General features: G+C 44.1%; 3 protein-coding genes across 8 annotated transcripts in view; 2 read left to right on the top strand and 1 right to left on the bottom strand.

Moving 5' to 3' along the window:
* The first annotated feature begins 4,510 nt into the window (after positions 1 to 4,510).
* On the top strand, positions 4,511 to 33,598 carry LOC110497366 (SMAD family member 1). Of its 3 annotated transcripts, none has more exons than XM_021573435.3 (7): positions 4,511 to 4,838; positions 21,501 to 22,114; positions 24,681 to 24,962; positions 26,075 to 26,191; positions 28,197 to 28,418; positions 29,066 to 29,322; positions 31,097 to 33,598. In XM_021573435.3, exons 1-7 carry the CDS (start codon positions 4,828 to 4,830, stop codon positions 31,238 to 31,240), a joined length of 1,647 nt encoding a protein of 548 aa, XP_021429110.1. In that variant the 5' UTR covers positions 4,511 to 4,827; the 3' UTR covers positions 31,241 to 33,598. The 3 variants fall into 3 exon arrangements, with proteins under 3 accessions (XP_021429110.1, XP_021429109.1, XP_021429111.1); XM_021573434.3 differs by having other exon boundaries at positions 4,703 to 4,838; positions 24,681 to 24,986; XM_021573436.3 differs by lacking the exon at positions 24,681 to 24,962 and having other exon boundaries at positions 4,719 to 4,838.
* A 4,254-nt stretch (positions 33,599 to 37,852) lies between these two features.
* LOC110497367 (methylmalonic aciduria type A protein, mitochondrial) lies at positions 37,853 to 49,940 on the top strand. Its single transcript, XM_036954281.2, has 7 exons — positions 37,853 to 38,311; positions 38,592 to 39,041; positions 39,296 to 39,418; positions 41,017 to 41,187; positions 41,464 to 41,549; positions 45,235 to 45,384; positions 49,318 to 49,940. The coding sequence occupies exons 2-7, from the start codon at positions 38,630 to 38,632 to the stop codon at positions 49,621 to 49,623; spliced, it is 1,248 nt and encodes a 415-aa protein (XP_036810176.2). The 5' UTR covers positions 37,853 to 38,311; positions 38,592 to 38,629; the 3' UTR covers positions 49,624 to 49,940.
* A 14,319-nt stretch (positions 49,941 to 64,259) lies between these two features.
* LOC110497368 (zinc finger protein 827) overlaps positions 64,260 to 71,821 on the bottom strand; it is a 98,242-nt gene continuing 90,680 nt past the window's right edge. For 2 of the 4 annotated variants that reach the window (XM_036954285.2, XM_090210423.1), the window contains exons 13-15: positions 71,442 to 71,619; positions 68,998 to 69,048; positions 68,454 to 68,590 (exon numbers count right to left, since the gene is read on the bottom strand). In XM_036954285.2, the coding sequence (XP_036810180.2) occupies positions 69,000 to 69,048; positions 71,442 to 71,619 (227 nt within the window). In that variant the 3' untranslated portion in view covers positions 68,454 to 68,590; positions 68,998 to 68,999. Of the gene's footprint in view, positions 68,591 to 68,997; positions 69,049 to 71,441; positions 71,620 to 71,821 lie in introns of all 4 variants that reach the window. The other 2 variants (XM_036954282.2, XM_036954283.2) reach the window with 1 other exon arrangement.

A 71,821-nucleotide genomic window follows, 5' to 3' on the forward strand; every position in this document is an offset into this window, starting at 1 on the left:
CTCACTATACCAGTGATGTCAATGACTCACGCTACTAACCATTGGTTCCCACCGTTGGTTACCCACCTATCGTCTTATTTTAGATCAGTGGTCACTGGTCACTAAGGAGTGGACCGATAGGTTTAAGACTGAGTCGGGTGTAGTAGGTTATCTTAGGTCTGGGTCAGATATGCATTGAACCTTTTTTTTGTTGGTTAGAGTTGATCTCGGGAAGAGCTGATCCTGGATCTGTGCTTAGAAAGCAACGCTTTCCATTATTTAGTACACAGGCAGTGTGTGTTTGTGTGTGTGTGCGTGCGTGCGTGCCTGTGTTTGTGTGGTAAAGAGAGATGGGAAGGTGACGACCTCTCCAATAGATCTTTTCTCTTCTCCGTCACTCCGAGGTATCCAGCTGTGTGATGACCTAACAATAGGACCTGTCATAGAACATCTCAGGAAAGAAAAAGACACACACACACACACACACATCATTAGAAAGAGTGGTGGTGAGACAGCGTATGGAAGATAAGGGGGTTGACTCTATTTCCCAGTTCTTTCCATAGTCCTGCTTTCATTAAATCTCTAATGACTTTTACTATGATATTACAGTTCAGATGCATTTTCCTTTTCTTGTGTTAACAGTTTCTGAAGAACAATATAAGGTACCCATTGACTATATGATTAGACAAATGAGTTTAATCAAAATTAGGATGAGTCAAACATTCAATGCAAGGCCAGTGTCATACCGACCGCCATCTGCCATAATCTAGGAGTCTGTCATTCTATTCCACACCGATCTCAACAAACCATTTCTGTTTGGACCTTGCTCTGTGCACAGGGGCATTGTCATGCTGAAACAGTAAAGGCCTTCTTCAAACTGTTGCCACAAAGTTGGAAGCACAGAATGCTGTAGCGTTAAGATTTCCCTTCACTGGAACTAAGGGGCCCAGCCTGAACCATGAAAAATAGCCCCATACCATTATTCCTCCACCAAACTTTACAGTTGGCACTATACTTTGGGCAGAAAGCATTCTCCTGGCATCTGCCAAACCCAGATTTGTCCGTCAGACTGCCAGATGGTGAAGCGTGATTCATCACTCCAGAGAACACATTTCCACTGCTCCAGAGTCCAATGGCGGCGAGCTTACCACTCCAGCCGACTCATTGCGTGTGGTGATATTAGGCTTGTGTGCGGCTGCTCGGCCTTGGAATCCCATTTCATGAAGCTCCCGATGAAAAGTTATTGTGGTGATGTTGCTTCCAGAGGCTGTTTGGAGCTCAGTAGTGAGTGTTGCAACCGAGGATAGACAATTTTTACGTGCTATGTGCTTCAGCACTCGGTGGTCTCATTCTGTGAGCTTGTGTGGCCTACCACTTCGTGCTGAGTCTGTGTTGCTCCTAGATGTTTCCAATTCACAATAACAGCACTTAAATGTTGACCCGGGCAGCTCTAGCAGCGCAGAAATTTGACAAACTGATTTGCTGGAAAGGTGGCATCCTATGATGGTGCCACGTTGAAAGTCACCGAGCTCTTCAGTAAGGCCATTCTACTGCCAGTGTTTGTCTATGGAGAGTGCATGGCTGTGTGCATGATTTTATACATCTGTCAGCAACGGGTGTGGCTGAAATAGACAGATCCACTAATTTGAAGGGGTGTCCAAATACTTTTGTGTATATAAAGTGTATATCAGCAAATGCACACATTCTTTTGAAATCAAGTCATCAAAATAACTTGTAAAGGTTCTGATTCAAATAGGTTTGATAAATTGATTACAATTATGCTTACACTGATAGTCTGTCTGGCACAGAACATGTGCATTGTTTTATCTCTGTGTTTATCAGATATGATGGTGCCATAATGCAAATATTTGCCTAAGGGTGGCTGCCAGCTTTGCAAACAAAATCATTTACAGTATTTGGACAGTGAGTTGTAGTCTGTAAAAGTATAGACAGAACAAGAAAGAGCAAACAGACACTGTTGCTGCTCTAAAACAGCAAAGTAATCAAATTTGCAGACAATTTTATTCTAATTCAGGCCTCCTCCGAGAGTCTTTGTCTTTCCTCCTCAACTGCTTCCAACACGCTCGCGCATCGCACTGTTTTCCCAGATTTCACTTCACGTTCACGTGCAGCTTGCTCTCGCCTCACTCAGACATTCTGTCGCCAGCCCCGTGACGTAACCTGCGCTAGTAACTTCCAATTTCAGCGGTTTTCCTCCGCGGCTAGTAGTCCTGAGGAGAATCTAGTTCCACCGGCTTGTCTCTGGCTATTCCCTCCAATTTGCCAAATAGTCATGTCAGACTTGACCGGTAAAAATTCTACGAAATGTATCATCATTCATCTTAAAAGGAAGATATATTTTAGCCTATTTCTAATCGATTATGTCAATGGTAATTTTATGATAATGGCAGGTTCACTGTCATCATGGCATAGGCCTATTATGTTCTATTCCAGTATGTTATATTCTATTGTAGTCTATCATGTCATATTCTAGTGTATTCTATTCTTTGCTTCATTTTCTTACAGGCTTCCAGATGTAGGCTAGGCTATGGTGCACTATCCCACAATTGTAAACTATCAGTAATTATTATTAGCCTATGTATTGAGCCTATTTATCAATTCAGTCAATACATATAAAATGGGTTTATGTCTGCAGTCTAGTATCATCTCTCTCACACAAATCTGAGAGAGGAAATTAAACTTAATGTTCCTGTCGTCCAGCCTGCCTGCTGCCTGCCTGATACCCTAACGTCTATTTTCATGCATTAGCATGCAGTATTAATGAGATGGTTTGATGAATCGTTGCAGCTTCGTTCTCTCTGACAGTGCAACAATCAAAATGAGGGTTGATACAAACTAAGCCGTCTTTCCCCACATTTAACACAGGCCCATTGTTGTTAAGTTGTAACACAGCTGTCATTCTCCACTTTACTTTAAAACACTGTCTTTAGGCCTAGCCCCTAGAGCAAGGTGTTCATTTGAGATGGTAGCCTATATGAGGACATGACAGAACATGCCCTTTGTGTTGACACTTGCCTTAGACACTTTAGTTCTCCTGGCTACATAAATAGTGCTTATCGCGCCACAATCAAAGAAGGGGAACCTAGAACAAGCTTAGCACAGATCAGTTCCATCAGATAACCACACCAGTGTTATCGCTCTTCCTCTCATATTTGCAAGAGATTACTGATCCAGTTCTGAGACAGAAGGTGTATTTTTAACTTGTGGTGAAAATAAGCTTATATTAGGTCTACAGTAAATTGGCATATTCTGGTTATTGAATATATACTGAACAAAAATATAAACGCACCATGTAAAGTGCTGACCCCATGTTTCATGAGCTGAAATAAAATATCCCAGGAATGTTCCATATGCAGAAAAAGCTTATTTATCTTAAATTTTGTGCACAAATTTGATTACATCTCTGTTCGTGAGCATTTCTCATTTGCCAAGATAATTCGTCCACCTGACAGGTGTGGCATATGAATAGGTTGATTAAACAGCCTGATCATTACACAGGTGTACCTTGTGCTGGGGAAAATAAAAGGCCACTCTAAAATGTGCAGTTTTGTCACACAACACAATTCCACAAATGTCTCAAGTTTTGAGGGAGCGTGAAATTGGCATGCTGACTGCAGGAATGTCCACCAGAGCTGTTGGCAGAAAATTAAATGTTAATTTCTCTACCATAAGTCACCTCCGACGTCGTTTTAGAGAATTTGGCAGTACGTCCAACCGGCCTCACAACCGCAGACCACATTGTAACCACGCCAGCCCAGGACCTCCACATCCGGCTTCATCACCTGAGGGATCGTCTGAGACCGTATATATTTCTGTCTATAAAAAGCCCCCTTTTGGGGGAAAAACTAATTCTGATTGCCTGGGCCTGGCTCCCAAGTGGGTTGGCCTATGCCCTTCCAGGCCCACCCATGGCTGCGCCCTGCCCAGTCATGTAAAATCCATAGATTAGGGCCTAATTTATTTATTTAAATTGACTGATATCCTTATATGAACTGTAACTCAGTAAAATCTTTGAAATTGTTGCATGTTGTGTTTATATTTTTCTTCAGTATAATATAAGAATGTGTATGTATATATGCTTGACTGTAAGTAACTTTGAATAAAAGCGTCTGCTAGATGGCCTATACTACTACATTATATAGTATTACACCAGAATAACCTATGTTTTTATGTCGGTTATATGCATTCATTTATAATTTATTCTATGCATTCCTTCGACATGAAATTATCACAATCTTTATTTACAGTGTGTGAATGTGTGTGGCCATTTTGTTGAATCAGCAATGGCAATAAATGTATCTTTTGAATAAATGCAACTGTTCATCAAAAACAGCTGTGCCAATCCATCTGCAAGAATGTTCTGCTATCTAATCACAGTGAATCAAACCCTCAAAAATGTTCACAGCTTCGTAAAATAAATATGCTAACTGTACTTCTTTTCTCATTCATGCAATTTGCACATAAAAGATGCAGCACATAACTATCTTTTAACGACAAACAGGAGTCCGATGAGTATATAGTCCTCTACAGGCAATCAACTTGGCGCTCCACTAGTCTCCACTGCCAAAATAGCAAAAGAGCTATTTTAAAAAACTCCACGAAAGAATTCATTGTTTTATAGTTACATAATCCATTCCACAGTGCATGCAAATGTTAGATGTGTAAAAGTAGGTCTTGTTATTCATGGACCGCCCCAAACTGTATCCCGCGGCATGATACTGGCGCTCCGCGGAGGGTGCGACGGCCCTGCGACTCCCTGACGCCAGCGCGAGGAGACCAGAGACAGGCAGCTGTATAGTATGGGAGCGTTGAGAGCGAGCTTGATAGATGTTTATAAGGTACTGTAAACTTTATTTTTCACCCGTCAAAACACAAACAACCACGGGGGAATGAGTATGTTCGGTTGACTAGATCTATTGCTTATAAGAAAATAATATTTGCAACTTTTTAAAAGGGATAGAGACAGTGAAAGTGTATTTTGAGGCTTCAAACTTTTCTGTCTATCATATTTGGCAACAGAGATTGATTGGCAATTAACGTTAGTAGAATGTGGGATTCATTTCATATTTGTAACATTGTATTGTCGTGTATCCTACAGTTGGAACACGTACTTGTAAAAAAAATATGAATAGTGTGCACAATGTGTGTATTTCAATGTGTCAGTCTGCTTTGATGGTTAACCTTTGTGATGCATTGTGTTGGTATGATGTTTGATATCAGTCTGTCCATCTGTATTTGTTGTGATTAAATCTAATATGCTACTGATGTAGGCCTCTTGTACTCAGAAATAGTATCAACATCAGATTTGTGATTTGTTTACTTTCCATCTGTAAATGTCATGCAGATTATTTGATTAATGTTCATGCATCATGGATGTAGCAGCAAAACCAAGATGCAAAACCAAGATTTGCGATATTTAATTGGATATTAACAGTGATCTTCATCTCAACGTCAGTGTCCATCTGGAGGGAAGCTGTGTCTCATTGCTAAATGACTTGCTTTAAATAATCAATATAGGCTATCTATCTTTTCCATCGTGTGTTTGCGCGCGCGTGCACATGCATGTGTTAGTGTGCGTGCGTGCGTGCTGCGTGCATTGTGTGTGTGTTCCATGTCTCATGGATGCAGAGCGAGCCTGTGTGACTGTGAGACCCTGAGCAGCAGGGCCAGATCTCCTGACATCATTGAAGATGACATATCAGATTACTCAAAGGACTGGAATTTGTCCTTGTCCATGATTTAGTACAATTGTTGAATCCTGCAGCATTCTTGTCAAATTCAGGTTTGTGTTTTATTATAAATGAACAATTTGTTTCTGTTTTTTGTTGTTGTTGTTGTGAGGCACATGGTGGACTGACAGTTTGGCTTTATTCACACTTTTAAATAGATATAACGATTGTGATGCAATGCCTGTGTTACATAGTTATAAAGATGTGATATTTCTGCAATGGTCTGATAACAGATAGCTGTTGGGTTCGCTAAAGACAGGATAATAGAAGGAGTGAAAGGGACATGTGTATTGTATCTCTAAATCCTAGTGTTGATAGTGATATTGATCATTCATATGCAACATTATCTCAGATAATGAGGTATTCTTCTGTGTAGTTAACACTGTAAAAATGAGTCCAGTCTTAGCTTAGACATTTAACCTAGATCTTATACGGAGGAAATGGCACATTTCTCAGTTCCTCTTCTGTTCATCTATAGGTGGACATCTCTTGTATTCAGTCTGGTACAGCACATGGTGGACTTGGAGAGACATTTCCCCCTTATAGGAATAAACAAGTTAACCACATTCCAGCCATAACATCATTCTCAGTTCAGACAGAGGCATCCTCAGAATAGCCCTTCTCTATATGTCCGACCCATCCCAGACCCCTCATGATGTGTTGGCCTGAGGTGTCCTCCCGACCATCCCAACCACCACAAATACAACACTTACCCCAAATGCCTGGGATGGTTGGGATTAGAGGTAGACTGATTATGATTTTTCAACGCCGATACCAATTAATCGGTCGATTTAAAAAATAATTACATTTGTAATAATGACAATTACAACAATACTGAATTAACATAATGAATATAATACATCAATTAAATCAATTTAGCCTCAAATAAAATGAAACATGTTCAATTTGGTTTAAATAATGCAAAAACAAAGTGTTGGAGAAGAAAGTAAAAGTGCAATATGTGCCATGTAAAAAAGCTAACGTTTAAATTCCATGCTCAGAACATGAGAACATATGAAAGCTGGTGGTTCCTTTTAACAGGAGTCATCAATATTCCCAGGTAAGAAGTTTTAGGTTGTAGTTATTATAGGAATTATAGGACAAGTTCTCTCTATACTATTTGTATTTCATATACCTTTGACTATTGGATGTTCTTATAGGCACTTTAGTATTGCCAGTGTAACAGTATAGCTTCCGTCCCTCTCCTCGCTCCTCCCTGGGCTCGAACCAGGAACACATCGACAACAGCCACCCTCGAAGTAGCGTTACCCATCGCTCCACAAAAGCCGCGGCCCTTGAAGAGCCATTGGAACAACCACTCCAAGTCTCAGAGCGAGTGACGTTTGAAACGCTATTAGCGCACACCCCGCTAAATAGCTAGCCATTTCACATTGGCTACACCAGCCTAATCTCAGGAGTTGATAGGCTTGAAGTCATAAACAGCTCAATGCTTGAAGCACAGCGATGAGCTGCTGGCAAAACGCACAAAAGTGCTGTTTGAATGAATGCTTACGAGCCTGCTGGTGCCTACCACCGCTCAGTCAGATACTTAGATACTTGTATGCTCAGTCAGATTATATGCAACGCAGGACACGCTAGATAATATCTAGTAATATTATCAACCATGTGTAGTTAACTAGTGATTATGATTGATTGTTTTTTATAAGATAAGTTTAATGCTAGCTAGCAACTTACCTTGGCTAACTGCATTTACGTAACAGGCAGTCTCCTTGTGGAGTGCAACGAGAGAGAGGCAGGTCGTTATTGCGTTGGACTAGTTAACTGTAAGGTTGCAAGATTGGATCCTTCGAGCTGACAAGGTGAAAATCTGTCATTCTGCCCCTGAACGAGGCAGTTAACCCACCGTTCCTAGGCCGTCATTGACAATAAGAATGTGTTCTTAACTGACTTGCCTAGTTAAATAAAGATTAAATAAAGGTGTAAAAAAGTAGAAGAAAAATCGGCCAAATCGGTGTCCAAAAATACAGATTTCCGATTGTTATGAAAACGTGAAATCGGCCCTAATTAATCGGTCAGTCCGATTAATCGGTCAACCTCTAGTTGGGATAGCTGATTGATAGCCCATGTGTTGGTTACAGTGGGTGAGTTATGCTTGTGGCTAACGTGAGGTGTGGTGGATGTGTGTGTGTGCTCACGTGTGCGTGTGTGATAACTGACCCTAGATTTGTGTAGACCTCCTGGGTCAATGCTGTGTCTAGTCACCAAGGGCAACACCTCTCTGTCTTCCTGTCTGTCTGTCTGGTTATTTCTGTCTACTGTAGAGGCTGGGGAGGAATGGTTGTTTGGGTGTTGTGGGTAGGCCTAGTTGGTGAGGGCTTGCTTGTCGAAACACATTCTCTCGGCTGCTTTTTGGAGATCATTCAATCGATACTCATTCATTGAATTTTGATATCCAGTTTTGGTACTTGATGATTGTTATCTGTGTATTAATGAACACATTACACCTCCTCAATGGCGATGGGTCAGGCCACACAGAGTGAGAGGGAGACAGCACAACGAGGCCATACAGTCACTATTTGTGTTGGGCTGCTGAGCTGACAGTTAGAGGGAACACTCTTGTGTGAAGTGGAAGGTTTACGCCGAGAGGCTAGACAGTGTGTGTATTAACGAGAATTTGCATCCCCCTTTGCTCTCCTCCCTCGTTCCTCTCTCTCTCTCCTCACTCTTTCCCCCTCTCTCTCTCTCTCTCTCTCTCTCTCTCTCTCTCTTTCCTCCCTCGGTCTCTCTGTTCACTCTTTTTCTCTCTCTCAGACACACTTGCACATGCACGTACACACGAACGTACTCACACACACACACACGCACACACACACCCTCCTCTCCCATCCCTCTCTCCTCTATTTGTTATCTCTCTCCATCTCTTTATCCCTCTCTCCTCTCCTCTTTACCTCTCTTCATCCCTCTCTCCTCTCCTCTTTATCTCTCTGCATCTCTTTATTCCTCTCTCCATCCACTCCTCCCTTCATAGCCAGCGACTCAATTGAGTGGGGGCTAATGGAGGCCCCGTCCAGGCCCTGCTGATAAATAATGTAACTTCTTTATAATGCCCGTCTCTGGGGAGAGAGCAGAGAGCATCATTACTGGCTCCTCATCCTACAGCCCCGGCCCCTAAATTGATTAACAGCACTGACTGAAGCAGCTAGCGCTAAATGATCAATGGGGTTGGTAGGGATTGGTGGCTAGCAGCTAGCGCAGGCTTGGAACGGCACAGGTCAGGCTAACAGGCCTTGTCAATGACATGTGATCATGGGCTGACCTATTAGATCCCTCTGACTCCCATTAATTCTGCCTGGCTATGCTAACTACTCACCAAAGGGTTAGCGTTAGCGGCAGTTAGCGCACTAACCCAATACAGGCTGGATGAATGGCAGGCAAGGAAGGAAGATAGATAGATAGCTCTGCCTGGGAACTTTTATGGAGCTCTTGTGTAAACGGTGGCGTGTTTCAGCTTAAATGGGCAGAGGGCGGATAAGATTGGGACCTGTCCGCTACAGATATTTGTGTGATGCTTCATTGGGCCCTACTTGTACACAAACAACAAGTGTGAGAGGCGTAACCCTGCATCCCAAATGGCATCCTATTCTCTATATATTACACAACCTATAGGGCCCATAGCACTATGTGCACTCTGTAGGGAATAGGGTGCCATTTGGGACACACGCTAAGTATGTGTTGGGTAAGAGAGGTTAGAGAAGGGGACTGCTGGGCTGGAAGATGTTTGGGAGGTTAATGTGATTTAGGGAAGAAAGAAAAGTGTAGGTCAGGCTTACCTTTAGGAGGGGGATCGGATATCAGATTATCACAGATCTACGGGGTCGCCTGTAGTAACCAACGGCCAGTGATCAAATAATGACTTGTGGTAACCATTTATCAGATAAAGTGTGATCTAGCTTGGTAGTTTTTGTGTCTGATGACTAATAAGGTGATACTGAAACCTTACCCATCACATTACTTTTGGTTTCTCATTTACATTTTTACCACTCCTGTTCTCAGAACATTCTGTATAAAGCTAATGTAGGTTTATCAGAGTAGCCTAAACCCTCCCCATTCTATACAGTCCAGAGTAGGGCACAACACCGGCCCCATTCTATACAGTCCAGAGTAGGGCACAACACCGGCCCCATTCTATACAGTCCAGAGTAGGGCACAACAACACCAGCCCCATTCTATACAGTCCAGAGTAGGGCACAACACCGGCCCCATTCTATACAGTCCAGAGTAGGGCGCAACATCGGCCCCATTCTATACAGTCCAGAGTAGGGCACAACACCGGCCCCATTCTATACAGTCCAGAGTAGGGCGCAACACCGGCCCCATTCTATACAGTCCAGAGTAGGGCACAACACCGGACCCATTCTATACAGTCCAGAGTAGGGCACAACAACACCGGCCCCATTCTATACAGTCCAGAGTAGGGCACAACACCGGCCCCATTCTATACAGTCCAGAGTAGGGCACAACACCGGCCCCATTTTATACAGTCCAGAGTAGGGCACAACAACACCGGCCCCCATTCTATACAGTCCAGAGTAGGGCACAACAACACCGGCCCCCATTCTATACAGTCCAGAGTAGGGCACAACACCGGCCCACATTCTATACAGTCCAGAGTAGGGCACAACAACACCGGCCCCCATTCTATACAGTCCAGAGTAGGACACAACACCGGCCCCATTCTATACAGTCCAGAGTAGGGCACAACAACACCAGCCCCATTCTATACAGTCCAGAGTAGGGTACAACACCGGCCCCATTCTATACAGTCCAGAGTGGGCACAACACCGGCCCCATTCTATACAGTCCAGAGTAGGGCACAACACCGGCCCCATTCTATACAGTCCAGAGTAGGGCGCAACACCGGCCCCATTCTATACAGTCCAGAGTAGGGCACAACACCGGACCCATTCTATACAGTCCAGAGTAGGGCACAACAACACCGGCCCCATTCTATACAGTCCAGAGTAGGGCACAACAACACCGGCCCCCATTCTATACAGTCCAGAGTAGGGCACAACAACACCGGCCCCCATTCTATACAGTCCAGAGTAGGGCACAACACCGGCCCCATTCTATACAGTCCAGAGTAGGGCACAACACCGGCCCCATTCTATACAGTCCAGAGTAGGGCACAACAACACCGGCCCCATTCTATACAGTCCAGAGTAGGGCACAACACCGGCCCCATTCTATACAGTCCAGAGTAGGGCGCAACATCGGCCCCATTCTATACAGTCCAGAGTAGGGCACAACACCGGCCCCATTCTATACAGTCCAGAGTAGGGCGCAACACCGGCCCCATTCTATACAGTCCAGAGTAGGGCACAACACCGGACCCATTCTATACAGTCCAGAGTAGGGCACAACAACACCGGCCCCATTCTATACAGTCCAGAGTAGGGCACAACACCGGCCCCATTCTATACAGTCCAGAGTAGGGCACAACACCGGCCCCATTTTATACAGTCCAGAGTAGGGCACAACAACACCGGCCCCCATTCTATACAGTCCAGAGTAGGGCACAACAACACCGGCCCCCATTCTATACAGTCCAGAGTAGGGCACAACACCGGCCCCCATTCTATACAGTCCAGAGTAGGGCACAACAACACCGGCCCCCATTTTATACAGTCCAGAGTAGGACACAACACCGGCCCCATTCTATACAGTCCAGAGTAGGGCACAACAACACCAGCCCCATTCTATACAGTCCAGAGTAGGGTACAACACCGGCCCCATTCTATACAGTCCAGAGTAGGGCACAACACCGGCCCCATTCTATACAGTCCAGAGTAGGGCACAACACCGGCCCCATTCTATACAGTCCAGAGTAGGGCACAACAACACCGGCCCCATTCTATACAGTCCAGAGTAGGGCACAACAACACCGGCCCCATTCTATACAGTCCAGAGTAGGGCACAACAACACCGGCCCCCATTCTATACAGTCCAGAGTAGGGCACAACAACACCGGCCCCCATTCTATACAGTCCAGAGTAGGGCACAACAACACCGGCCCCCATTCTATACAGTCCAGAGTAGGGCACAACAACACCGGCCCCATTCTATACAGTCCAGAGTAGGGCACAACAACACCGGCCCCCATTCTATACAGTCCAGAGTAGGGCACAACACCGGCCCCATTCTATACAGTCCAGAGTAGGGCACAACACCGGCCCCCATTCTATACAGTCCAGAGTAGGGCACAACACCGGCCCCCATTCTATACAGTCCAGAGTAGGGCACAACAACACCGGCCCCCATTCTATACAGTCCAGAGTAGGACACAACACCGGCCCCATTCTATACAGTCCAGAGTAGGGCACAACAACACCGGCCCCATTCTATACAGTCCAGAGTAGGGCACAACACCGGCCCCATTCTATACAGTCCAGAGTAGGGCACAACAACACCGGCCCCATTCTATACAGTCCAGAGTAGGGCACAACACCGGCCCCCATTCTATACAGTTCAGAGTAGGGCACAACAACACCGGCCCCCATTCTATACAGTCCAGAGTAGGGCACAACACCGGCCCCATTCTATACAGTCCAGAGTAGGACACAACACCGGCCCCATTCTATACAGTCCAGAGTAGGGCACAACAACACCGGCCCCATTCTATACAGTCCAGAGTAGGACACAACACCGGCCCCATTCTATACAGTCCAGAGTAGGGCACAACACCGGCCCCATTCTATTTTGACTGATCCACAGACAACCCAATATGAGCATTGTCTGTTTCAAGCGTGAATACAATCCCATTTTGACCTTTTTGATACAGTAATGCTGATCAAACTCTGATCATATATCGGTCATACATTATAGATCCTCCTCAGGTTGGAGATTAGTAGATTCTAATGATGGTAATTGACAGAAGAAACGTCTTGTTTTTTTTTTGGACTGAAATAGCTAAATAAATCGTACAGTTTTTAACTGTGAGCGAAAGTCACACCTATTCCCTTAAGCTCCTCAGGTTTGGAAATACCCAAGTAAGGTCTGGACTGGAGAAATCCAGAAGATCTAATCCAAGTGTATGATGTTGTTGACAGTAGGTGACTGTGTAGAGAGCCCTGTCTGTCCAGATGTTCCTGTTACAGTCTATCACTCTCTACTTTCCTGGAATCCTCCATCTGAATTGGATTACGAGTTGTTTTTTTGCAACTGGTCTGGAGTAGCGGTCGACCGATTATGATTTTTCAACGCCGATACCGATTATCGGAGGACCAAAAAAGCCGATACCGATTAATTTGGCCCGATTAAAAAAAAAACCATCTATTTGTAATAATGACAATTACAACAATACTGAATGAACACTTATTTTAACTTAATATAATACATCAACACACTAAATTTAGCCTCAAATAAATAATGAAACATGTTCAATTTGGTTTAAATAATGCAAAAACAAAGTGTTGGAGAAGAAAGTGAAAGTGCAATATGTGCCATGTAAAAAAGCTAACGTTTAAGTTCCTTGCTCAGAACATGAGAACATATGAACGTTGGTGGTTCCTTTTAACATGAGACTTCAATATTCCAAGGTAAGAGGTTTTAGGTTGTAGTTAATATAGAATATATATGACTATTTCTCTCTATACCATTTGTATTTCATATACCTTTGACTATTGGATGTTCTTATAGGCACTTTAGTATTGCCAGTGAAACAGTATAGCTTCCGTCCCTCTCCTCGCTCCTCTCTGGGCTCGACCCAGCAACACAACGACAACAGCACCCTCGAAGCATCGTTACCCATGCAGAGCAAGGGAAACAACCACCCCAAGGCTCAGAGCGAGTGAAGTTTGAAGATAGCGCGCGCTAACTAGCTAGCCATTTCACTTCGGTTACACCAGCCTAATCTCGGGAGTTGATAGGCTTGAAGTCATAAACAGCGCAATGCTTGATGCACAACGAAGAGCTGCTGGCAAAACGCAAAGAATGTGCAACGAGAGAGAGGCAGGTCGTTATTGCGTTGGACTAGTTAACTGTAAATTTGCAAGATTGGATCCTTCAAGCTGACAAGGTGAAAATCTGTCATTCTGCCCCTGAACAAGGCAGTTAACCCACCGTTCCTAGGCCGTCATTGAAAATAAGAATGTGTTCCTAACTGACTTGCCTAGTTAAATACAGATTAAATAAAGGTAAAAAAAAAAAAAAAAAAAGACAAATCGGTGCCCAAAAATACAGATTTCCGATTGTTATGAAAACTTGAAATCGGCCCTAATTAATCGGCCATTCCGATTAATCGGTCGACCTCTAGTCTGGAGCATGTGGTGTGATGGTCTGTCGACTAACTGACTGTCTGTCTGAGTGACTGACTGACTGACTGACTGACTAACTGTCAGACTGACTATCTGGCCGACTGTCATACAGACTATCTGACCGACTGTCAGACTGACTATCTGACCGACTCTGTCGGGAGCGCGCGTCATGAGACCAAGGCACTCTGCCAGACCACTGACTCAAATAGGTCTCATGAGCCACTCCTTTATAGTAGAATCCTCATTCAAGTTTCTAAAGACGGTTGACATCTAGTGGAAGCCGTAGGAAGTGCAACTTTATCAATATCTCAATGTGTATTTGGTAGGCCAAGCTTTGAAAAACTACAAACCTCAGATGTCCCACTTCCTGGTTGGATTTTTCTCAGGTTTTCGCCTGCCATATGAGTTCTGTTATACTCACAGACATCATTCAAACAGTTTTAGAAACTTCAGAGTGTTTTCTATCCAATACTAATACTAATATGCATATATTAGCATCTGGGAGTTCACTCTGGGCACGCTATTCATCCAAAAGTGAAAATGCTGCCCCCTATCCCAAAAAGGTTAAACAAATCAGATTATTCAAAGTAGCCACACTTGGCCTTGATGACAGCTGTGCACACTCTTGGTATTCTCTCAACCAGCTTCATGAGGTGGAACCTGGAATGCATTTCAATTAACAGGTGTGTTGTGACAAAGTAGGGGTGGTATACAGAAGATAGCCCTATTTGGTAAAAGACGAAGTCCATATAATGGCAAGAACAGCTCAAATAAGCAAAGAGAAATGACAATCCATCAATACTTTAAGACATGAAGGTCAGTCAATCTGGAACATTTCTAGAAAGTTTGAAAGTTTCTTCAAGTGCAGTCGCAAAAATCATCAAGCGCTGTGATGAAACTGGCTTTCATGAGGACCACCACAGGAATGGAAGACCCAGAGTTACCGCTGCTGCAGAGGATAAGTTCCGAGAGAAGAGACCTGCTTGGGCCAAGAAACACGAGCAATGGACATTAGACCGTTGGACATCTGTCCTTTGGTCTGATGAGTCCATGGTCTGTTGAGTTTTTTTATATTTTTTATATTTGTTGGACCGCAGAGTGAAGGAAAAGTAGCCAACAGCATATGTGGGAACTCCTTCAAGACTGTTGGAAAAGCATTCCAGGTGAAGCTGGTTGAGAGAATGCCAAGAGTGTGCAAAGCTGTCATCGAGGCAAAGCGTGGCTACTTTGAAGAATCTAAAATATAACACTTTTTTGGTTACTACATGATTCTATGTGTTATTTCATAGTTTTGATGTCTTCACTGTTATTCTACAATGTAGAAAAGAAAAACCCTTGAATGAGTAGGTGTCCAAACTTTTGACTGGTACTGTATATGTATACTGCACAGGAGGCTGGTGGCACATTAATTTGGGACAACGGGCTCGTGGTAATGGAGGGAGTGGAATTAGTGGAATGGTACTATGCGTTTGATTCCATTCCACTTGCGCCGTTCCAGCTATTATTATGAGCTGTCCTCCCCTCAGCAGCCTCCACTGGTATACAGAATACATGTAAAGGTCATGTAAAGATCACATAACAACACTGAGACAACGTTTTTACCATCCCTTTCCCATCATAACCCTTCCCATCCCCTGTCCACCCATGGAGAGGTCGAGAGAGAGAGAGAGACATCTGTCCTCTTTTCTTCAGTCCTCTGAATGTTCTCCCTCTCCACCTGTGGAGAGACCTGCAGGCCTAAACTGGAAGTGATGTCGCTGCTATGCAGGCGGTGGTGATGACAGAGAGAAAGATCCCATAGCTACAGTGGAAGTCGGAAGTTTACATACACTTAGGTTGGAGTCATTAAAGCTCGTTTTTCAACCACTCCACAAATTTCTTGTTAACAAACTATAGTTTTGGCAAGTCGGTTAGGACATCTACTTTGTGCATGACAATACTTTTTCCAACAATTGTTTACAGACAGATTATTTCACATATAATTCACTGTATCACATTTGCAGTGGGTCAGAAGTTTACACACACTAAGTTGACTGTGCCTTTAAACAGCATGGAAAATGACAGAATAGGGTGTCATGGTTTTAGAAGCTTCTGATAGGCTAATATACATAATTTGAGTCAATTGGAAGTGTACCTGTGGATGTATTTCAAGGCCTACCTTCAAACTCAGTGCCTCTTTGCTTGACATCATGGGAAAATGAAAAGAAATCAGCCAAGACCTCTGAATTTTTTTTGTAGACCTCACAAGTCTGGTTCATCCTTGGGAGCAATTTCTAAATGCCTGAAGGTACCACGTTCATCTGTACAAACAATACTACGCAAGTATAAACACCATGGGACCACGCAGCCGTCATACCGCTCAGGAAGGAGACGCGTTGTGTCTCCTAGAGATGAGCGTACTTTGGTGCGAAAAGTACAAATCAATCCCAGAACAACAGTAAAGAACCATGTGAAGATGCTGGAGGAAACAGGTAGAAAAGTATCTCTATCCACAGTAAAACGAGTTCTATATCGACATAACCTGAAATTCCGCTCAGCAAGGAAGAAGCCACTGCTCCAAAACCGCCATTAAAAAATCCAGGCTACGGTTTGCAACAGAACATGGGGACAAAGATGGTACTTTTTGGAGAAATGTTCTCTGGTCTGATGAAACAAAAATATAACTGTTTGGCCATAATGACCATAGTTATGTTTGGAGGGAAAAGGGGGAGGCTTGCAAGCCGAAGAACACCATCCCAACCGTGAAGCACGGGGGTGGTAGCATCATGTTGTGGGGGTGCTTTGCTGCAGGTGGGACTGGTGCACTTCACAAAATAGATGGCATCATGAGTCAGGAAAATTATGTGGATATATTGAAGCAACATCTCAAGACATCAGTCAGGAAGTTAAAGCTTGGTCGCAAATGGGTCTTCCAAATGGACAATGTCCCCAAGCATAGTTCTATGCTTGGGGTCATTGGGGTCACTTCTAAGTTGTGACATAATGGCTTAAGGACAACAAAGTCAAGGTATTGGAGTGGCCATCAGAAAGCCCTGACCTCAATCCTATAGACAATTTGTGGGATAAATTGAAAAAGCGTGTGCGAGCAAGGAGGCCTACAAACCTGACTCAGTTACACCAGCTCTGTCAGGAGGAATGGGCCAAAATTCATCCAACTTATTGTGGGAAGCTTGTGGAAGGCTACAGTACCTGAAACATTTGTCCCAAGTTAAACAATTTAAATGCAATGCTACATAATACTAATTGAGTATATGTAAACTTCTAACCCACTGCACCTGTTCTCACAGAAACCATCACTGCCTGTTAGTCTGTAGTAGTAGTCTGTAGTACTAGCAGTAGTACTAGTAGTAGTAGTAGTAGTAGCAGTGATAATAGTAGTAGCAGTAGTAATATTAGTAGAAGTAGTAGTAATGGTAGCAGTAGTAGTAGTAGTAGCAGTAGTAATAGTAGCAGCAGCAGTAGTAATAGTAGTAATGGTAATAGTAGTAACTAGCAGCAGTAGCAGTAATAGTAGTAGCAGTAGTAATAGTAGTAGTAGTAATAGTAGCAGCAGCAGTAGTAGCAGTAGCAGCAGTAATAGTAGTAGCAGTAGTAATAGTAGTAGTAGTAATAGTAGCAGCAGCAGTAGTAATAGTAGTAGTAATTGTAGCAGCAGTAGTATTAGTAGTAGTAGCAGCAGTAGTAGTAGTAGTAGTAGTAATAGTAGTAGCGGTAATATTAGTAGTAATAGTAGCAGCAGCAGTAGTAATAGTAGTAATAGTAGTAGTAGTAAAGCAGTAGCAATGGTAATAGTATAAATAGTAGCAGTAGTAGTTGTAGTAGAAGTAGTAGCAGTAGTGGTAGTAGCAGCAGTATTAGTAGCAGTAGTAGTAGTAGCAGCAGTTATCGTAGTAGTAGCAGTAGTAGTAGTAGCAGTAATAGTAGTAGCAGTAGTAATAGTAGTAGTAGTAATAGTAGCAGCAGCAGTAGTAATAGTAGTAGTAATTGTAGCAGCAGTAGTATTAGTAGTAGTAGCAGCAGTAGTAGTAGTAGTAGTAGTAATAGTAGCAGCAGTAATCGTAGTAGTAGTAGTAGTAATAGTAGCAGTAGTAGCAGCAATAGTAGTAATATTAGAGGTAGTAGTAGTAGTAATAGTAGCAGCAGTAGTATTAGTAGTATTTGCAGTAATAATAGTAGTAGTAGTAGTAGTAATAGCAGTAGCAGTGGTATTAATATTATTAGTAGCAGTAGTAGTTGTAGTAGTAGTAGCAGCAGTAGTAGCAGCAGCAGCAGTGGTAGTAGTAGTAGTAGTACTATTACTATTACTACTACTGCTACTATTACCACTACTGCTGCTACTACTACTACTACTACTACTGCTACTACTACTATTCCTACTGCTACTAATACTACTGCTACTATTACTACTACTGCTACTACTACTAATAGTAGTAGTAGTAGCAGTAGTAGTAATAGTAGCAGTAGTAATATTAGTAGCAGTATTAATAGTAGTAGTAGTGGTAATAATATTAGTAGTAGTATTAGTAATAGTAGCAGTAGGAATAGTAGTAGTAGCAGTAGTAGTAGTAGTAGCAGCAGTAGTGGCAATAGTAGAAGTAGTAGTAATAGTAGTAGTAGTATTAGTAATAGTAGCAGAAGTAGTAGTACTATTAGTAGTAGTAATAGCAGTAGCAGTGGTAATAGTATTAGTATTAATAGTAGCAGTAATAGTAGTAGTAGTAGAAGTAGCAGCAATAGTGGTAGTCGCAGCAGTATTAATAGCAGTAGTAGCAGTAGTAGTAGTAATTGTAGCAGTAATAATAGTTGCAGTAGTAGTAGTAGCAGCTGTAATCATAGTATTAGCAGTAGTAGTAGTAATTGTAGCAGTAATAATAGTTGCAGTAGTAGTAGTAGCAGCCGTAATTGTAGTATTAGCAGTAGTAGTAGTAATTGTAGCAGTAATAATAGTTGCAGTAGTAGTAGTAGAAGTAGCAGTATTAGCAGCAGCAGCAGTAGCAGCAGCAGTAGTAGCAGCAGTAATAATAGTAGCAGTAGTAGTAGTAGCAGTAGTTATAGTAGTAGTAGTAGCAGCAGTAGTAGTACTAGTAGTAGTAGTAATAATAGTAGTGGCAGTAGTAATAGTAGCAGCAGCAGTAGTAATAGTAGTAGTAGTAGGAATAGTAGTAGTAATAGTAGCAGCAGCGGTAGTAATAGTAGTAGTAGTAGGAATAGTAGTAGTAATAGTAGCAGCAGCAGTAGTAATAGTAGTAGTAGTATTAATAGTAGCAGTAATAGTAGTAGTAGTAGAAGTAGCAGCAATAGTGGTAGTAGCAGCAGTATTAATAGCAGTAGTAGCAGTAGTAGTAGTAATTGTAGAAGTAATAATAGTTGCAGTAGTAGTAGTAGCAGCCGTAATTGTAGTATTAGCAGTAGTAGTAATAGTAGCAGCAGCCGTGTAATAATAGTAGTAGTAATAGTAGCAGCAGCAGCAGTAGTAGCAGTATTAGCAGCAGCAGCAGTAGCAGCAGCAGTAGTAGCAGCAGTAATAATAGTAGCAGTAGTAGTAGTAGCAGTAGTTATAGTAGTAGTAGTAGCAGCAGTAGTAGTACTAGTAGTAGTAGTAATAATAGTAGTGGCAGTAGTAATAGTAGCAGCAGCAGTAGTAATAGTAGTAGTAGTAGGAATAGTAGTAGTAATAGTAGCAGCAGCAGTAGTAATAGTAGTAGTAGTAGGAATAGTAGTAGTAATAGTAGCAGCAGCAGTAGTAATAGTAGTAGTAGTATTAATAGTAGCAGTAATAGTAGTAGTAGTAGAAGTAGCAGCAATAGTGGTAGTAGCAGCAGTATTAATAGCAGTAGTAGCAGTAGTAGTAGTAATTGTAGCAGTAATAATAGTTGCAGTAGTAGTAGTAGCAGCCGTAATTGTAGTATTAGCAGTAGTAGTAATAGTAGCAGCAGCCGTGTAATAATAGTAGTAGTAATAGTAGCAGCAGCAGCAGTAGTAGCAGTATTAGCAGCAGCAGCAGTAGCAGCAGCAGTAGTAGCAGCAGTAATAATAGTAGCAGTAGTAGTAGTAGCAGTAGTTATAGTAGTAGTAGTAGCAGCAGTAGTAGTACTAGTAGTAGTAGTAATAATAGTAGTGGCAGTAGTAATAGTAGCAGCAGCAGTAGTAATAGTAGTAGTAGTAGGAATAGTAGTAGTAATAGTAGCAGCAGCAGTAGTAATAGTATTAGTAGTATTAGTAGTAGCAGTAGCAGTGGTAATAGTAGTAGTAGTAGTAGCAGCAGCAGTAGTAATAGTAGTAGTAGTAGGAATAGTAGTAGTAATAGTAGCAGCAGCAGTAGTAATAGTAGCAGTAGTATTAGTAGTAGCAGTAGCAGTGGTAATAGTAGTAGTAGTAGGAATAGTAGCAGTACCTGACTCAGTGGGTGTAAAAATATGATACGTGTGTGTGCGTACTTGTGTATGTGTGTATTTTTGTTGTGGTGGATAGATACAGTATATAATGTTTACAATGAAATGGATGCACAATAAATCTGAGATTTATGTGGGTACCTGTGGGTAGGCTATACTATCCTCAACCAAAATGCTACTTGCTTCCACCACTGCTGAATTCCACAAAAGGAATATGAACTATTGAGTCCCTGGTCTCTTATTTCCCCTCCAGAAGGAGAGAGTGGGCTTGTTTCTCCTGGTGAATTGGTGTCAGGGGACCTCAGTGAATGGGACACATTTGTCCTGATTTTCACCATGCATTTCATCTTTTATTGGCCTGGATGTCGCTAGCTGATTCCTGCACTTAAAGCTGTTTGTTGCTGAGTGTTTTATAGAACATTCTTTTGATAATATAAAAACCCAGTGTAGTCAATAAAGTTATGTTCCTTTCAAGTGCGGCCAAATCCTACCTCAACAATTCTGCTTTGTTGGTCTAACTAAATTGATGTTTTATGTGTATTTTCTTATTCAACTAAATCATTTGGATAATGAATGTTATTGGATAATGCAGACAATTGTATGTAACTGCCCCAATTGATATGGCAGAGTTCTATGATCTAATGTCCTTTCTAGCATACTTCCCAGAATGCATGCCCGATACATGACTTCATTCTACTTAGTTTGCTAGTGTTGATATTGAAACAGAGGTCTCTCTGAGTGACATTTGAGAGTGGTTATGTGACGGTAATAGGGCCGTGTGTACAGGAAGTTATCTGGAGAATGGCTGCTGACTGTAGTGGGACGGTGTTCATTGTGACCCCACTGCTGTCAATTCCCAGAAGTCATAACACAGTGACATCATTGGCCCTCTCTCCTCGCAGGCCAATGTTGTTCTGCCAATAGAGAGAATCACTCCGTTTCCTTTGGAGGGTCGCTAGTTGCTTTCCAGGCAAGATTAGTGGAAACACTGATATCTCTTCCTTCAACTGTCCACTTGAAGGGAATCTGTTGAACTCTGTTTGTCTATGTTAGAAGTGTTATGGATTTCGTTAGCATTGGTTTAATCTCCATCTTCCTCCTAGGTGTCCTGTTCAGAAGTTCTGTCCTGAAGCTTTGAAGACTGAGGACTACCCAGCCATCTCAGTGGCACCTAAAAAAATACAACAGCAGCTTCTAACCTCCAACTTTTTCCCTCACCAAGTGGACTCTCTCCATTGTAAAACCCAACCCCGCACACTCACGTGTAGCGTCCCGACAACGCCACGGTCGCAAGAGGCGACAGACACAAACGTCACCATGAACGTCACCTCCCTGTTCTCCTTCACCAGCCCGGCCGTCAAGCGCCTCCTCGGCTGGAAACAAGGAGACGAAGAGGAAAAATGGGCGGAGAAAGCCGTGGACGCGCTGGTGAAGAAACTGAAGAAGAAGAAGGGAGCAATGGAGGAGTTGGAGAGGGCTCTGAGCTGCCCAGGTCAGCCCAGTAACTGTGTCACCATCCCTCGCTCCCTGGATGGAAGACTCCAGGTGTCCCACAGGAAGGGTTTACCCCATGTTATCTACTGTAGGGTGTGGAGGTGGCCTGACCTGCAGTCTCATCATGAGCTCAAGGCTCTGGAGTGCTGTGAGTACCCGTTTGGCTCCAAGCAGAAGGATGTCTGCATCAACCCGTACCACTACAAGAGAGTGGATAGTCCAGGTGAGGGGGGGGGGGGTTATAGCATTAGAGTGTTAATGTTGTGGTGAAAAGTCAATTTAAAATTATCATCAAGGTTGATATGCTTTTTAATTCAGTTTTGTGTAAATATATCAAAAGTTTCTCCACTAGATCTTTCCAGCCCAATTCCCCATTTACTTCATGTTTGATTTATGACCCCTTTTGAAATGTGTTTTGATAGTTCCTACATTTCCTATGATCCTTCACATCACTCTTGAACATGAAACATTAATGGTGAACCATACACATAACCCCATAACATACCCACCCCAGCAGCCTGTTCCTCCCCTATCATCAGCCGTATGTTATCTCATCTCTGCTCGTGGCTTTCCCCTTCCCATGGTTTCTGCAGATGTTCTCTCCTTCCCCCCCCCCTTTCATATCCTCCCCGTGTCAGCCAGGTGTTCTAATCTGTCTGAACTGAAACTCCGGAGAAACAAAACACCACCACACACTATAGATATGCCTCAGAAAACTCAGCTTGTCTGTCTGCTAAGCAAAAGATGAGGCCCAGCTGACTAGACAGAAACAGCTGTCCACAGGGTGCTACAGGAAGGGGGGTGAGTGTGTGTCAGTGTGTGTGTGTGTGTGTGTGTGTGTGTGTGTGTGTGTGTGTGTGTGTGTGTGTGTAGCAGGAAATTCCAGCCGGGGGAGAATGAGGGCTTTGTTTTTGGCATGCTCTGTGCGGCCGGTCGGGCCGGGGAACACACACACACACACACCACACGTGTTGTTTCTCTGAGGAAGAAGGGGACAGGAAGCCACACACAATGGGAGGGAGGAGCGGATGCCCGCCTCACACACTTGTTTTAACAACTGGGCTGTAGCACCTGTCCGTCCACACCTCCCCCATCACACACACACACACACACACACACACACACACACACACACACACACACACACACACACACACACACACACACACACACAGACAGACAGACAGAGCTAGTCCCAAAGCAGTAACACCAGGATAGAACAGATAACATGAAACGCCCTGACACTAGTTTTATATAGAACAATAGCCAGGGTTCGGACTCGACCTTGGGATTTGGTTATGCAATAGTATTCAATAGGGAGAAAAAAATTACGTTCAAACTAAATTTGTCAACAGAATATGCTGTAATTATAATTTAAAACACAACTTTTGACCAGTAATCTTTCTCATTGTAGCATTTTATTGGGATAGCGGATACCTAGTCAGTTGCACAACTGAATGATTTCAACCGATATGTGTCTTTTGCATTTAACCCAATCAGAGAGGTGTGGGGGGCTGCCTTAATGGACATAATTGGCACCTGGGGAGCAGTTGTTGTTGGGATTTAACTAACTCAAGGGCAGAACGGCAGATTTTTCACCTTGCCAGCTTGGAGCTTTGAACCAGCGACTTTTCAGATTACTAGCCCAAATCAAATCAAATCAAATCAAATGTTATTTGTCACATACACATGGTTAGCAGATGTTAATGCGAGTGTAGCGAAATGCCCAACGCTCTTAACCGCTAGCCTATCTGCCTCCATTGACAAAACTCTTAGTTTCAGTATTATTTAATGATATATTTAATACCTATTTGTGGATATTCGTGGAACAGATCTCTAGTGGTTTATATCTGATCTCATACCTCTGAATGGTCTTCACATCACCATCTAGCCACAATCATATTTTTCTCCATGTGATAGATTCTTCATAAATGGACTCACTCACCTCAGAGATGTTTTCTCTGAACAGGATGTCTGGTACAGAGGCCAAATACTGCTGGCTAAACCAACACGCTGCAAGCTGCAATTCCAAAAATGCAGGGGCATCTGCAAATGTGCACAGCGAATAGAGAGAGAGGGAGGAGGGAAAGAGAGAAAGAGAGAGGCATTTTATGATGCTATAATTAAAGTACTCTGTCCTTCCTGGCTCTCTGTGTGTGTGTGTGTGTGTGTGTGTGTGTGTGTGTGTGTGTGTGTGTGTGTGTGTGTGTGCGCGCGCTAACTGGACTCATGGGGCTTAGGGGCACAAAGAGAGGGCTAACCCCCTACCCTCGCTACCCACAATACCCTTGCTAGCAGGGTCAGCCTTTGCATCATAGCAGGTATTCAACTAAAAAGGCTCTGAACATCTCAATGAAACTAAATGGGGAATAATAATAGGTCTGCTGAGAGTTGTAAAGACTAGAATATTTAATGATTGGAATATTGATTATAGAGCAGAGTGTATTTGGATGTGCCTTTCATTTGAAACGTGAACTGGCCTCACCTATTATGAATGTGTTATATAGTGTCTATCTATGCAATGGTGCAACAGACCCTGTAGCCATTTTGTGCAGAATCAGGCCATAACTTACCATTCAAAGCTGTATAGCGATACAGAAACTGCTCCTGTAACTAACCTTGGGTCGTGTTCATTAGAGTACACAACAGAAAACATTTAACAGCAGAAATCAAAATGTATTTCTTATTGGGCAAGTCCAGGTTGTCCCTCCATGTTTCTGTCTGTTTTCTTCGGTTTCATGCCAACTGAACATGATCCTGATGTCCTCTCTCCTTCCCCTCTGTCTCAGTGCTGCCCCCGGTTTTGGTCCCGCGGAATAGCGAGTTCAATGCCAAACACAGCATGCTACCACGCTTCCGCAACCCTCTGCACCAGAACGAGCCCCACATGCCCCAGAACGCCACCTTCCCAGAGTCCTTCTCCCAGGCGAACACCCAGATGAACTTCCCCCAGACACAGACACACTCCCCTGGGGGGAACAGCTACCCCGGCTCCCCTGGTAGTGGTAGCAGTGCAACCTTCCCCCACTCCCCCACCAGCTCTGACCCAGGCAGCCCATTTCAGATGCCAGGTGAGCCGCCAGGTCAGATGCCAGGTACAATTCACTAATAACTTTTATAACGGTTAGTGTGGTAACAATGAATTGAATTATGCCATCACCCTCTTGGGTATCTACACTGTGTACAAAACATTATGAACACCTTCCTAATATTGAGTTGCAGACCCTTTCCATCAGAACAGCCTCAACTGGTTGGGGCATGGACTCTACAAGGTGTCAAAAGCGTTCCACAGGGATGCTGGCCCATGTTGACTCCAATGCTTCCCACAGTTGTGTCAAGTTGGCTGAATGTCCTTTGGGTGGTGGGTCATTCTTGATACACACGGGAAACTGTTGAGCTTGAAAACCCAGCAGCGTCGCAGATCTTGACACACAAACCGGTGCGCCTGGCACCTACTACTATACCCCGTTCAAAGGCACTTCAATCTTTTGCCTTGCCCATTCACCCTCTGAATGGTACACATACACAATCCATGTCTCAATTGTCTCCATGCTTAAACATCCCTTATTGACCCGTCTCCTCTCCTTCATCTACACTGACTGAAGTGGCTTTAACAAGTGATATCAATAAGGGGTCATAGCTTTCACCTGGATTCACCTGGTCAGTCTGTGTCATGGAAAGAGCAGGTGTTCATAATGTTTTGGACACTCAGTGTATATGTGTGTGTTTGGCAAATGGCTGATTCAATATAAACAATGGAATAGGCTAAACAGCAATAGACTGTTGTTGATGACAGTAAGTAAAGGACGTATGACAGGAATATTCAGGTAGCTGTACTGTGTAGGTCAGCATTTCCCAAACTCGGTCCTCGGGACTCCAATGAGTGCACGTTTTAGTTTTTGCCCTAACCCTACACAGCTGATTCAAATGATCAAAGCCTGTTGGCTATTTGAATCAGCTGTGTAGTGTTAGGGCAAAACCCAAAACGTACACCCCTTGGGGTCCCGAGGACTTTGGGAAACTCTGGTGTAGGTAAAGGTGTTTTTGTCAGCATGTTGGACTAAACCAAAGGCTCCAAAACAGATAAAGCTGGTAAGTCAATGTTCAGTATACAGTGACAGTTGGAAGACTTCTTTCTCTCTGGTTTAAACCCCTTCTCACCCCTCTCTCTGCCCTCCTCCAGAGACCCCCCCTCCAGCCTACTTGCCCCCAGAGGAGCGGATGACTCAGGACTGCCCTCAGCCCATGGACACCAACCTGATGGTCCCCGCGTTGCCCCTGGAGATCAGCAACAGGCCAGGTAATCAGCTGTGACATCTCCCTCTTAGAGCTGTCAGCGCCCCACCAGCTCGTACTACAGGTGCAAGTGGTTTTCTGGGTACAAGTACACAACCATGACACACTCTGCTTTTTATTTGTCGTGGTGAATCAAACTCAGTTTTAATAGGCTATGTAGTTGAAAATAACACTTGAAAAGTAGTCGTGGTTGTTGGGGTTTGTGGCAGTGTTCATTAAAGTTCTCATGCATGCTGTGAAGCTAATAAGAAAAACGGATCTAGGTGCTTTATCCCTCTGTTAAAATAAGGGGTGATTCATGTGATGACCTTCGAAATTGCTTGGAAAAGATTAGCTAAAAAACAATTTCCTTCATATATTCAATTAAAAGAGAATTAAAAGGGAATTTTATATGATCATTAATGCAGGGTAAATGGGAAAATAACATGAATGCGTATCCATGTTCAGAAATGCAGAGTATCTCGCACCATTTTGAGGCATTAGGTTTTAGATTTTAGTATGATGAACACAAACGCGTCAGTCTATACATGCAACCCAGAGGAAAGATCAGAGTCTGCCAATTAAGTATGGTCTCAGAGCAGTTTTTACGAGGCCTTTAAAAGCTTCTGGCTGACATCATCTCTGCCGGTGGTAATTAACTGAAAGCTCGTTAAGAATTGGCCTCACTAATTACATCCAACTTTTATATCTGAAACACTTGTTTCCAAAAAAATAAAAAAAAAACCTTGTTGAGAACCCTTGTTTGCTACCACCTACCTCAACTGTGGTTCAGTCAATCGTTAGTTGCTGTGGAGATCTGGCATTCCTACACATCACACATCTGAACAGCCAGTCCATACGCAAAAGTCATGTATGCCACCAGTCATGCAGGCTGTTTACATGGCAAAAGATAATGTGTCAAAGGGGTTTGATTTTTGAAGTTGAAGCAATTTTGAAGTGTCTACAGTACACAGTCTGTGGATACTTTCAGCAGCCAAGGTATTGGGCAGAATTGTACAAACTGTTTACGCTCGCTAAAACCAGTATTGAAATCTCCTCACCAATCTCCCTATATAATTGTTACACATCCAGTCACAGTAGTATCCCCACCCACACAGATGGATATTGCAATGGGTGTGGAGAAATACTCCCTGGAAGTGGTGATTGGGGAATTTTCTGTCCTTCCCCAAGCTGCATCCTGTGTAGTGTTCTAGAGGTCCGGGCTGTTTCCATTGTGGGCCGGGCCGATGGATCTAGGAAAAGCATAGACCAAATACACCTGATGGCCGCTACTCTCAGCAGAGGAAGTTAGGGAGGAGTATGCCGCTTGGATAAACTCTCCCTCCGTCCCTTAGAGAGAGGGGGCCAGCTGGCATAAAGCTCACCCAAGATACCGGGCAGAGAGAGACGGCACCAGGCGGGCACCGGCTTGGTCTATTGACTGACTGCTTGACTCAATAAATACCGATCCCAGACCAGACTAGACTGCCCGCAGTCAGTGGACAGTATTTGATCAAGACTGGCCCTGTCCAGACTGACCAAAGTCAGTCTACTGGAGTTGGATGGATTTGTCAGCATTGATTTTCTGTTTCTGTTGTATGCAAACATGACCTATAGCTCTCTGTGTGAACTCAGACTTAAACGTCACATACCACACATTTCATACACCTTTCCCACGTTTTGTCATCAACATACAAATCACATTTTTTTTCTCTAATCCTAGTAAAAGAAGAAGGAGATGAAAGATGAACATCTGCTATATCAGACTGCAGCTCAAAGTCAGACTAGACAGACAGACTTGAACTTTATCAGAACAGAAGGCTTGATTATCATGAGCCCCTCCAGTCAATCTGCACGTGCGTGCGTGTGTGCTTAAATGTCTCACTGTGTGTGTGTGTGTGTGTGTGTGTGTGTGTGTGTGTGTGTGTGTGTGTGTGTGTGTGTGTGTGTGTGTGTGTGTGTGCCTGAGTGTGTGTGTTTGATCATACACACATCTCACCCTTTCTGTGTGTGTTTGACATCCTGTACAGATGTTCAGCCGGTGGCCTACGAGGAACCTAAACACTGGTGCTCTATAGTGTACTACGAGTTGAACAACCGGGTGGGCGAGGCGTTCCAGGCCAACTCTACCAGCGTCCTGGTCGACGGCTTCACCGACCCGTCCAACAACCGCAACCGTTTCTGCCTGGGCCTCCTCTCCAACGTAAACCGCAACTCAACCATAGAGAACACCCGGCGACACATTGGCAAAGGTAAAAATGGCCATGGAAGGGAACACTTATATTATCCCAAATATAAGGCCATGGACACACTGTCCACAGGACTGGTTCAACTGTTAGTGTCAGTGTTTATTTTTTTAATTTAACCTTTATTTAACCAGGTAGGCCAGTTGAGAACAAGTTCTCATTTACAACGGCGACCTGGCCAAGATAAAACATAGCAGTGTGAACAGACAACAACACTGAGTTACACATGGAATAAACAACAGTACAGTCAATAACAGAATAGAAAAATCTATATACAGTGTGTGCAAATGGAGTAAGGAGGTAAGGCAATAAATAGGCCATAGTAGCAAAGTGATTACAATTTAGTAAATTAACACTGGAATGATAGATGTGCAGATGATGATGTGCAAGTAGAAATGCTGGTGTGCAAAACAGCAAAAAAGTAAATAAAAACAATATGGGGATGAGGTAAGTAGATTGGATGGGCTATTTACAGATGGGCTATGTACAGCTGCAGCGATCGGTAAGCTGCTCAGATACAGTGTGTTATGGGCTGTGGCTAAATAGGACTCGTGCTGTCCAATCAGCATTTTAATGGATCAATTAAGAATCCAAGCAAGTTGCCAAAGGCAAGAATATTAGTCCCATGTAACCCTCTCTTCCCCTCTCCCCAGGAGTCCACCTGTACTATGTGGGAGGTGAAGTGTATGCTGAATGTCTGAGTGACAGCAGCATCTTCGTCCAGAGTCGAAACTGTAACTACCACCATGGCTTCCACCCCACCACCGTCTGTAAGATCCCCAGCGGCTGCAGCCTCAAGATCTTTAACAACCAGGAGTTTGCTGAGCTGCTGGCCCAGTCCGTCAACCACGGGTTTGAGGCTGTCTACGAGCTGACCAAGATGTGCACCATCCGCATGAGCTTTGTCAAGGTAACCGTCATAGACATACATCCCATAATATAGAGAATATAATGTTACAGTGCCTTGCGAAAGTATTCGGCCCCCTTGAACTTTGCGACCTTTTGCCACATTTCAGGATTCAAACATAAAGATATAAAACTGTATTTTTTTGTGAAGAATCAACAACAAGTGGGACACAATCATGAAGTGGAACGACATTTATTGGATATTTCAAACTTTTTTTAAATTATTCAGCCCCCTTAAGTTAATACTTTGTAGCGCCACCTTTTGCTGCGATTACAGCTGTAAATTGCTTGGGGTATGTCTCTATCAGTTTTGCACATCGAGAGACTGAAATGTTTTCCCATTCCTCCTTGCAAAACAGCTCGAGCTCAGTGAGGTTGGATGGAGAGCATTTGTGAACAGCAGTTTTCAGTTCTTTCCACAGATTCTCGATTGGATTCAGGTCTGGACTTTGACTTGGCCATTCTAACACCTGGATATGTTTATTTTTGAACCATTCCATTGTAGATTTTGCTTTATGTTTTGGATCATTGTCTTGTTGGAAGACAAATCTCCGTCCCAGTCTCAGGTCTTTTGCAGACTCCATCAGGTTTTCTTCCAGAATGGTCCTGTATTTGGCTCCATCCATCTTCCCATCAATTTTAACCATCTTCCCTGTCCCTGCTGAAGAAAAGCAGGCCCAAACCATGATGCTGCCACCACCATGTTTGACAGTGGGGATGGTGTGTTCAGCTGTGTTGCTTTTACGCCAAACATAACGTTTTGCATTGTTGCCAAAAAGTTCAATTTTGGTTTCATCTGACCAGAGCACCTTCTTCCACATGTTTGGTGTGTCTCCCAGGTGGCTTGTGGCAAATTTTAAACGACACTTTTTATTGATATCTTTAAGAAATGGCTTTCTTCTTGCCACTCTTCCATAAAGGCCAGATTTGTGCAATATACGACTGATTGTTGTCCTATGGACAGAGTCTCCCACCTCAGCTGTAGATCTCTGCAGTTCATCCAGAGTGATCATGGGCCTCTTGGCTGCATCTCTGATCAGTCTTCTCCTTGTATGAGCTGAAAGTTTAGAGGGACGGCCAGGTCTTGATAGATTTGCAGTGGTCTGATACTCCTTCCATTTCAATATTATCGCTTGCACAGTGCTCCTTGGGATGTTTAAAGCTTGGGAAATCTTTTTGTATCCAAATCCGGCTTTAAACTTCTTCACAACAGTATCTCGGACCTGCCTGGTGTGTTCCTTGTTCTTCATGATGCTCTCTGCGCTTTTAACGGACCTCTGAGACTATCACAGTGCAGGTGCATTTATACGGAAACTTGATTACACACAGGTGGATTGTATTTATCATCATTAGTCATTTAGGTCAACATTGGATCATTCAGAGATCCTCACTGAACTTCTGGAGAGAGTTTGCTGCACTGAAAGTAAAGGGGCAGAATAATTTTGCACGCCCAATTTTTCAGTTTTTGATTTGTTAAAAAAGTTTGAAATATCCAATAAATGTCGTTCCACTTCATGATTGTGTCCCACTTGTTGTTGATTCTTCACAAAAAAATACAGTTTTATATCTTTATGTTTGAAGCCTGAAATGTGGCAAAAGGTTGCAAAGTTCAAGGGGGCCGAATACTTTCGCAAGGCACTGTAAATGGTTCAGAATGAATGATGGGGTCATGAGATGAAGACGAGAAAATTCAAAGAATAAAGGAAATACGATTGAAAGAACCATGATGATAATACCTGTTCCTAAAGAGTATATCGCTCTTCCTCTTGCTCTCCCAGGGCTGGGGTGCAGAGTACCACCGCCAGGACGTGACCAGCACCCCCTGCTGGATTGAGATCCACCTGCACGGTCCTCTGCAGTGGCTGGACAAGGTGCTAACCCAGATGGGCTCCCCCCACAACCCCATCTCCTCCGTGTCCTAGATAAAACTTTCCCCAGGCCCCAGGGCTGTCCAAACCCAGCATTTAGGTTCCAGTGGGATGGGTGGGTTTCAGGTTGGGGGTCAATTCTAATTTAAATCAGTCAATTCAGGAAGTAAACTGGAATTTTAAGAGAATCTAAATTAAAATTGGAAATTCAGTTTATTTACTGTATTGACTGAATTGAAATGGAATTGACCCCAACCCTGGTGGGTTTGTACTTGAGGGATTATGTCTGAAATTGGGCACATTGCAGACTGGGACGTGTGGGGGGGGCGAGATAGAAGCATCTGGAAGATACTTGATCTTTGTGACCAACTGTAATAATTATCAATCAGACTCGAATCATTATAAATTAATCATCAATTTAGCATTACGCAAAGTATCCTCCTCATATGGGGCCCATATTCAGAAAGAGTCTGAACGAGGATCAGTTTGGCCTTTTAGATCAGAATGAATAAATGTATATGGACTGGGGGGACCTGAACATAGATCAGCACTCTAATACGTGAATATGGGTCCCTGATCTTGTTATGGCAGTTTTTCCCTCTTTCTTTCCCCTTCCCCTGTTTTTTGGGTTAACATTGGAAACCCATAAAGCCAGTTTCATGTGTTGCTACAACGAAAAATGTGTACAGAATTGGAAGGATTGGAAGACAACCAATATGGATGAAAAAATGTAGAAATATTATGTTTCTTATGAACATATTTAGAACGTAGGAAGATACTGAGGTCAGTAAATACAAATGTCTCTCCAGAACCCTACATTTTTTTGTTTTTTTTAGGTTTTGGCAAATAAAAAGAGTTGAAGAAAAAGACCCCTACATAAAATCCCTTTAGATTATTTACAAACCCTGTCATGAGGAGAAATCAGGAGAGGGCATCCGTGGGAGCGGGGCGGGAGAGTGAGGTGGGCATTGTGGGATTGTGCTCACAGGACATAAGATTAAAAAAATTGTACATAAATAAATATTTCTCTTGTGTTACACCCGTGTTACAACTGAACTTAACGACTTGAATCGTGTTTTAGGCATACTCAACATTAGAGCAAAGTGCTGTGCAGTCAGTTTTGCAAACGCGTAGTTTGGTTTAGTGTAGCAAATCACCGTTTGGCTTGTTTAGGTAGTGACTGAAGAATGACACGAGACAGAGACAGAGACGGGCACAAGCGTTTGATAGTTCAGTTTGACCCTAGCTGTGCATGGTACAGCAAAAAAAGAAAATAATCAATTGTAGAGTCACATAGAGCCCCACAGTGGAGGTGTCATAATACCCATAAAACCTAGTGGTCAAACAGGGAAATGGTTCCAATCATTTTTCCCATAGGGGATTTTAGAAACACTTCAAATAAGGACTGTGTTTTGAAGCTTACCCTGGCGTGACATTTTTGATAACCATGTAAATCTCTCATGGACAAGGTGACTTTTATCAGTATATTATGCTATTTACTCTCAGATTTGAAAATGCTAATTAACATCAAAGTAGACATCATGCAAAACTACAAATCCTTTCAAGCTCCTGCAGGTCATCACTAGCTGATACCTTTGCTAACAGGTATTGTCAATTTAGAACTTGCACAAGACAGTTAACAGAATTGTTAATTTAAAGAAATGTAACCAATTTATTCATTACTACATTTAGCTAACATTAGATAGTTAATCCAGAGATTCTTACCTTTGCCTCGATTCGGCAGGCTCATCCAGATCATCATGGCATTTGTAGTTCTTTATGATAGCCACATTAGCAGCTAATTAGCATTTCAGTTTTGGGTGGTAAATACAGGTGAATATATTACTAAGTCACCTTGTCCTAGAGAGATTTACACGGTTGTCAAAACGTCACGCCAAGGTAAGCCTTCATGAAACACAGCCCTCATTTGAAGTGTTTCTAAAATCCCCAATGGGAAAAATGAATGGCAGAATAACGATTGGAACCATTTCTCTGTTTGACCGCTAGGGTTTATGGATATTATGACACGTAAAACAATGGCATCCTTCAGAACTTGTTGACCGAAAAAAAAAAATGTCATTTCACTGGTGAGTAAGTTACTGATGGCCCTAATACATGATTTGATCATTTAAAAAAAATGCAGACTGTTTTTGTCTTTCAATTATTGTAGGCTTAGAAAACCCCATCCGCTATTACAAGTTGTATTGATTTTTGTATTGTTTTGAATATGTTTTCTTGATGTTTCTTGTTATCTGCACTTTCACAGATTGTTGCCTCTTGTCTTTTTTTTTATTTTTTTGTTTTGTTTTTTTCTTTGCGCTGTTTTTGCTGAGTAGTACTCCCAGAAAGCAGTTTTATTCCATGAATATCAAGTCTCTACTGGAAGATTCAATAAATAAAGTTGTTTCATTACCTGTGGCCTTAATATTGTTTTCATTTTTTAAGAATAAAAGAATGTTAATGTCAATGTCCACGGATGTCAACACGTGTAAAGTTGGTATCATAAGAGGAGTATGGAGTCGCGCAATCGCGGAGCCTCTAGAGGCACGCAGAGACCAAATTGAACTCTACCGCATCTCTACCCCTCTCAAATTTTATAACAAATGCGGAGGGCTCTGTATAGCTCCGCATTGACATGATTGGTTAATGGTAGGTGGGGGCGAGAGGTCCTGTATAAACACAAACTCACTTCCTTGAAAACTTCCTTCACAACTGCTCTGCGCTGCTTGGTGAAGCCCAAGAATGCCCTGACTTCTGCAGAGGCTGTATCACCATAAATGCTGCATGGCCAATGCAGACGTCCTAATGGCCATGTAACGCCTTTAAGCAAACAGAAGAATACACCATGATGATATTTAACCTCAAATAAAATAAATCACAAAATCATTCATATTTAGTCAAGAACGCATATTTTGCAAATATGATTCTTTGAAGGGTGAGTTCTCATATGAGGAGAATGAATGTGGATAGAAGAGTGGTGTGACCAGATATAGTGGAAGCTGATGGGAGGAGCGGGCTCAAATTGTACTGGCTGGAATGAAATGAATGGAACGGAATCAAACACATCAAACAGCTCCTCCCACCAGCCTCCTCGGATATAGACTGAGGCCATGGTATTGGAAGAACACCTGTTGCAAGGCCCTTAGGTATAAAAACCTTCGGATCACCCTTGCGGAGTTGGGACATGAAATTGACACACACAATTGACACAGCCATAAGACTCCTGAACAGGTAATCAAATGGCTACCCAGACTGTTTGCATTGTGTGCCCCCCCCAAACCCTCTTTTTACGCTGTTGCTACTCTCTGTTTATCATATATGCATAGTCACTTTAACTATACATTCATGTACATGTACTACCTCAAAAAAACTCAATGACACCATTCTGTATACTTCTGGCCCTTCTTTGGACACTGTGTTAACTAAACCCCCAGATGAGCTTCAATGCCATACAACACTCCTTTCGTGGCCTCCAACTGCTCTTAAATGCAAGTAAAACTAAATGCATGCTCTTCAACCGATCACTGTCCGCACCTGCCCGCCCGTCCAGCATCACTACTCTGGACGGTTCTGACTTAGAATATGTGGACAACTACAAATACCTAGGTGTCTGGTTAGACTGTAAACTCTCCTTCCAGACTCACATTAAGCATCTCCAATCCAAAATGAAATCCTATTTCGCAACAAAGCATCCTTCACTCATGCTGCCAAACATACCCTCGTAAAACTGACCATCCTACCGACCCTCGACTTCGGCAATGTCATTTATAAAATAGCCTCCAACACTCTACTGAACAAATTGGATGCAGTCTATCACAGTGCCATCCATTTTGTCACCAAAGCCCCATATACCACCCACCACTGCGACCTGTACTCTCTCGTTGGCTGGCCATCGCTTCATACTCATCGCCAAACCCACTGGCTCCAGGTCATCTACAAGTCTCTGTTAGGTAAAGCCCTGCCTTATCTCAGCTCACTGGTCACCATAGCAGCACCCACTCGTAGCACGTGCTCCAGCAGGTATATCTCACTGGTCACCCCCAAAGCAAATTCCTCCTTTGGCCGCCTTTCCTTCCAGTTCTCTGCTGCCAATGACTGGAACGAACTGCAAAAATCACTGAAGCTGGAGACTCATATCTCCCTCACTAGCTTTAAGCACCAGCTGTCAGAGCAGCTCACAGATCACTGCACCTGTACATAGCTCATCTGTAATATAGCCCATCCAACTACCTCATCCCCATACTGTATTTATTTATCTTGCTCCTTTGCACCCCAGTATCTCTACTTGCACATTCATCTTCTGCACATCTACCATTCCAGTGTTTAATTGCTGTATTGTAATTGTACTTCGCCACCATGGCTTATTTATTGCCTTAACTTAACAGGAAACAGCAGAGGGAACACCCCCCTATCCACATCGATGGAACAGTAGTGGAGAGGGTAGCAAGTTTTAAGTTCCTCGGCATACACATCACAGACAAACTGAATTGGTCCACTCACACAGACAGCATTGTGAAGAAGGCGCAGCAGCGCCTCTTCAACCTTAGGAGGCTGAAGAAATTTGGCTTGTCACCAAAAGCACTCACAAACTTCTACAGATGCACAATCGAGAGCATCCTGGCGGGCTGTATCACCGCCTGGTACGGCAACTGCTCCGCCCTCAACCGTAAGGCTCTCCAGAGGGTAGTGAGGTCTGCACAACGCATCACCGGGGGCAAACTACCTGCCCTCCAGGACACCTACACCACCCGATGTCACAGGAAGGCCATAAAGATCATCAAGGACATCAACCACCCGAGCCACTGCCTGTTCACCCCGCTATCATCCAGAAGGCGAGGTCAGTACAGGTGCATCAAAGCTGGGACCGAGAGACTGAAAAACAGCTTCTATCTCAAGGCCATCAGACTGTTAAACAGCTACCACTAACATTGAGTGGCTGTCGCCAACACACTGACACTGACTCAACTCCAGCCACTTTAATAATGGGAAATGATGTAAATATATCACTAGCCACTTTAAACAATGCTACCTTATATAATGTTACTTACCCTACATTATTCATCTCATATGCATACGTATATACTGTACTCTATATCATCGACTGTATCCTTATGTAATACATGTATCACTAGCCACTTTAACTATGCCACTTTGTTTACATACTCATCTCATATGTATATACTGTACTCGATACCATCTACTGTATCTTGCCTATGCTGCTCTGTACCATCACTCATTCATATATCCTTATGTACATATTCTTTATCCCTTCACACTGTGTACAAGACAGTAGTTTTGGAATTGTTAGTTAGATTACTTGTTGGTTATTACTGCATTGTCGGAACTAGAAGCACAAGCATTTCGCTACACTCACATTAACATCTGCTAACCATGTGTATGTGACAAATAAAAATTTGATTTGATTTGATTTACCTAATTTACACTCACTGTATATAATAGACTTTTTGTTTTCTTTTTTTCTACTGTAGTATTGACTGTATGTTTTGTTTATTCCATGTAACTCTGTGTTGTTGTATGTGTCGAACTGCTATGCTTTATCTTGGCCAGGTCGCAGTTGCAAATTGTTCTCAACTAGCCTATCTGGTTAAATAAAGGTGAAATATATATATATTTTAATAGATTAAAATTGGACCGACCAACCAGTGCTCCCGCACATTGGCTAACTGGGCTATCTGCATTGTGTCCCGCCACCCACTGTAACGATTCTCGTTGGTGGAAGGAGTGGAGGACCAAAATGCAGTGTGGCAAGTGTTCAACATATTTTAATTGAAAAACTGAACACCACACAAAATAACAACGCCGCGAAAACGAAACAGTTCTGCCAGGTGAACAGACTCTAAACATAAATTAAACACCCACCACCAAAACGGGGGAAACAGGCTACCTAAGTATGATTCTCAATCAGAGACAACGAACGAAACCTGCCTCTGATTGAGAACCATACTCGGCCAAACACATAGAAATATAACAACATAGAAAAAAAACATAGACTACCCACCCCAACTCACGCCCTGACTAACCTAACACAAAGACATAAAAAAGGAACTAAGGTCAGAACGTGACAACCACCACCCACCACACCCTCTTTTTACGCTACTGCTACTCTCTGTTCATCATATATGCATAGTCACTTTTACCATATCTACATGTACATACTACCTCAATCAGCCTGAGTAACCAGTGTATGTAGCGTTGCTACTTTTATAGCCTCGCTACTACTGTATATAGCCTGTTTTTTTTTTACTGTTGTTTTATTTCTTTACTTACCTATTGTCCACTTAACACCTTTTTTGCGCTATTGGTTAGAGCCTGTAAGTAAGCATTTCACTGTAAGGTTTTATTCGGCGCGCATGACAAATAAACTTAGATTTTATTTGATTTTAATACATGTGTACCTGTGTGAAATAGGACATGGAAATAGAAGCACCCACAAAAATATTACACCTCAAGACACTAACATGAAATTGTATGGCCACAATGGCTGAAATTGGAAAAATCTTGCAAAATACATGCAAAATTGTGCAAGAGTTATCCATCCCTAGATAAATGCCTTCTAAAATGATTCCCTTGAATTTCAATTTGAGTGAATTGTGAAGACAAGAGCTCAACCACGACTAACTGCTACCACCGTGTGGCCTTGATTAGTACTACTTTTCTAGAAAGGGGTGGTGTTCAACGTCACAGGAAGTAGGAAGTGAACGAAGCAAAAAAAAGAAAAATACCCACTGGGTTTCACTAGATAGCACAGCCACGATTTCAAAAGATTTATGAAAATAAACATGTGCTTTTTGGTTTTACTTTAAGGTTATGTCTAGGCATAAGGTTATCAGTGTGGTTAAGGTTAGGGTCAATGTTAGGTTTAATATCACATTTTAAGAAGAAAGAAATGGGCAGAGTTTCTGACTTTGTGACTGTGGTAGCTAGTGACGACGAAAATACTGGTAGGTCAACGTGTGGTTGCTTTGGAGTATCTAATGACAGAATTATCCTTATTTTCTTTATTCCAAAAATGAATACTCAGTTATGAAAGTGTATGGAGCAATATTAGAGGACAACAGCAAAGCTGGACAAGGCAGATGTATGTACAAATAGCTGGCTATCAAGGTGAGTTCTCCATTGTATGTACACGTTTTGTAACTGTTCAGCTATAGGCTACTTGTCAGTCAGTTACCGGTGTATGTACTGTATGTATGCATATGTCCATTCGTTTCTACTGGAAGAATTTGCTCCTGAATGACACAACCTCAAACAGTCTAAATAGCCCAAAGTGAGTGTCATAGAGTAATCAGCATCAGTTTTGTTTTGGTTCTGTCTTGTTGAATTAACTGAAATGTGTCACAAACCTCTACTGAATGCCTGTTGTCTAACGTTACATCATTATCAGACTCTCTCCCCTAGAGAAGGGACCAGTGCCAGGCAATCATGGGACCCTCAGTACTCTTTCCGCTTCTCCACGGCTTGTCCTCCCCCTTACGAACTGTCACCCCAACATTGGGCCGATGCCTCTTCCGCCAGCTACCCCCACCATCCTGCACTCGTACCCCTTGTACCCCCTCATTCCCTGGGCTTAACTCCCAAAACATCCGTGGTATGTGTGTGGAATCCACCCTCAGCCACATCAAGGAGCTGAGTCCACCAGAGCAAAGGCTGTTGAATAAGCTGTATGAAGGACTGATCTCAGGTCAGCGGGCCAGTCTGGCTGAGTCCATTACCCTGGTGGAGACCCAGCATCCCAGAAAGAAAGAGCTGGCCCAGGTCCTGCTACAGAGAGTACTGGCCCACAGGAAGGAGCAGGAGAAACAGAACGGAGGGAAACCCCTGGCCTTCAGAGTGGGTTAGTATGTGGATTGTTATGTTCAACATTGTTGTGTCTATGCCCAGTACATAGAATGCACGCAGACCCAATAATATGTGAACATTTGAACTAGTGGCTTGCAGAGTCCTTAGAGTTGGAACGCTTGAATTGGTGGCTGCAATGTGGGTTTTTTATTGAAGATGTTTGTACTCGTACTCTTGATGTAGCTAAGTCTAAAATACCATATGGGGAAGAGTGTGGGCTTGGTGTACGTGCATGTTTATTCTCTGTAGGTCTGTCTGGCCCACCCGGAGCTGGGAAGTCCACCTTCATTGAGGTGGTGGGGAAGATGCTCACAGGACAAGGACATAAAGTCTCTGTTCTGGCAGTTGACCCCTCATCATGCACTACAGGAGGTATGTTTCCACATCATTCTACATTTTATTTATTTTAATTTTTTATTTCACCTTTATTTAACCAGGTAGGCTAGTTGAGAACAAGTTCTCATTTACAACTGCGACCTGGCCAAGATAAAGCATAGCAGTGTGAACAGACAACAACACAGTTACACATGGAGTAAACAATAAACAAGTCAATAACACAGTAGAAAAAAAGGGTCTATATACATTGTGTGCAAAAGGCATGAGGAGGTCGGCAAATCATTACAATTTAGCAGATTAACACTGGAGTGATAAATGATCAGATGGTCATGTGCAGGTAGAGATACTGGTGTGCAAAAGAGCAGAAAAGTAAATAAATAAAAACAGTATGGGGATGAGGTAGGTAAATTGGGTGGGCTATTTACCGATGGACAATGTACAGCTGCAGCGATCGGTTAGCTGCTCAGATAGCAGATGTTTAAAGTTGGTGAGGATAAAAGTCTCCAACTTCAGTGATTTTTGCACAGGCAGCAGAGAACTGGAACGAAAGGCGGCCAAATTAGGTGTTGGCTTTAGGGATGATCAGTGAGATACACCTGCTGGAGCACGTGCTACGGGTGGGTGTTGCCATTGTGACCAGTGAACTGAGATAAACCTAGCATGGACTTGTAGATGACCTGGAGCCAGTGGGTCTGGCGACGAATATGTAGCGAGGACCAGCCAGCCGACTAGAGCATACAGGTCGCAGTGGTATAAGGTGCTTTAGTAACAAAACGGATGGCGCTGTGATAAACTGCATCCAGTTTGCTGAGTAGAGTATTGGAAGCTATTTTGTAGATGACATCACCGAAGTCGAGGATCGGTAGGATAGTCAGTTTTACTAGGGTAAGTTTGGCGGCTTGAGTGAAGGAGGCTTTGTTGTGGAATAGAAAGCCAACTCTAGATTTGATTTTAGATTGGAGATGTTTAATATGAGTCTGGAAGAAGAGTTTACAGTCTAGCCAGACACCTAGTTACTTATAGATGTCCACATATTCTAGGTCGGAACCATCCAGGGTGGTGATGCTGGTCGGGTGTGGGGGTGTAGACAGCGAACGGTTGAAAAGCATGCATTTGGTTTTACTAGCGTTTAAGAGCAGTTGGAGGCCATGGAAGGAGTGTTTCATTCCTGTGTTTGTGCGTGGTATTTCATCAGTGTTGTGGGGTATATGTATTGGTTTAAATGGGTCTGTTAGAATGCCTCGTAATGCCAGACAGACTCTTGCACCGTAACATGTGGGATTTTGTGAACATTGACAACCATTCCTCCTTGTTCAATGTTGTTAAACATAATTTCCTCACCACAGGAGGTTGGTGGGACCTTAATTGGGGAGGACGGGCTCGTGTTAATGACTGGAGCGGAATCAGTGGAATGGTATCAAACACATGGTTTCCAGGTGTCTGATGCCATTCCATTTGCTCTGTTCTGGACATTTTATTACGAGCCGTTCTCCCCTCAGCAGCCTCCTGTGTTCCTCACATTTATCTTCTTCAAGCTAGGCAAATTATTATTATTAAATATTGATAGCTATACTTATATACTACCACTTACACTTTATGTTGGTGTTACGCATAAATCCTCCCCCTCTCCCCAGGGTCTCTGATGGGTGACAAGACTCGTATGACTGAGCTCTCCAGAGACATGAGTGCTTTCATCAGACCCTCCCCCACCTCTGGAACACTGGGAGGAGTCACCCGGACCACCAATGAGGCCATAGTACTGTGTGAGGGGGGTGGCTACGACATCGTTCTGGTAGAAACTGTAGGTGAGGAACTCAATGGTTGAGTCGACTGTTTTTAAAAGCCTCAGAAGGGACACATCTTCACCTGGGATAGGCCACCTGCACAGTTTTTATTGAACCAGATTTAATCTCACTGTGATTCATGCTTTGCATCTTCCACATTACGTGGTTTATAAAGTCTAAATGGCATGAAGGATAAAATGATGAAATTATATAACATAGCTCATAGTTTATTAATACAATTCCTAAGGTATCTAGCGTTTCATAAATACTTGGTTTCATTGTGTGTTGTGTCCTCAGGCGTAGGCCAGTCAGAGTTTGCGGTGGCTGACATGGTGGACATGTTTGTGTTGCTGATCCCACCAGCAGGGGGCGATGAACTACAGGTCAGACCTCCATCACCATCACACTCCCCTGTTACAATGCCATTAAAGAACCTGTGAATATCTTGTGACATTGAATATCTTCTGATATTTACAGACATTTTTGATCATTTAAATGAAAATTATATCCATTGATTCTTGATGTATATAAATGTCTCATGAGCTTAGTTCAACTGGCTTTAAAGTACATCCCTGATTCCTCACTCCTTTCATATTTGGAAAAGAAACAAAATGGTTTCTTTCCACCCTGTTGTCTTCACTTATCCTGCCTCAGGATGCACTTAAGTATTCAAACAGGATCACAGTCCATCAATCAGCTTATACGTATAGACATAAGATTTACATCCAATCTGGAGATCAATAAAGTTGATTCAAAGCACATCATGTTGGTCACATACACATATTTAGTAATTTCTGTGGACACGCCTACTCATTACATTTTTAAATGTTTTTTTCCCTTTATTACTATTTTCTACATTGTAGAATAATAGTGAAGACATCAAAACAAATGATATAACACATGGAATCATGTAGTAACCAACAAAGTGTTGTAGAATCTCAAATATATTTAGATTTCTTTAATGTAGCCACCCTCTGCCTTGATGACAACTTTGCACACTTGGCATTCTCTCAACGAGCTTCACCTGGAATGCTTTTCTAACAGTCTTGAAGGAGTTCCCACATATGCTGAACACTTGTTGGCTGCTTTTCCTTCACTCTGCGGTCCAACTCATACCAAACCATCTCAATTGGGTTGAAGTCAGGTGATTGTGGAGGCCAGGTCATCTGATGCAGCACTCCATCACTCTCCTTCTTGGTCAAATAGCCCGTACACAGATAGGTGTGTTTGGGTCATTGTTCTGTTGCACAAACCAGGTGGGATGGCGTATCGCTGCAGAATGCTGTGGTAGCCATGCTGGTTAAGTGTGCCTTGAATTCTAAATAAATCGCTCCGTGTCACCAGCAAAGCATCATCACACCACCTCCTCCATGCTTCACGGTGGAAACTATACATGTGGAAATCATCCCTTCACCTGCTCTGCGTCTCACAAAGACATGGCGGTTGGAACCAAAAATCTCACATTTGAATTCATCAGGCCAAAGACAGATTTCCACCGGTCTATTGTCCATTGCTCGTGTTACTGTCTTTCAAGCAAGTCTCTTCTTCTTATTGGTGTCCTTTAGTAGTGGTTTCTTTGCAGCAATTCAACAATGAAGTTGATGTTGAGATGTGTCTGTTACTTGAAATCTGTGAAGCATTTATTTGGGCTGCAATTTATGAACTTATCCTCTGCAGCAGAGGTAATTCTGGGTCTTCCTTTCCTGTGGCGGTCCTCATGAGAGCCAGTTTCATCATAGCTCTTGATGGTTTTTGCGACTGAACTTGGAAAAACGTTCAAAGTTCTTGAAAGTTTCCAGATTGACTGGCCTTCATGTCTTAAAGTAATGGACTGTTGTTTCTCTTTGCTTATTTGAGCTGTTCTTGCCATAATATGGACTTGGCCCTATTTGGTTAAGACCATCTTCTGTATACCACCCCTGCCTTGTCACAACACAACACAACTGATTGGCTCAAACGCATTAAGAAGGAAAGAAATTCCACAAATTTACTTTTAACAAGGCACACCTGTTAATTGAAATGCATTCCAGGTGACTACCTCATGAAGCTGGTTGAGAGAATGTCAAGAGTGTGCAGAGCTGTCATCAATGCAAAGGGTGCCTACGTTGAAGAATCTCATATACACTACCGTTCAAAAGTTTGGGGTCACTTAGAAATGTCCTTGTTTTTGAAAGAAAAGCAATTTTTTTTGTCTATTAAAATAACAAATTGATCAGAAATACAGTGTAGACATTGCTAATGTTGTAAATGACTATTTGTCACAATTTTCAATTCCAATGATAATAACTGACAATCAATAGCTCTGACCAATCCCCGAGATCTGTAAGACCATGGGTTTAATAATAATTAGTCAAAGACTCTTATGCAAAAAGATAGTACAGTTTATTCAGAGAACGTTCTGAAGTCCATTATACAAAGACATCCATTTTATAGCTGCGCACATACTTCCACACAAACAGTAGGTATCCTACGCACATACTTCCACACAAACAGTAGGTATCCTACGCACATACTTCCACACAAACAGTAGGTATCCTACGCACATACTTCTACACAAACGGCAGGGTAGCCTAGTGGTTAGAGCATTGGACTAGTAACCGAAAGGTTGCAAGTTCAAATCCCCGAGCTGACAAGGTACAAAATCTGTCGTTCTGCCCCTTGTTCCAAGGCCGTCATTGAAAATAAGAATTTGCCTAGTTACATAAAGGTAAAAAAACAGTAGGTGAGTTTTATCTCTATAGTTCTCACCACTGTGTATCACTGCCCAGCCGACAGGTCCATTCCCCTGAGATTAGGGAAACCTTGAGAAATACTCCCTATGCTCTCATAGGTTCCTCAGAGGCCTAGCCAGGTTGGGTCAAACACAGTTTAACTGTTCTTCGGTATTTTCTTAGGCACCCACATATAAGTTCAAATCCTAAGCTACGCCTTGTTTTTCCATACAGATGTTTTTCTATACAGATACATTGTTTAACCTAATTCCGAATAAACTACACACATCATCAGATTATAATTTTATGATTCTAATCAATTTCATACAGTTATAAGGTTTCAGAGTGGAATTATTTTATCATTATCTTTCAACATATACATTATTTTAGCACTATTGTAGCTGGAAATGTCAGATTTTAGGCATACAGGGGCCCATTATCAGCAACCATCACTCCTGTGTTCCAATGGCACGTTGTGTTAGCTAATCCAAGTTTATCATTTTAAAAGGCTAATTGATCATTAGAAAATCATTTTGCAATTATGTTAGCACAGCTGAAAATTGTTGTTTTGATTAAAGAAGTATTAAAACTCACCTTTAGACTAGTTGAGTATCTGGAGCATCAGCATTTGTGGGTTCGATTACAGGCTCAAAATGGCCAGAAACAACTTTCATCTGAAACTCGTCAGTCTATTCTTGTTGTGACAAATGAAGGCTATTCCATGCGAGAAATGGCCAAGAAACTGAAGATCTCGTACAAAGCTGTGTACTACTCCCTTCAAAGAACAGCGCAAACTGGCTTTAACCAGAATAGAAAGAGTGGGAGGCCCCGGTGCACAACTGAGCAAGAGGACAAGTACATTCGTGTCTAGTTTGAGAAACAGACGCCTCACAAGTCCTCAACTGGGAGCTTCATTAAATAGTACCCGCAAAACACCAGTCTCAACGTCAACAGTGAAGAGGCGACTCCGGGCTGCTGGCCTTCTAGGCAGAGTTACTCTGTCCAGTGTCTATGTTCTTTTGCCCATCTTAATCTTTCTTTTTATTGGCCAGTCTGAGATATGGCTTTTTCTTTGCAACTCTGCCTAGAAGGCCAGCATCCTGGAGTCGCCTCTTCACTGTTGATGTTGAGACTGGTGTTTTTCGGGTACTATTTAATAAAGCTGCTAGTTGAGGACTTGTATGAAATGGGTAAAACAGTATGTAAACATTATTAAAGTGACCAGTGTTCCATGACTATGTACATAGGGCAAGCAGCCTCTAAGGTGCAGGGTTGAATAACCGGGTGGTAGCCGTCTAGGGACGTTTTGTAAAGTTCAGGGCACAGTACTGAATCTGCGTGTGTTCTCCATTGCCAGGGCATTAAGCGAGGCATCATCGAGAAGGCAGACCTGGTGGTGGTCACTAAAGCAGACGGAGACCTGTTAGTACCAGCCAGGAGAATCCAGGCAGAGTATACCAGCGCTCTGAAACTGCTCAGGAAGAAATCAAAGTCCTGGAACCCTAAGGTGGGTTGTATTGGGTTGAATGTTTTTTGTCTGAGTGGTAGTGCGAAGGGGTTAAACCTATATAGAAATGTGCTTCAAATAGCTGCTCAGGAAGAAGTCCAAGACCTGGAACGTGGTTAGTGTTGGGTTATGTGAGTTTGTGCTCATACTTTCATATGCACAGAATTAAGGAGTAAAAACAGAAAACGAGAAATAAATGCATACCTACAAAAATGCATGTGACAAAAAATAGCAAAACATGAAAAAAATCATATTGCCTCAAACTCCAGGTAACTGCAGGTTGGAACCTGATATTATTCTTCGTATCCTCTATTGGAGAGCTGTGTTATATTTCCCCTGAAAATCCTTTTTTGCCGCCCTCAACTCTCCATACGCACACATCACCAGAGCCGACATGCCGTCCCACTGCACAGCGAGGTCAGCTGACCTGGGGGAGGGGGATAATGTGATGTCATCATCAGGGCACTCTAGTCTGTCGCAGTGTTCCCGGGGTGGGGAGGGGGTGCTCTCTGCATGTCTCCCCGCCCTGGGCCGAGCGTTGTCTCTTTGTCTCAGACCGCCCGCGCGCGGCCCAATGCAGCATCTGCTCACCTGGCACCCTGCCAAAGTCCCCTACCGCCACCCACCCACCCACCCACCCTTCTCCCTCCCTCCCTCCCTCCCTTCCTCCCTCCCTCCATCCCCCTCTTCCTCCCCACTCTGAATAGAGAGCTGCTGTGTCATGTATTTTCCTGATTAGCAGCCCACCCACTCAGATGAAAGACTCCCAGACCTGTCTCGTTCTCTGTCTCTCTCTCTCTCTCTCTCTCTCTCTCTCTCTCTCTCTCTCTCTCTCTCTCTCTTTCTTGCACTCTCTGTTTTTCTGTCTCTATTTCTCTCCACCCCACTCTCTCTTCATCTCCATCTATCTCATCTCTCTCTGTTTTGCTGTCTCCATTTGTCTCTCTCGCTCTCTGGCCCTGTTCCTCTTTCCACTAGTACTAGAGGCAGCAACACTGACTTCAGGACAGGAGATATCCACCACAGTGATTTTAATGGGTCTCCACATGATTCCTCCTCTGCCATATCTCAATATTAGGTTCAGGGGAGGGTACTTTGGAAGGCTCCCTTCTAGCAGATTAATCATTTTGACTGTAGCTTTGTAAGACATTTCTACAGTATTTCCCCATGTCAGAAACACATTTCTATTGGCACACTTGAATTGTGAATAGACCAATTTATAAATGACTAGATAGAATACAGCTTGATAGTGTGTTTTACCATTGAGATATGACTTCACACAGTTCCCTTTTTGTAGTGCCGTCACTCTCATTCAATCACTGGTCAATAATGAGTTGTTTAGCCCTTAAATCAAGGTACAAATCTGTCGTTCTGCCCCTGAACAGGCAGTTAACCTACTGTTCCTAGGCCGTCATTGAAAATAAGAATTTGTTCTTAACTGACTTGCCCAGTTAAATAAAGGTAAAAAAAACAAACACTTGTGTTGTCTGAACAGGCTTGAGGTGAATATGGGGAATACAGACACCCCACTGGGTGTGTGATATCTGTGGTGTGTCACTGTGCCTGCATGGGGATTGATTGCCAACTACATGGGGGTCCACACGTGTGTGTTCACATACAGTACCAGTCAAAAGTTTGGACACACCTACTCATTCCAGTGTTTTTCTTTATTTGTACTATTTTCTACATTGTAGAATAATAGTGGATACATCAAAACTATGAAATAACACACATTGAATCATGTAGTAACCAAAAAAGTGTTAAACAAATCAAAATATATTTGAGATTCTTCAAAGTAGCCGCCCTTTGCCTTGATGACAGCTGTGCAAACGCTTGGCATTCTCTCAACCAGCTTCACGAGGTAGTCGCCTGGAATGCATTTCAATTTACATGTGTGCCTTGTTAAAAGTTAATTTGTGGGATTTCTTTCCTTCTTAATGCGTTTGAGCCAGTCAGTTGTGTTGTGACAAGGTAGGGGGGTATACAGAATATAGCCCTATTTGGTAAAAGACCAAGTCCATATTATGGCAAGAACAGCTCAGATAAGGAAAGATAAATGACAGTCCATCATTACTTCAGGACACGAAGGTCAGTCAATCCGGAAAATGTCTAGAACTTTGAAAGTTTCCTCAAGTGCAGTCGCAAACACCATCAAGCGCTATGATGAAACTAGCTCTCGTGAGGACAGTCACAGGAACGGAAGACCCAGAGTTACCTCTGCTGCAGAGGATGAGTTCATTAAAGTTAACTGCACCTCAGATTGCAGCCCAAATAAATGCTTCACATATTTCAAGTAAGACATCTCAACACCAACTGTTCAGAGGACACTGCGTGAATCAGGACTTCACGGTCGAATTGTTGCAAAGAAACCACTACTAAAGGACACCAATAATAAGAAGAGACTTGCTTGGGCCAAGAAACATGAGCAATGGACATTAGACCTGTGGAAATCTGTCTTTTGGTCTGATGAGTCCAAATTTGAGATGTTTGGTTCCAACCGCTGTGTCTTTGTGAGACATAGAGTAGTTGAGTGGATGATCTCCACATGTGGTTCCCACCGTGAAGCATGGAGGAGGAGGTGTGATGGGGTGGGGGTGCTTTGCTGGTGACACTGTCATTTATTTAGAATTCAAGGTACACTTAACCAGCATGGCTACCACAGCATTCTGCAGCGATACGCCACCCCATCCTGTTTGCGCTTAGTGGGACTATCATTTGTTTTTCAACAGGACAATGACCCAAACACACCTCCTATCTGTGTAAGAGCTTTTTGACCAAGAAGATGAGTGATGGAGTGCTGCATTAGATGACCTAGCCTCCACAATCACCTGACCTCAACCCAATTGAGATGGTTTGGGATGAGTTGGACCGCAGAGTAAAGGAAAAGCAGCCAACAAGTGCTCAGCATATGTGGGAACTACTTCAAGACTGTTGGAAAAGCGTTCCAGGTGAAGCTCGTTGAGAGAATGCCAAGAGTACAAAGCTGTCATCAACACAAAGGGTGGCTACTTAGAAGAATCTAAAATATATTTTGATTTGTTTAACACTTTTTTGGTTACTACATGATCCCATATGTGTTATTTCATAGTTTTGATCAAATCATATCAAATTTATTTATATAGCCCTTCGTACATCAGCTGATATCTCAAAGTGCTGTACAGAAACCCAGCCTAAAACCCCAAACAGCAAGCAATGCAGGTGTAGAAGCATGGTGGCTAGGAAAAACTCCCTAGAAAGGCCAAAACCTAGGAAGAAACCTAGAGAGGAACCAGGCTATGTGGGGTGGCCAGTCCTCTTCTGGCTGTGCCGGGTGGAGATTATAACAGAACATGGCCAAGATGTTCAAATGTTCATAAATGACCAGCATGGTCGAATAATAATAAGGCAGAACAGTTGAAACTGGAGCAGCAGCACGGCCAGGTGGACTGGGGACAGCAAGGAGTCATCATGTCAGGTAGTCCTGAGGCATGGTTCTCTCTTTCTCCTAGAGAGAATTAGAGAGAGCACACTTAAATTCACACAGGACACCGAGGAAGATAGGACAGGAGAAGTACTCCAGATATAACAAACTGACCCTAGCCCCCCAGCACAAACTACTGCAGCATAAATACTGGAGGCTGAGACAGGAGGATGTCTTCACTATTATTCTATGTAGAAAATAGAACAAATAAAGAAAAACCATTGAATGAGTAGTAGGTGTGTCCAAACTTCTGACAAGTACCGTATGTGAGAGTATATGTATGTCAGTATGCACTGCACTGTGTGTGGGGGGGGGGGGGGGGGGGGGTTGTTAAGGTTAGGGAAAATTAGGATTTTCCATTGAAATACATTTTAGGTCCCCACAGGGATAGTAGAACATAGTGTGTGTATGTGTGCTCACTGGTCCTTAACCGTGTGTGTGTGGTTCTCTCCCCCCCCCCCCCCCCCCACCAGGTAGTGCGTGTGTCATCCCAGACAGGCGAGGGTGTAGCAGAGCTGTGGGGTAAGATGGAGGCCTTCCGCTCAGCCACCCTGTCCAGCGGGGACTTCCAGGACAGACGTAGGGCCCAGCACAAGGTGTGGATGTGGAGCCTGATCCAGGAGAATGTCCTGAGGCACTTCCAGGAACACCCTGCCGTCAGGGGGGAGCTGCCCCAGCTAGAGGACAGGGTCACCAGGGGAGCTATATCACCGGGCCTGGCGGCTGATCTGTTACTGAAGGCCTTCACCTCTTCTTCATCATCCTCCTCCTCACAGTGACCTAGCTGAAGTGGAGATCTAATACCAACAGCATTATCCATATACTGTAATATTGATTACTCTTCTCGCCTTGTCTCTCAGGTCACTGCTCTGTAAGGATGATTGATTGTTGATGAGAGAAGGGAAGGAATTCTAGGTCTTGGTCCCCCTCCCAATCCCACACACACAACATACTGCCTTCAAATTGAAACACTGACCTACTTCCTCATATAAGAGACTTGACATTGCCGTTTATTGGTTTATACTTGAAGAGTATCAATGGATGCAGTTTTATAGATTTGATCATAATCAATGAGTTGAATAAATTATGAAATGAATTAGATAGTTGTGGGCGTTTTCTGTTGCTGAAATGTTTGTGTGGGGACGTAGCTGCTGAACCAGGGCTAGGAAGCTTTGTGTGGGAACGTAGCTGCTGAACCAGGGCTAGGAAGCTTTGTGTGGGAACGTAGCTGCTGAACCAGGGCTAGGAAGCTTTGTGTGGGAACGTAGCTGCTGAACCAGGGCTAGGAAGCTTTGTGTGGGAATGTAGCTGCTGAACCAGGGCTAGGAAGCTTTGTGTGGGAACGTAGCTGCTGAACCAGGGCTAGGAAGCTTTGTGTGGGGACGTAGCTACTGAACCAGGGCTAGGAAGCTTTGTGTGGGGACATAGCTACTGAACCAGGGCTAGGAAGCTTTGTGTGGGGACATAGCTACTGAACCAAGGAAGCTTGACAACTTTTAATACAAGCGTCATATCATTCCCGTTGTCCTGGCAAAGTTTTACATTTAATCCAGACAAAATTACCACATTTTTGCAATAATGCCTCTTGACCACCAGATGTCCCCCTAACTTTACATCTAAACTCATCTAAACCATTATCATGATGACTGGCCTGAGAGCCAGCCTTCACCGCTCCTCCCCTCAGGATGTGCTGGGTGACAGGTCACAGAGAGGCTGCTAGGACACCAGATCCTTCTTCCCTGGAGCTCTGAGGACACCATGGTAATCCTTCACATCCATCCTCCATGCCAGTCAGAGCCGTGCTTCAAGCAGATACTAGGCTACCTACCTACCGCTGGGCAGAGGAATGATCAAAGAGACAATAGTATTATCATAAAGCGTCCATTACACCAGCCCAGGGCACAGTAGGCATCAACCTCTGTAAATATATATATATATATTTTTTTAAAACAGTGGGAATTTCCCTCGTACAGCGCCAGTGTAAAGTTTGTAAAGGACAGTCTGTACATAGTGGGGAGAAAACTGCTTCTATGCTGCAGTCCAAAGCCACAAACCTATGTTTGTTGTTAGGAAAGAATCCCTGGATTCTTAGTCAAATCCGTCCCAGTCCCCCCCGATTATTCCATCCACTTCCATCTTTCCTTGATCGTTTACATCTGTCTGTTCCGGAGAAGTGAGCCCCAGCCTCCAGAGTCTCTCTGCTCGCAGGTTGGCGGTCGTTTCCTCCTGTCTGCGCCTGGAGGAAGACTGCCCCCTGAATGCAGATGGATTCATTAGGCTTGAGTAACACCCTTCCCCTTCATCACGCTGTCTCTCTCTCTCTCACACACACACACACACACACACTGTACTGCTCTAGGGAACAGTCAGTCCTAGCTTAATCTCTGGACATACACACACACACACACACAGCGTACACTAGGCTTCAGTGTAAACTCCCTGATGCGGTTTCTCAGTGGAAAGATTAACTCAAATGCTGTCGTATCATGTTCAGTGTTCAGCCATTTTAGCCCAAACACAGACCAGCCCACATGTGTTTACCATTTAGAGACATTTCTTTAATGTAAGCACAGGGCATGGACACGGTCTTTGATGGGGTCGGAGTGGGATTTTCCATTTCTCAAGACTTGGATTGATGCTTTGTGTGTCCGTCAGAGCGGCGGTCCATCCCCACATTTTCATCCAACACACAAACGTCTCTTTATTTGAAATTGTGTTTAATTGCAGTCCAAACCCAGCTCCACTTGACAACGTCTGCAAATGATGACTAATTACATAACAACGTACTCCTTATGAATGGTTAGTAGTATAGAGCGTTGTCGTAGTGACATGACAGTCACATTCCTATGAGTGTTGTTTCTATAAATAAAGACAACCAAGTCTTATTGTTAGAAATGCAGTCTGTTGCTGGTGTACAGAACCATGTCTTAGAATGATGAATGGTTAGTATAAAGCGTTGTCGTGGTAACTTGTCGTGTGTAGCACCAGACAGAGACCTAAGGCTCTATTCAATCCGTATCGGGGGAAATTCAACACTAAAGCCCAATTTGAAATTGAAAGGTAATGTTCCCAAGTTGGCGGAGACGATAAACGCTACACATGTCAGCTCAATCCTAAATTACCTTTCCATTTCTCTCTGGAAATCTGTAGTGCTTCAGTGGTAAGGATTGAGAATAGCCCCTAGGTGGTGGTGGTTTTGTTGTGGGTTCTGCTGGTGTTGTATTTGGGCATGTTGTCTGCTCTGATCAGAGAGAGTGGGATGCGTGACACTGAATGAAATGTCACCTGGGCCCTCCCACCACGCTAACGCTGGGCTCTTTCTCTCTCTCTGTGTGTGTGTGTGTGTGTGTGTGTGTGTGTGTGTGTGTAGTGTGGCCGCTGGTCATGGTCTGCCGATCCACAAAGCCTCTCCCTCCCTGCTGTGTTGGCTCTCTTCGTCTCCCCACAGTCCCCCCTGCTCACACACACATACACACACACCATCCCCACCTCCCTCTTTCATACACACAAACCCTCCACACACACATACCTCCCTCACACACACTGCCCTCCTCCTTCCATGACACACACACACTCCTCCCGCCCGGGTCACACCGACTCGGCTGGCTGCTTTGCCGTCTCTCTCACGTGACAGATGAGTGTGTGTGAAGCATTTCATTCAGGCTCACAGCTCAGTTTCAAGACTGCTTCAAAACGATCTAAGCACCCACAGTCACTAGTAGGGATGGAGTGGACTTGAGAGAGCAGAGACGATGGGGGGAGGTGAGATTTGTGCTTTTTGTTGTTTGTGTGCTCACCCTCTAAGCAGCCCACCTCATAACACCATCGCATCTCTCTCTCTGCTCTAGCAGTAGAACCCTAGTGGCTGTGGGACATGTGATATTATAAGGAGTGTAGGATGGAACGTAGGGTTAATCTATCTATAGGGTGTCTTCATACAGATGATGAGGCACTGATTGGCTAGTTTTTATTGCGTCTCACTACCAGTTTCAGTGGGGTCTAGTCATTCTACAGAACCTGGTAGGCAGATCATGGTGGAAGTGGGGTTTAGTCATTCTACTGAACCTAGTAGGCAGATGATGGTGGTAGAGTGGGGTCTAGTCATTCTACAGAACCCAGTAGGCAGATCATGGTGGTAGTGGGGTCTAGTCATTCTACAGAACCTAGTAGGCAGATCATGGTGGTAGAGAGGGGTCTAGTCATTTTACAGAACCTAGTAGGCAGATCATGGTGGTAGTGGGGTCTAGTCATTCTACAGAATCTTGTAGGCAGATCATGGTGGTAGTGGGGTCTAGTCATTCTACTGAACCTAGTAGGCAGATCATGGTGGTAGAGTGGGGTCTAGTCATTCTACTGAACCTAGTAGGCAGATCATGGTGGTAGAGTGGGGTCTAGTCATTCTACTGAATCTAGTAGGCAGATCATGGTGGTAGAGTGGGGTCTAGTCATTCTACTGAACCTAGTAGGCAGATCATGGTGGTAGAGTGGGGTCTAGTCATTACTGAACCTAGTAGGCAGATCATGGTGGTAGAGTGGGGTCTAGTCATTCTACTGAACCTAGTAGGCAGATCATGGTGGTAGAGTGGGGTCTAGTCATTCTACTGAACCTAGTAGGCAGATCATGGTGGTAGAGTGGGGTCTAGTCATTCTACTGAACCTAGTAGGCAGATCATGGTGGTAGAGTGGGGTCTAGTCATTCTATTAAACCTAGTAGGCAGATCATTGTGGTAAATAGTATGACGAGGCCTCTCAGGTGGTCAGCTAGTGTAAGTCTCTCCCTTTATTAAAGCACCTGAGGAAAACTCATTCTCATCCACACACTAATGTTCTCTTCCTCTCTTTCACACACAGACCTGTGTTTGCTGTGTGTAATTTTCTCGCCTGCCTGCTGCCTATGGGCCTGTGGACGATGATCTACATATGGAGAGGGGGAGAGAGAGAGAAGGAGCCTTCCTTGGCGCCCAGTAATTGGACTTTAGAAGCCGATTGGGGGAACTTGGTTGACCTCTGGTAATGGATTTGAGTGAATAATTATTTGTAGTTATGGTTGGAAGATGATATCGGCGGGAGCGGGAGAGAAGGATGAATCCCATTGTGTGAGTCACCACTGCTGTAAAAGAGGGACATGGAGAGAGAGACGTTGCTGCCAGCACTCAATTAATGAAATCCAGCTGCTTAGGCTGCTTAGGCCCGCGCGCACTGCCTGATAAAAAAAAAACGCCCTGGCTGGTCTGGTCAGGAAAAAGGGTTCTCTCACGCTGCCCCTTCCCAGTCCAAACTACAAACTACCGACCCTTCACCCACCTGCATTGCGTTGTTAAAATCTTAAAATCCGCCCCCACTCCAGACTCCAGGTAAAATACATTATAGGAAGGGTCCATTATTTTTTTTAAGCCAGCGGTGGTGGTGCTTAGCGTTTGCGCGTGCGTGTTAGCTTATCTTAGCACAGCCAGCAGCCGCCATGATAATAGAACCTAATGAAAGCGATTCTCAAGATGGCAGCCAGCGCCAGTCCGCGCCACCTCAGGACACAGAAGGCAATCACTCTTAATCCACAGTCTAATTGGCCTGGCTGTGCCTCCTCTGGGCCTAAGTGAATTCAGCTGTTCGATTACTGCGGGCCAATAATCTGGAATGTCTGGAATAACATCTGACTGACTGAGACGTCTTGTTTAAACAAAAGGATGTCCGACGAGACCTGGAGGACAAAGTGCATCTTTCAAAAGGTGGCTGGACGTCTTGGACCCGGTCTCCTCCCTCTGGTGTGTGTGTCTGTTAGTACTCAGTGTTCTCTGGCAGAGACAGAGACATCAACCCAGGCAGAGAGGTCCTGGCTTGGCAACGCTCTGCCTCCCCTCTCTTCTCTCTCCCCCTCCCCTCTCTGCCTCTCCCCTCCCCCTCTCTGCCTCTCCCCTCCCATCTCTTCTCTCTCTGCCTCAGCTTTCTGCCTTGAGAGGCTGTGTCCTAGATCAGTGATATGTAGGGTGAAAATTAAGCTACTCCCCCTTATTATCTTTGGCTGTACTCTCTCACTAGCCCTCATCCCCCTCTCCTCTATACCCTTCTCTCTCTCTCCCCTCTCTCTATCTCTACTCATTCCTCACTCCCCCTCTCTCTTCCTATCTCTCACTCCTGGCCCTTCTCTCTCCTCTCAATTCAATTCAAGGGGCTTTATTGACATGGGAAACATATGTCAACATTGCCAAAGCAAGTGAAGTAGATAATATACTAAAGTGAATATCCCCTGTTCTCTCTCTCTCTCTCTCTCCTGGTCCTGCTGCCCTCTTGCCAGTCTCTATTATCAGTGTCTTTCCAGTGGTCTCTCCAGGCTGGGCAACCAGTGGTCCCTCCAGGCTGGGCAACCAGTGGTCTCTCCAGGCTGGGCAACCAGTGGTCTCTCCAGGCTGGGCAACCAGTGGTCTCTCCAGGCTGGGCAACCAGTGGTCTCTCCAGGCTGTGCTCCAGACAGACCATGTTTTGAGAGGCAGTGCTGGACTACCCTCCTTCACTCCTCCTTGGCTGCATACGGAGGTCAACCTGTCACACCTGTCCACAGCTACACACACACTCTCTCTCTGCTGTGTAGGGAAAACTACCAGACAGCTCCCTGCATGCCACAATCCCAGACTCATGTGGAGAGGCAGAAGAAGAACGGTACAATCTTGTATTCTATTCCACTGTGCTTTGAGCCCAGTGTCTTTTATGATGGAGGAATTAATGCTACAGCACTTAAAGCCTTGGCAACCAGTAAAAAGTGTTCTAGTCCGCCTCCCAAATGGCACCCTTTCCCCTACATAGTGTACTACCTTTGACCAGGGGCTCTGGATCAAAAGTAGTGCACTATATAGGGAATATGGTGCCATTTGGGATGCAATCTAGTTTTTACTTTCTGGAGCAGAGGAGGTTTATATTGGATAGTTGCTATTAACTACCGATAGACTGCACTCTGCCTTGCCCTCTCCTTGGCCATATGTTAATGACCACTCAGTGCTTCTGCCCTGGGGTAACCCTGCCCACTGCTGGACTGGGTCAGCCAATCACCAGACCCTCCAAATGACTAGGCTACCACTCAAACCTAATCTGAAAATTGGGCTATATGAAATGATAAACAAATATTTGTATTCAAAAAAATGCACCTTTTAATATGCGATATAAAGGGGTGTGTTTTGATTTGGTTCACTAATGGCCGGTAATGGATACAGCCCATTCTCCACCCTGCCCTAAGCCTATCAGGGTCGTATTCATCAGGGTATACCGTATCAAAACCTTTTACAACAGAAAATAGGAACTAGTGCTTCCTATTGGACATGGTTCAACTGGTCCATCCCTGTTTCAGTCCATTTTTGTTCCGTTTGATGCCTAATGAACACGACCCTGTTCTGCCCACTGAGGTAACAAGATGGCAGCTGAGCTCTGCTCCCTGGTAGTTGATCACTGGCCGTTTTACTGCCCTGGCATGTTCCTGGCTCCTCTCTCTGCTCCGGGGGCAAAGCGGACACGGCCCACAGTAAAAAGGCCTGTGAGGTGGGCAGGAAGCTGTGGCCGTGGCTGGTGAAGCTGGCTTCATCACGTCACGTTGACATGTCAGGGAGCCGTGCCAGGGCAGTGGGCACCGCCGTGACTCATTGTTCCCGCCACTTCCCGCTCTCCCCGGACAAGTTGCGTGGGAGCAGGTAGAGCGGGCGACGGGGCGAGTTAGCGCCTGGTGGCAGATGGGCAGGGTAACCGGTGCCAGCCACACTGGACCACTGGTCTGGCAACTGGACACAGACTGACTGGACAGCCGGACGTGGCGTTTTTCTGGCACGAGGATATGGGCCAGGTGTCTCGCTCCAGCAGCAAGCTGTGTGTGTGTGTGTGTGTGTGTGTGTGTGTGTGTGTGTGTGTGTGTGTGTGTGTGTGTGTGTGTGTGTGTGTGTGTGTGTGTGTGTGTGTGTGTGTGTGTGTGTGTGTGTGTCAGAGAGAAGGAGAGGAATGTGCTAGTATGCATCATTTAACATGACCACCTAAATGAATCCATGCTAGCAGTGTGTGTGTTTATGAGAGAGGGAGAGAGATTGCCCCATTTTATACTGCAAACCAAAGCCTACTTTACTGTACAGGCCGGACATTAATCTTAGGGAAACAAAATAAATCAAGATTGGTTTAGAAAAGCGCTGTCAGTCTAATTGTTGTGATAACCATTCCTGTGGTACTCCCAGGGCGTCTGTTGGAAGTCAGTGCCATGGAATGCATGCTCATCGACATCCAAACATGCTATGGCCCTGAGAACTGACTGAGAGAGCGCTCTTGTGTGGTGGAGGAAGGTCTCCCTATAGGATGACCTTTTCAGATCGTATATGCACTACTTGTATTATTCTGCCTCGATTTCATGGTGGACTGCAGTGAGAAACTAACGAGATTAGAGTTTTGAAGTCCAGCCATTCCTGCTATTGACCTTAGTGGTGTAACTTGCTCTATTCTGTTTCCAATAGAAGTCATTATCGTTGTTTCTCTCAATTAGCCTAAATCACACCCAACAGCAGAATGCAGTCTTCTTACTGAAATGAAAGAGCATGGCTGGCATTTGCAGATTACAGAAATCCCTCTTAAAAATCTGTATTTATCTGCTATACGACAGGGGAGATATTGAGAATGGAAAGAGTTCAGTTTGAAAAAACGAATTTGCCCTTCAGCTTGTGTGCCTCTCCACCAATGAGGGTTAAATTACTATCTGGGCACCTTGGCAACCATTGTTGTGCTGCTCCTGAGTCGCCACCTACATCTGGACGGGCTGAACTCAATACTGTAGAGTAAGCTTTTGTTTATTTGTTAGTTGTACTGTGCCAGTGCCGCCTCTGCCGATCTGTCTGTTTTGGTAAAGAAACTGATGTGTTATCTGACATTGGTACATTGTATTTTCAGAACAAATGCTGGTATAATCATGTTCTGTTACTGTAGTCATGGTGACGTGTGTGTGAGTGTAATTGAGAATCTTATTAACCAAGATATGTAAGCCTTTGAGGCAAAGCCAGTACAGTATGAAGATGGGCAGAAACTGCTTCTCCAATAGAAATCCCAGATATGAAGTTGTTTTTCCTGAAAATGAACACGTCAGTTTGTCACTTTCACAAGGTTGGAGTAATAACATGCTTGATTACAGCAGAGGTAACAACTGACCAATGCAGGGTTGACGCTTCAGGCTTTCCCAAACTTGGTCCTGGGGTCCCGCCTGGGTGCATGTTTTGGTTTTTGCCCTGGCACTACACAGATGATTCAAATGATCAAAGCTTGATGAGTTGGGTATTTGAATCAGCTGTGTAGTTCTAGGGCAAAAACCAAAACGTGCACCCAGAGGGAGGCCCCAGGACCAAGTTTGGGAAACCCTGGACTAGGGGAGGGTTGAGGAGGGATGACACCTGACTAGGGGAGGGTTGAGGAGGAGGGATGACACCTGACTAGGGGAGGGTTGAGGAGGAGGGATGACACCTGACTAGGGGAGGATTGAGGAGGAGGGATGACACCTGACTAGGGGAGGGTTGAGGAGGAGGGATGACACCTGACTAGGGGAGGGTTGAGGAGGAGGGATGACACCTGACTAGGGGAGGGTTGAGGAGGAGGGATGACACCTGACTAGGGGAGGGTTGAGGAGGAGGGATGACACCTGACTAGGGGAGGGTTGAGGAGGAGGGATGACACCTGACTAGGGGAGGGTTAACGCTTGACTTGTGCATGGTTGATACATGACTAGAGCAGGTCTGAGGAGGAATGAGGAAGTTTCTAATATGTATTCCGTACAGTAAGCTTGTATTCAGGTTGACGTTTCCAACTGGGCACAGACGTCAATTCAACGTCTATTTCACGTGTGTTCAACATCATTTCATTGAAAGGATGTGGAAACAACGTTGATTCACCCAGTGTTATTGTCCTGAGTCTTGCCTGGAGGCAGAACTTAATGTCCAAAATTGGGTTTATTGTAAAAAAAAAATACATAAATGATTTTTTTGTCTTAATTTAAGATTAGGGTTAGCGGTGTGGTTAAGGTTAGGTTTATATTGTGGCTGTGCCAGCTAGTGACCACTTTGCATAACTGCCTCCAGAACAATGCTAACTTGCCTTGTAAGCTACTGTATAATGATCCGGATGGTGGACATGAAATACTAATTGATGATATCTCCACACTCCACAGCAGTCTTATATGATGTATCAGTCGTTTATTCCAAGATGGGAAGGCAAGATGTCCAACTTGCCAAAAAATGTGTTTTATCGTGTAGTAGTAGCCACGTACAACGACTAGACCAGACATCTGGATGGATGCGATCCAAGTTAATTTGTTTGACCCGCTCTCCTCTTAAATGAGAATTGATGGTAGGATTCCCAATGTCTTGATTGGAAGACAAACGAGTAGGGGGCGGTCCCGTAATTGATTGAAGACCGCAATTGGATTAGGCTAATTGAAATGCATTGTAGAAATCGTTAGATGCTCAAGTACATGGAATCATTTAAAACACTACTAACCAGGCAGTGATCAGGTCTCAACACAAATAGGAAGGATTCTATTAAAGATGGTGGTTTCTGTTTCTAAACATGTCTGTTCAACGCAGTAGTGGTACGTGGGTAAAAGCCACATTACAACCTGTGTGTTGTGATAATTGTGTTGTTTGCTTCAACTTCAACATTTCAACATCATCTAATCCTCTGCTTAGTCTAATACAGTGACAACTAAAAGATACCAAAAACTATTTAGTCCCATCTACGTAAGCTAAATATGTTGTGGCTGTTCGTGGTTCTGATTTGTGTCTGTGCGTGTTGGTGCAAGTAGAAAAACATCCTGTCAATGACATATGCTCACAATGCGATTTGACAGGAGAGACGACAAATCCAAACGGGCTTCCCATGACACTTTTTTTTTTTTTTGGTGTGCCAAGACCATTCACAGTTGAGCTCACTCAGTTTAGCTCAATGCTGATTGGAAAGACTGGCTTCCCTTGGCATCCATGAATACACCCCACTGGTTCAATGTCACGTTGGATATTGTGGTGGATTTGTAAAACGAGAATGATACCCTTATGTTTCTCTGTGTGGTTTCCTCAGTAAACAACCACTGTACCTGGTTTTACTGTATTTCCAAACCAAGAATAAAGTACAACTGTCTCCAGATCAGTTTTTCACCTGGCCAGCTGGAGCAGAGTGTTGGGGGTGAGACCGGGGTCAGTGTTACACTTCATTACTTCAGCAGGGGAATGAGGAGCAGGATTAGCTTGTCTCTGACCTTGGATCTGCTCTTAAAAAGCCAGACACACAGAAACCTGCCAGCCTCAGATCTCTACGGATCTGAATCATTGAAATCAGTGCTGGTCTTGTAATAGACAGAAATGGTGAGGAATATAAATATAAAGCAGTAATACATGTAGAGATAGAATAGAGTAGAATGGCATAATTAGAAGAGATACATTTTAGATTGCATTTGATGGCAACTGATTGATGCTGGCAAGATGCTGTAAATTACCACATTTTAAAAGACTGCACATACTATCATGTTCTAAATGTCAACAAAAACAAAACAGAAGATGATGCCAGTATCACTGAGCGTGATGTCCAATAGGAAAATTAAAAGACCTATTCATGCAATTGTGTTATGTTCGAAGAGCTCATATCCATAGAAACCAAGTAACCTATGGCTGGTCAGTGTCCCGTAGTGCCATGGTAACAGTCTAGCCCTGACAACAGTCGTGAGATTTACTGGGTCTCCATTTCAGATGACTCTTCCTAGCTAAGGGGTATGACCCCTGTTTCACCAAGTTACAGTATATCCCTCCCCCTTATATACAGTACAGTAAACATGCCTTCCTTGTCCAATCAAAATCACCCAGCTTATGTTTGGGGTTGTGTAGTGAGGCAGTGTGTGTGTGGCTATACGATCCATCACCCTATAATGTTCCGGGTCGGCCCCAAGTCTGGATACGCCAGAGCCCGGTGGCTTCTTGGTAATCCCTCTTCCTCTGTGGCGCTGGTACCTCCTGTGGAGCTTCCTGAATCAGATTGTCGCGGACCCCCCCGCCTCTGCCCGAGCGATGTCTCACCCCTGCGATTAGGAGCTCACACCGCATGGGGTGGTTGGCTAGTGATGGTGACGTCTGGCCCTGGTTGGTGGGATTGGCTGCAGAAGGACAAGCAAGTAAATGCATGTCCTCTCTGTTGCCTATTCTGGACGGGCAAATGAGTGATACACCACAGGAGACTGCAGGGCTACCACATAGAACCCTGTTCTCTATAAAGTGCACTACTTTAGACCAGGATCCATAGAGCTCTGGTCGAAAGTAGTGCACTTGGAAACCGAGCCCAGGCTACAGATCGTCCCCCTATCCCTTTTTTATTTGGCTAGATCCCAGCTCTTGATTGGATAAGAGGTGTTTTTCTCACCTGAGGTGGAAGCTGTCCAGACGTAATAGAACGATGCGATTATCAACGAATGGATAAGGTTGTAGCACTTTGGATTGAACTCGATCTGAAATTACATGAACTTTATAAAATAAGTTTGGTCTGAAAAGTAGTCATTTCTGAAAAGTTGCATTAGTGCTGGTATACCCCATGCTAAATCAATTCCACAGTTAGTTTCCCCCTTAGTGTTCTCTGCACCAACGATCCTCTCTGTTGCAGGCCGTCTCTTTGTCTCTCTGGCTACGTACGAAATGGCACCCCTATCTCCTTTATAGTGCACACTACTTTTGACCAAAGCACTATGGACCCTGGTCAAAAGCAGTGCACTATATAGGGCCTCAGTTTGTTTTCTCTATGGAGGGGAGAGAGGATCTGTCTTTACTTAGCTCTGCCTCAGCTCCTCCTCCTTCACATGCTAAGACCTCAAACCCACCATGGACAGACGGGTGAAGAGAGGGATCCTGGGAAGTATTGATGCTTCAGGGAAGACATGAGAGTAGAGGGAGGAGAGAAAGGGGGAATAAGAGGGAGGTGGAGAGAGATGGAGGGAGAGAAAAGGAGGGCAGGGGAGGGAAATGAGCGGTAGAAATAAAGGGGAGGAGAGAAAGGAGTGGAGAGAGAGAGAAAGGTAGAGGGGTACGGTGAGAAAGAAAAAGAGTAGATGGAGAGAATCACCATACTAGAGAAAGAGAGAGACGTGGAAAGACAGAGGGAGGCAGGCCGCTGGGTGGCAGCTCCCTCCTGCCGACACACACTTCTGTCTAAGCAGCTTTCCTCTCAGGGCGGGGTCAGCCCAGGTCACAGTGGGATTACACTTTTGGCAAACAAGAGGGAGCTCCTCTCGCTCTCTGTCTCTTTCCCTCTCTTTCTCTCTCCCTCGGCCTGCAAATCCGCGCCGCTGCGACTCCCCCGTGACTCGAACCAGCTGTAATAAAGCCAAGGCAGCCTGAACCTACAAACAAAAAGCTAACACGCTATCGATCGGTGCCGGCCAACTTTCACGGGGTGGTGTCGAAAGGTCTTCGCTGTGCAGACAGCTTGAGCCCAGGGGTGGAGGGATATTATTATAAATATATATACACCTTTTTTGTGAGGGAGAAATTCTCAATTTTGGACAATAGCATTGTATAGTAATTAAGGTGTTATAGGCATGAGCTAAATATGAATGGAAGTCAATCTTTAGACGTCTATATACCCTCAAATCAATACATGTCCTGCTGTGTGTGTGTGTAGGAGTGTGTCTCCACTAGTGTGTATGTACCCGCGCGAGTGCCTCCATCTCCACTTCCTAATCAACACTTCCACTCATAGGGAGGTCAGCTGAGCAGGCCTCTAGTGACCCTGGCACTGCTTTGAACTTAATTAAGCCGCTTTAAACACACTGGAGAGGAGACTCATTAATACCACGGTATGGCAAACGGCCAGACCGGATCTAGACGCCAACATCTGAACTACATAGAGAAGAGAGAGGAGTTTCAGACTTGAACACGGGTGAACTCTGTAAAGGTTAAGATCCAGGGCAGTGAGGTGACCATTTGGTCTAGCATCGCCGAAGCTCCATACTTTACTCTGAGCAACACTGAAATCATGTGGATGAGGTACTGTATGTACAGATCATTGGCTAATATGAACAGATAACATTACTGCATAATACACACTGACTTTCAACTGAAATAGTGCATATCATATAAACAGCCATATGCAACTGTCAATACTTAAGGGGGAGGGAGGGAGATCTCTCTCTCTCACCCCTTCAAAGTATTGGCTGTTTATACAATATGCACTATTTCAGTTTGAATTAGACATGTCTTTAATTGTTTATTTCCCTTTTGTTTATTATCTACTTTATATAAACATATGTTTCCCATGCCAATAAAGCCATTGAATTGAGGGGGGAGGAGAAAGGGGGAAGATAGGGGGAGAGAGAATGAGAGGGGGGGAAGGAAAGAAGAGTGGTAGACAGAGGGAGAGAGTGTGTGTGTTTGGGATACTGACTGTAGGCCTGTTAAAGGAGAACTTTAGACCAAGGTGTTCTATAGCTCGGGGCCTAACGGTGATAAATGAGTCCCTTAATTTCTGCAAACACTTTATCTCTGCTTCATCTGTTTTCATTAGGCTGGCCCCAACCTCTGGCTGGGTGAGAACGTGCTGCTGCTGTCTGCTGCCTCCATTACAGCACTGTGGACATTCCCCAAATTGCACCCTATTCCCTATGTAGCGCACTACTTTTAACCAGTGCCCCCAAGACAGGTTGGTTGTTTAGCAACAAAACCGAGGTGTGCGCAACTATGGGGCAAAACAGACGGGGTTGCCTTAGATTGTTGACAACATGTAAAGTATACTTAGTCTCCAATGTTTATTGAAAACATAAATAATAAATACATTTTCACAATGAGCACTTGTTTCTCAAATATATTGTTGTTGGTTAGCTAGCTAGCTAATTTTAGCCATATTAGCATAGACGTGACATGATACCATGTCTTGTTTTGACTCAAGAACAAACTAGCTGAAATAAGCCACTTGCGATTCACTACATGGCAGCTTGTTGTTACTGTTGCTAGCTATCTGGCCATCCAGAATCATAACAACTCACGGCCTTCTGCCCCATTGAAGCGCATGCACCGTTTTCGTCGTTGTCAGTTAACCCTGTCGGGCCCTGGTCAAAAGTAGTTCACTTTATAGGGAACAGGGGTCAAAAGTAGTGCACTATATAGGAAATAGGGTGCCATTTCAGATGTCACAGCCTATGAAACGTATAGAGAGCTGCGTCGCATCAGAAAGAGTCCTCCGCCGTCTCTCATAAGGCCTGAGTGTTGGCCGGTTGGAGGTATTCCATAATTAGACTTTTGGGAGGATCCATTTCTGCTCTTTTCTTTCCCGTTGTAAACGTCTCCACCGGTGTAGCAGCTGTACCTGGAGAGAGGCCGTTTCAACTATATACAATCAAGACAACATGACATTGAAAATGACATTATAGAGTCGAAAGAAAAACCAGACCTGAGGTGGAACATCTGTTGTAAGCTTTACTTTCAAATCCTGTTACATTTATATCTGGCAACTTTTGAACATAAAATAATGCCAAAACAAAGATAAAACGAATACAAAAACCAAAAAAGTACAAATGATCTATTTACCAGTTATTGTCACAAACAACCCTGTACAGCCTTAACAATTAACTAATCAGAAAGCTTTATACAGCACATACCAATTTTTACTGAGTGCCAAAAAGATGAACGAAAACACACAAAAAAAAGAAGATAGTTCTTGTCGAGTCATAAAATAGAGAGAGAGAGAGAGATGTCATGCATACGCCGAAGTGCTCAGAAAGGTAGTCACCCGACATACCATTTAAAAAAAAAAAATCACCTTTAGGCAAAAAATTATAAGCAAACGATAAGTGCTTAAAAATACCGGGTTTGGAAAGGACAGAGAAGCGATCCCTGTCGGCCTTTTCTTCTCCTTAGACACACCAACCAGACCAAAGGGCCGTTTTATAAGAAGAAACAACTGCAGCCATTCTTGATTACATAATGATTATGCGGTAGCTATATATATATATATAAAAAAAGGCATACAGTCAGTCGTAAAAAGACGGGCACATTCTTTTTTGTTCCTCTTATTTTTTGTTTTTAGATTTGGACCCTGAAAATCAGTTTGACTCATTCTCAGTGGTCTCAGGCGGTTCCCTTCCACCAAGTGGCACTAGAGTATTACATATTAGAGGATAGATAAGGAGCTGGAGCTGACCTAGGAGTGTGTGTGTGGCAGGGACTGTTACACCCCTCCGTTACCAGGAAGTGACGGATTTAATCCTAGCATCACAACCTCGTTTTTAAGTTTCATTTGGTCTTAACAATGCATTGTTCTCTCAATTTGTTGTTGTTGTCATTACAAAGAAATAAAAAATATATATATAAAAAATAAAAAAAATCACAAGAAAATGAAAAGTACAATAAACAAGCAAAACAATTAAGGTAAAAAAAAAAAATCCCTTTACAAATAAGAAACCATTTTGGCTTAAAGACCACTTGGGAATGTGAGCGAGGTCAATTAAATGGGTAATGCTTTTGCATAAAAGAAACCAAAATGCCTTTATTATGCTGCCTGGTCTCATGTACACTCTCCATGTTGAGCATCTCCGTCTGTACAGATAAATACATTTTTCATGTTCAAAAAGTGCAGCACTGTGCAAAATTGGCTTTGACAATTTAGCCTGGGCCCTTTGGGTCTCCCAGCGTAGTATAGTTCAACCTCGACTGCCTAATTCATGCAATTTGTGTTCATCTGCACTCTGCAATTTTACAGAGGTAAAAACCCTCCGCACTAAACCACAAAATGTCTACACAACAAAAATCAGGAAACCACGGTTTTGATTCAGATCGTTCACAGCAAACATCTTAAAAAGGTAATAAGTCTGTTTCTGGTGATATCCTATCGGACCGACAGCTCAACCGTTTACACTATAACAATATGAACTAGCTAAGTGCTTTTGGTTTTGAAATGGGACTAAGCTAAGTGCAATTACAACTGAGAGATGGAGCGAAGGGGGAATAGAAAGCAGTACCATGTCTTCTCACTGAGATAGAAGCTACACCACCAAAACCAAAAATATGGCTGCTTCCTCGTCAACAACATTGGACCTATCGGAGCCTTCATCAAAATGGCTTCATAATAGCGATGCACGTTAGTAGAAAACGCTCATCGTCCTACGTTTAAAAGGCTCAGTAAAAAAGAGAAAGAGAGGGGAAAAAAAACGAATGAACAACCTAAAAAGACACAGAAGGCCACCGACCTATAAAAACCAACCCCTTGCTTTCTGTCATATAGGCAACGGTACCCAACAGTCCCTGCCTGCAACTACACCGCACATCTGTATCACGTTCGCATCACGTACATCAACAACGAAAAATACATTCATTCAAGTCATTTTGGAGCAGTTTCTTTCTTTTACACAAAATTACAAAAGAGCTCGAAAAAGCACCATTGAATCGGCCTGTGGTGCCCGGAGCCGCTGGGGGTTTTAACACCCCGTTAGCTGGTCACCTCCACAAAACACTTCTCTCTTACAGCTTATCTAACGTAATGGTGCGCCAGTCCATACATAGTTCTACACATGATGCTGGACTGAACACCACCTGGGTCGTATTCATTAGGGCGCAACGTAGCATAACGACAAGTTCTGGTGATTCAGTCCTTTTTCTTCCGTTTGGTGCCTAATGACTAGGACCCTGGTCTCAGGGGTTACAGGTGTCCTCGTGGATCCTTTGATGTGGGCTGTTGGGGTAAAACTAATCTGGTCCCAGATCTGTTTGTGGTGTCTTGCCAATTTCTACGGTCATTGTCACGACAGCACAAACAGACCTGGGACTAGGCTACGGTTACACAAGGGCTAAGTTGGGGAAAGCAAAGACTATAGCATGAGGCTATAACGTGTGTTACATTGAATTGGCAAAGGGCCTTGAGTAGAGAATGTCACTTGTTCTGTCCACCCCACCGCACAACTTCAAACAACGTACAAGATGTCACCGGTGTGTATGGGTTGCCAAGACGACCGCCACCTGAGACAAAGGTGAGTTCAAGTCGACGTTTGATGCATATGGTTTCACCATTACACAAAGCCAAACAGATAAAGTCAAAGCTTAGTTGTGGGGGAGATTGACGGCTACAAAACTATGTACAGAACACATTTGTTAAATAATTCATTAAGTGCGTGGTTTGAGGCGTTGCTTTGGAAACGAGACTTTTGAGAAAAAGCGTTCCGTTTCATTGGTTCTTGTTCGCGGCGCATCACAATTTAACAGCCTGGGGATTGGTTCATCATACCCTATTAAATGACGTGCATCAAAGCTAGCGGAAACAAAGAGGCAGGCATGCTATTCTGATGCGTAGTAGCCAAAAGACAAAAACGCACTAAAAATGTCAGAGCACTTGTTTTGTTTCTTCTTCTTTTTCTACTTTTCTAACAAAAACAAAAATAAAACACGGATCCGTTTTACAGGTAATGCAGTTGGGTCCTGGTCATTCAAAAGTCCAAAAAACAAACATTAGAAAATAAAAAGTAGAGATAGAGAGTAATAATTAAATCGATATAACAGATAAGAAAAGCAGCTTTTGATATAAATGCATTTTTTAGCACATACAGCCTTTTCTCTGATAAATTCTTTTTTTTTTTTTTCATTGTCTACAATAACTACTTGTCTGTCTCTGTCCAGCTTATTCAGCTGGCTTGATTGGAAAGTTTTCCCCATCGCAGTGGATAACGATCATTCACACCACTGTCCAGGGAGAGAGGGATGGAGAGAAAGGGGAACGAGAAGGAGGGGGGAGAGATAGGGATGAGAAGGAGGAGAGGAGAACAGTCACACAGTCTTGGCTCTCTCCGTCAGTCCCAGTCCTAGGTAAGCCAGGAAGGAGTGTTTGAGTGAGGTGGGCGAGGGAGGAGAGGGTGAGGCGGCGGTGGAGGAGAGGAAAAGGGGGGCGGAGGAGGGCGGCCTCTGGAGTCTGGAGAGGGGCGAGTGGAATGTGGAGCGGTGGCGGTGGGTGAACAGGGTTGTGAGGGGGATCAGGTGCGCCCGCTCACAGTTTCCCAACTGCTCGTAGACATGGCGTGGGGAGGGGAAGAAGAGGGAGGGGCCACCGCCATTGGTTGTGGTCGCTGTCAGGTAACGCTGGGCTGGGGGCGGGAGCTCCTGTTGACGGTGGTGTTGTTTCCCTGTGATGAGTGACAGGGCGACAGATTGCAGGGCCTGGGAGGCAGAGAGAATCATGAGGGGGCTGCTGCTACCGCTCCCCCCGCTACTCCCATCCCCACCTCCACCTACCCCCAGGAGGAAGGGCTCCCCGCCCCGCAGAGACCCCACCAGAGAGCCCCCTAGCTGGGCCTGGAACTCCTCCTCGCCGGCCTCCTCCCCTTCCCCTCCACCCTGGTGCTTCTTGAGGTGGCGGCTGAAGATGAAGGGGTGGGTGGTGGTGAAGGGGCACTCCGTGCAGCCGAAGGTCTGGCGCGGGGCGTGCTTCAGCTTCTTGTGCAGGTTCAGGTTGTCCTTGCGCTTGCAGCTGTAGCCGCAGCGGTCGCAGTGGAAGGGCCGCTCGCCCGTGTGCACGCGCACGTGCTCGATCAGCTTGTTGGCCGTCTTGGACAGGTAGCCGCACTGCTCACACTTGTAGTGGTTGCCGAGGCGATGCTCGCGCATGTGCCTCTCCAGCGCGGGCTGGTCGCACCACACCGACTGGCAGATGCGACACTTGTACTCCATCTTGTAATGGGTCTTCAGGTGGCACTCCATGGCCGCCGGTCGATTGGTGGAATAAATGCAGACGGGGCACCTGGGAAACAGGAAGGAGGAAGTGGAAGGGGGCAGGACATGGGAAATACACACACAATAGCGAGGGGAGGTTTAACGAAGAGAGGACTTAAATACACGATGACCAAAATACACACCTTAAGACTTCAACACAAGGGAGGATGAAGAGGGGGAAGGTGAAGGAGGAAAGGTGTGTGTGATGTGTCCTGAATATTTGACCCTAAAGGAATGATTGGTGTGTGTGTGTGTGTGTTGTTGAAATTTTAAAGTGTGTAGAGTGGGTTGGGGTTGAAAGTGTGTTTGGAGTGGGTTGGTGGTAGGTGGGTGGGGCATGTAGAACTGGGCAGAGACAGGTTGTGGAAAGAGAACAGGATTGGACGGAATTAGGAATGGAAGGATAACTGAAATAAATGGAAATGTGGCACTTACATTTAAATAGCACCATTCATCTGCTCTGGGCCCCAAAGCGCTTCACAAACCCTGCAGAACAGAATCACCTCAGAATACAACCAGCCACGTGGTGAAGAGCCTACACACACCTTCTCTCTCCCATACACTTCTGGACATACACTCCTGAATGAACACTTCTGAGTACACTAAGGATGCACTGGTAAAGGGAGGCCCTTCTCTGTCCTAGACACGCCTCACGCCACACTCAGAGTGCACAGTACACTCTCCTTTTCGGTACACACTACAGCCTCGTCTCCCTCTCTTATAAAAAGTGTTTTTTCTCCATTGTCTACAACTCGTCTGTCTTTTGTCCAGCGTATTCAGCTGGCTTGATTTGAAAGTGTTCTCCATTGCAGTGGATAACTACCACTCCGTCACCCCACCGTCCACTGCTGAGCACACACTACTTAGTACACAACCCTGCCTGGACACACTACTCTAGAGTCTAGACTAGAGATACCCTCTTGAACTGGACTGAGGGGGCAGCTGTGTTTGGGCAACCTGCTTTTAATTCTGACCTCTCAAACCTTCCCCGCACAGCTAATGTGGACTGTCTGTCTGGTTTTAAAGTCAGGATAGAGGATGGATTTCTAACAAACATTAAAACACTCTACTATAATGACTGAACTAATTGCACCCTTGAACATTTGAAATGTGAAATAAATACATGCCCATGTACCTAAAATGGACTAATACTGTTAGCAGTGTTGATGGTGTGTGTGTGTGTGTGTGTGTTCCTGTACTGAACAATGAACGTGGAGAGAATCGGTGGTGGCGTATTGAGACCTTAACCGTGCCTCTACTCCTTGTAACAAGACGAGACACTAACAGATACCTCAGTAAACTACGACCCTGACTCTCTCACTCCAAACACCAAACCAACTACTGATCGAATGCTACCGATGGCTAGACAATGGACAGTATCTGGTGAATAGTGGTGACAGCTTGACATTAAACATGGTCAAGTGACCGTGTCGGCCGATCAGTTAATGGCGAGATGAGTTCAATGGCGTCTGATTGATATCGATGGCTCTACACGTGCATTGACTGACTGCGTATCATGGCAAACAACTTTGACAAATAGATACAAACAAAAAAAAGAAACATAAAAATGACCGTGACTGTTGTGTGTTAACAAACAATCTGTTCCTACTGCGCTTAAATATTTTCTGTTCAGATTTCCTGTTTAGTGATTGCATGTGAATGCATGTACTACTTTCATTCCAGATGGTTTCAAATGCAATCTGGGAAAATATAACATCTATCTGGTATAAAATATGCATCTGTGTTTCCAGGCTTTAAAAGCACAGCGCTAGGCTAATGTCATTAGCATGTTGTTGCGTGTGTGTTGGAGGAGCTTCATGGCTAGGCTAATGTCATTAGCATGTTGTTGCGTGTGTGTTGGAGGAGCTTCATGGCTAGGCTAATTGCATTAGCATGTTGTTGCGTGTGTGTTGGAGGAGCTTCATGGCTAGGCTAATGTCATTAGCATGTTGTTGCGTGTGTGTTGGAGGAGCTTCATGGCTAGGCTAATGTCATTAGCATGTTGTTGCGTGTGTGTTGGAGAAGCTTCATGGCTAGGCTAATGTCATTAGCATGTTGTTGCGTGTGTGTTGGAGAAGCTTCATGGCTAGGCTAATGTCATTAGCATGTTGTTGCGTGTGTGTTGGAGGAGCTTCATGGCTAGGCTAATGTCATTAGCATGTTGTTGCGTGTGTGTTGGAGGAGCTTCATGGCTAGGCTAATGTCATTAGCATGTTGTTGCGTGTGTGTTGGAGAAGCTTCATGGCTAGGCTAATGTCATTAGCATGTTGTTGCGTGTGTGTTGGAGGAGCTTCATGGCTAGGCTAATGTCATTAGCATGTTGTTGCGTGTGTGTTGAAGGAGCTTCATGTACTGGCAGCGTTGATTTAACATGAACAGACGGGCTAAATGGCTATGTATGGTTTACTGTGTGTGTGTGTGTGTACATCACACAGTACAACAGAGGCTCCTATACGGGTATAGGAGTATTGGGTCAGAGGGGGACAGTGTTTGGTATCAAGGGCTGTGAGTGTAACACGGTTTATATATACTCTGTGAATGTCTTAATAGCTTCAGTGAGCTAGATGTCCTATGCACGTAAATGTGTATGTTGGACAGTGTCTGTGTGTTGACGTCATCTAGTTTGAAAGTGTGGCTGAATGCATGCACACATTTACAGTTCAGACTGCGTGTGTATTATGTTTATGCATGTGGTCTTACACGCATGTTTTTGACTTAATGTGCATACTTAATGTGCATACTTAATGTGCATGCTATAGTCAGTCGGTCAGTGGGTTACCGTCTGCCTGTGCGTTTGTACATGTGTGAGGGAGGAGTCGGGGTAGGGTAGGGTGGGGGGTGGTGGAGTAGGAACCTCTGTCTGTACTTGCTTTCCTTACTTGAGCCCTCCGGTGGGGACGGTGTGGCACTTCTTGTGCTCCAGCAGCTGCTCGGGCGTCTTCAGGAACTTGTGGCACACGTCGCACTCGAACATGCGCGTGATCAGGTGGATCTGGAGGTGGCGCTCGTACATGGTCCGCGTCTTGCACACAAAGTTGCAGAAGACGCACTCGAAGCCTGGTGGGGGAGAGAGGGAGTTAGCATGACTGCAGTGCTCCTCGTCCTCTTAATTAAACATCACCCCCGTGATATGCTCGTATTTTAACTCACATATTCTGGACACATCACACACACCTTTACGTCACTGCATAATTTACGTGAAAAAAGTCTGTGCTTTTGCATGCTAGCTGTTCGAGGAGACATTCAGTCATTGCGCTAG

The sequence above is a fragment of the Oncorhynchus mykiss genome, chromosome 19, assembly GCF_057628025.1.
Source record: "Oncorhynchus mykiss isolate SJ-2025 chromosome 19, ASM5762802v1, whole genome shotgun sequence".
Taxonomy (NCBI): Eukaryota; Metazoa; Chordata; class Actinopteri; order Salmoniformes; family Salmonidae; genus Oncorhynchus; species Oncorhynchus mykiss.

What these genes read in the sequence shown, in the direction of transcription:
- LOC110497366 (XM_021573434.3), top strand. An exon ending in GCCGCCAGGTCAGATGCCAG is followed by an intron (nt 24,987 to 26,074) that starts GTACAATTCACT and finishes GCCCTCCTCCAG; the next exon opens with AGACCCCCCCTCCAGCCTAC. An exon ending in GGAGATCAGCAACAGGCCAG is followed by an intron (nt 26,192 to 28,196) that starts GTAATCAGCTGT and finishes CATCCTGTACAG; the next exon opens with ATGTTCAGCCGGTGGCCTAC.
- LOC110497367 (XM_036954281.2), top strand. Translation starts at nt 38,630, where the DNA reads ATGGGACCCTCAGTACTCTTTCCGCTTCTCCACGGCTTGTCCTCCCCC. An exon ending in ACCCCTGGCCTTCAGAGTGG is followed by an intron (nt 39,042 to 39,295) that starts GTTAGTATGTGG and finishes TATTCTCTGTAG; the next exon opens with GTCTGTCTGGCCCACCCGGA. An exon ending in CAAAGTCCTGGAACCCTAAG is followed by an intron (nt 45,385 to 49,317) that starts GTGGGTTGTATT and finishes CCCCCCCACCAG; the next exon opens with GTAGTGCGTGTGTCATCCCA.